The sequence below is a fragment of the Cyclopterus lumpus genome, chromosome 10 (genome assembly GCF_009769545.1).
Source record: "Cyclopterus lumpus isolate fCycLum1 chromosome 10, fCycLum1.pri, whole genome shotgun sequence".
Classification (NCBI taxonomy): domain Eukaryota; kingdom Metazoa; phylum Chordata; class Actinopteri; order Perciformes; family Cyclopteridae; genus Cyclopterus; species Cyclopterus lumpus.
The window spans coordinates 15,067,812-15,139,900 of record NC_046975.1 but is presented as its reverse complement, the minus strand read 5'-3'; the positions used below and the strand labels follow the sequence as shown (position 1 = coordinate 15,139,900).

The 72,089-nt window shown below is 40.6% G+C and overlaps 2 protein-coding genes across 4 annotated transcripts in view; one reads left to right on the top strand and one right to left on the bottom strand.

The window, feature by feature from the left end:
- Positions 1 to 22,478, top strand: part of macrod1 (mono-ADP ribosylhydrolase 1) — a 91,587-nt gene extending 69,109 nt beyond the window's left edge. Inside the window, exons 6-10 of the mRNA XM_034544271.1 lie at positions 9,601 to 9,722; positions 11,885 to 11,915; positions 15,391 to 15,464; positions 18,143 to 18,224; positions 22,044 to 22,478. Coding sequence (XP_034400162.1) covers positions 9,601 to 9,722; positions 11,885 to 11,915; positions 15,391 to 15,464; positions 18,143 to 18,224; positions 22,044 to 22,078 — 344 coding nt within the window. The 3' untranslated portion in view covers positions 22,079 to 22,478. The remainder of the gene's footprint in view (positions 1 to 9,600; positions 9,723 to 11,884; positions 11,916 to 15,390; positions 15,465 to 18,142; positions 18,225 to 22,043) is intronic.
- Positions 22,479 to 29,652: 7,174 nt separating this feature from the next.
- On the bottom strand, positions 29,653 to 71,258 carry ccdc88b (coiled-coil domain containing 88B). 3 transcript variants are annotated; one of them, XM_034544038.1, is made up of 28 exons: positions 70,999 to 71,258; positions 69,684 to 69,832; positions 68,627 to 68,735; positions 63,432 to 63,501; positions 63,171 to 63,229; positions 62,751 to 62,834; positions 61,724 to 61,864; positions 60,182 to 60,327; positions 59,854 to 59,935; positions 59,221 to 59,379; positions 56,152 to 56,298; positions 55,748 to 55,928; positions 55,450 to 55,565; positions 55,091 to 55,159; positions 54,087 to 54,782; positions 53,523 to 53,702; positions 51,385 to 51,725; positions 50,975 to 51,134; positions 49,819 to 50,217; positions 48,040 to 48,201; positions 47,120 to 47,397; positions 46,783 to 46,926; positions 43,729 to 43,915; positions 41,074 to 41,219; positions 37,426 to 37,533; positions 35,818 to 35,969; positions 33,559 to 33,903; positions 29,653 to 33,352 (listed from the first exon to the last, which is right to left on the bottom strand). In XM_034544038.1, exons 1-28 carry the CDS (start codon positions 71,056 to 71,058, stop codon positions 33,285 to 33,287), a joined length of 4,938 nt encoding a protein of 1,645 aa, XP_034399929.1. In that variant the 5' UTR covers positions 71,059 to 71,258; the 3' UTR covers positions 29,653 to 33,284. The 3 variants fall into 3 exon arrangements, with proteins under 3 accessions (XP_034399929.1, XP_034399930.1, XP_034399931.1); XM_034544039.1 differs by lacking the exons at positions 69,684 to 69,832; positions 70,999 to 71,258 and adding an exon at positions 67,011 to 68,365 and having other exon boundaries at positions 68,627 to 68,738; XM_034544040.1 differs by lacking the exons at positions 68,627 to 68,735; positions 69,684 to 69,832; positions 70,999 to 71,258 and adding an exon at positions 66,773 to 66,996.
- Positions 71,259 to 72,089: the final 831 nt, after the last annotated feature.

The window sequence follows — 72,089 nt, the reverse complement described above, 5'->3', positions numbered from 1 at the left end:
AGAAGAAAAGGTTTTGAATGAGAATGATGGCAATGGAAAGAAAAGAAAATAAGCTCTTGCACACTCTCCACTTTACTTTAAATTGTATTTTTCACACATACACTAATTCAATTTATATGCAGACATTTTAATCAGGTTGGCTACAGAGAAATAGCTGGATACATTTTTTTTTGCACCAAAAACTATCTTTAGAAACATCCTAAATCAGAATTCACATAAAAGCCTGCGGTAGTTATTTACTTCAGTAATTCCATTTTGTGATAATCTGAATTTCAAGTTCTAAACTACTGCATTTCAATGATGTACTTTTCACTCCACTACATTTATCCAACAGTAGTTGCTCGCTACTCTAAAGATTGAGACTATTTAAAAAAATAGATGTTTTTGAGCTATGCCTCAACCAGATGCAACATTAAAATGCTGCTTAAATATGTGTGAGTCATAGTAATCCATAAATATGATATATAAAAACATAATCAATATCTGGCTCCATTGTGTGTATTTAAACATGTAACACTTTAATTCCATGTTGAGTACAATATTTCTGTACTTATATTTGGATAAAACATTCTAACGGAGTATGTTTCTTATATTATTTAAGTAAAATATCTCTGTACTAACTCTGGAAATGTCGACATGTTAATTAATTAATATGTGACTATAGGATTTATATGCAATAGTTGTTTATTCAGTATAAATACATGAAAAGGCTTGATCCTAGAAATGTTAGTGCATTCTTTAAAACAATTAAATAAAACTAAAATTTTGGAAGAAACAGACACTTGAAGTATCATACAGTATAAACTTTATACATATAAACAGTACAACGTAAATAGTGCATTGTAAGTAGCTGTGCTGTACATAGTGATTCCTTCATTTGGATGAACAGCCAGAAATCAATACAACATAAATAACTGTTGCTTTAAATGAGTCTGTAAGCAGGAGAAGAGGAGGGGAGAACAGGAGAAAGAATTGGACATCCAGTGAGGAAACTGCCCGGTTAGATTATATGAGATAAGGTGACAATCAAATCATTACTCAGAATATCTAAATAAAATCCAATGAGGCTTGTCGTTCAGAGCCTTTGGAAACACTGTCTGCAGGGTCAAAATCATAAGGCCTCACATCTGTTTAACAATAGGTCATGATCCCCTCCTCTGTGTGGAAGATCGACCTTTTCAGCCCAACTGAGCAAAGACACAATACGTCACTGAAATGCACAACCACAGAGCAATGGCAGCCATTAATTCACATTGCACACTAATGTTCATCTGCAGGCAGTTTTAAATGTCTTCTTTTCATGTCCATAAACAGACGTGCAAAATCAGCGTGAAGCATCTGGTCTGTTAAGTTGCTCCTTCATTAATCAACAAAGCCCGAAACTGAAAAACACCACAGGAAAAAGTCACAGCATTGATGTGACCATGTGGGCGTAATTTGATTGGTCCATGTGGGTCCACCACACTTATATAAGGTTTGGTATGTATTTGAATTCAATCTGTTGAAGGTATTTATGCTATATCATCTAAACCCTAGAATGTATTAAAGAAATGGACGTAGTTTTGTGGACTACAGTATCTTGGTTTTAGGCCGTTACCGTCTTGTGTTTTTGCAACCAGTATGAGAGGGTGCAGCGCAGTACAACCAAACGCTGAACAAGACATTTTTAGGCATGAACTGAAAACGCACTGTGAAAGGGTTAAAGTTCAAAGACGAAAACACGGACAACTCCCAGACAAGACAAAGTAGCCACGCTCTAAACTTAAGCATAAACTTAAGAACTGTCCATTTCCCTCTAAATGGCACCAGAATTGATCATGAAAATCATGCTGTATTGAAGATTTTAAACGAGCGATTGAGACCATAAACTCATGTTCACAATGTTTTACTGAGGTAATAAATCAACTGAGAAGGGTAATTTTCTCGTAGACTTCTATACATCGGACTTCTATTTGCATCCAGAGAAGTCGCCCCCTGATGGCCAATAGAGAGAATGCAAGTTTAAGACACTTCTGCATTGGCTTCATTTTTTCAGACCTTAAGGTTGCCTCAACCGATTGAAAGGTACACCATGTTCTTCCTTTCAGTTTTCAAATGACTTTACATACCAGTACTTATCCTTAAAATATATATATATTTTTTTAAGTAGCATAAAACTTGGTTATGATGGTATTTTGCCTTTTCCTTTATATTTTATATTATCCTGATGTATTTTGTTCTCTCTTTACAAAGTGGTGAAATTATAACTTACGGAGCCCCAAAACACAAAAAAATCATTTCACCTCCACAATTTTAAGAACTGAACACTAAAGACAGGTTATTTTTGTTCTTGTGAAAACCCCTGGACTCTACATGACCCACAATGCAACTCGACAACTGCCATTTTTATTGGAGATTTGGGTACGTTAAAGCGGCTAATGTAGCCTCGAGCTACTAGCCTCAAGCAGAGATGAGGAATGGGCTCTTTTAGTCACTTAAGGAAATGTATCTTCTGTTTTGGGCAGCTCCCTCTGGAGCCAATAAAAAAGGCTTTATACAACGTGTTTAACATATGCAGAAGTACTCTACAAGCTCTACAAACTTTGATGTTCCCCTTTAACTCTGTGCACAAAGCCAAGCCATAAACAGATATTGTTTTTTGAATTTGGTGTGGAAGAACTGTCTGTTCACTGAGCCCTTACCTGAACCCCATCCAACACTTGAGGATAAACTGGGACGGCAACGGATGGTCGGTTCAACAGGCCTGATCGTGATGGAGCAGCAGAGCTCACGGCAGCTTGTGTGGCTGAATGGGAGCAAAATGGCTGCAGCCAGATCCCAACATATTGTGGCACACCTTTTCAAAGCATATTAATGCTAATTTTGTAATGATGTGTTCAACAATCACAAGTGGGTATAAAGAGTGTCCACATACTTTTGGCCGTGTGCACATTTTAAATTCACCGAGAGAGGATTCAAATGAAATCGCTCACTTGTAAGCAAACCCAATCAACAGCCTCGACTAATCACACAGGGCGATTGTGTTGTCATCATTTTAAATACGCACATAGTTTTACTGTCAGCTGCACACACACTTTCAGAAGACACTCATCCACTTTTTCCATTAACACCGCTCCTCACAGACGCTCCATAACACACTGTTCAACGCACTCTCTCCTTCACACATAAATCCCTCACACAACCTAACATGCTCTGGTAGCTTTCCATCTCCCCATTGAGCGCCCCCTGTCTCCCCCCTTCTCTCCCTCGCCTCTCGCTCTGTGTTTCAGCGTAATGTGAGCCAGCAGCCGTAACACTGGGGTGGGGAGGAGGAGGAGGGAGGGGTGGTGTTGATGTATGGTGGAACTAAAGCAACCCTGCCGATCGATAATGTAAACAGGAGCGAAGAGAGGCGGTAAATAAGGCCGACTCCTGACAGAACTGTCTAGCTCAGGTGACGAAGAGAGAGGAGAAGTGGGGGTGAGAGGAATATCTAATAGACGGAGAGAGGGAGGGAGGGAGGGGGAGAAGAGGATGCAGGGCATTATGGAGGGATGAGAGAGAGAGACGGTAGGGAGGGACAAATGGGATTTGAAAAAGGAAAAAGGGAGGAATGGTGGGGGGATGAAATATAAGAAGAGATGAAGGAATAGTTGACAGAGGGATGGAGGAGAGGTCAATGAGGCGAGAGGAGAGGTGGGATGACTGGATGAGGTAATGGTGATGCAGGGAGGCAGGGGGAGGAGACACGGAAAAAAAGGGCGTGGGGAGGGAAACGGAAAAAATGAGAGGAGAGATGGATTGTGGTGAAAAGAGATGGAGAGACCGAGAGGTGAAAACATGATGGAGAGGGCGGAAACAGCAGTGAACACATAATTGGTTTAGCAATGAGGAACAATTACCAATCATAGATTACAATTCAGATTCAGCAGAAACACTGGGGGAGCGGGGTGGTGAGTGAATTCGAAACAGTGACATTTAACAGATGAAATGTAGATGAATGACCACCAAGCGACCCACCATTGAACCGCACAACACACACACACGCACACACACACACAGTGCTGCACAAACACACATTAAAAACACACACGCTAGTCGGCCGAGTTGTGAACCTGGCCCACATGCATGACAACCATCACACACGGTTGTGTTATGATAACACTGTACTTATTTTGATTTGGTGCTGTTCTTTTATGCGCTCCTTCATGCGTGTCTGCATGTTTGAACTCGGTAATTAAGCCCATTAAGCCCATTTTTCTCTGAGTGTTTCATCTGCAAATTCACATGTTCTAACTCATCTTTGCTGCTATTTAAAGAGCAGCTTTCTCATACACTATAAATACAATTGTTTCTGCTCTCTGTGGTGAATCACAACAGTGATTCATGCGATAGCCAGTTCTTGGGAGCTCTTAAATAGGCAGTTATAAACCAGTGTTTTGTTTCCTGACAGTATTACAGGGTTTTCTTCAGTTTTGTACAAAATGTCACATTAAGCTGTCATTAAGGGACGAGGACGCCCTGATGTGGAGTTGTTTAGACCAGTGTCTGTAATGAGCTGACTATTACCATCAGAATATTTCACTAAAGTTCAAGCTTAACACAACCTGATCAAGTAAGGCCAGGTGATGATTCAGGATTATTCTTTGTTGAATTTCAGCAGAATTATTATACAATGATGATATAACCTACACATTCCTGTGTTAATCATATTTTTTTGTTTGCGTAATAAAGACACAAATCCACCTTCATACAAGCTGCGATTAAAATTAGTTTTTCAAGAGTGGAAACAATTGGTCAATTAATCAGCTCCAAAAGCTCACAGCTCTCGCCCTCTGTTTTATTATTACTACATTTGTATTAGATTTTGAATTGTTGGTCAACCAAATCAAACAATTTGTAGGTAATGAAAATAAAGCCATCCTGTAGAAACAGTGTACTGCATTGTTGTTGGAAGAAAAACGAAACAAAAGTAGCTGGCTGATGGTGTGGATCTTGACATCTAAGTGGCCTGCAGCTCATTGAGAAGAGGGTCTGGAGGAGGATTAACATAGCTGGAGTGTCTGCATAGACACTGAGCTCAGATTTGGAAGAAATGTACACTGAGAGGAGAGTCGTTAGGGTGAGAGCGATCCTCCCACTACAGATTACAGATTACAGATGTTTGTGTGAATTAGCCCCATGCGATTTCCAGGAGGAACCTTAATGCTGAGAAGCTGTCGTCAAGTTTCAACACTAACACTCACACTCTTGTTCTTTCACAGAGCCTAACGTTGTATTAATATAGTCGAAAACATATGAACAATATTCAGGGAAACATCTATATCATATCATGGACATCCACCTCTACTTTCATGCGATATGAAGGAAGTGACACAACATAAACTTTTGATAATCTGTGCTGTAGGATAATATTAGTGTCAAATAGCCATGTGGATGTATACACAGGCTTTGATTGCAGCACTTATTATTCTTTCTGTGTGGGTTTATGCACTCAGACTAAGTGATTTCTCAGAGGCCGCACTCTTTTCTTTAGAAAGCAGTTTGATGAAGGACTGCCACGGTACACAGACAAGTTTCTTTCAATCTACATCTGTGGATTCCACTTTCAGCAGCACCAGTCCTTGGTGCACACTTTGATCCACACACTTCGGGTCTTGGGGGGGAGGAGGGGGACACAGCGGCATCACAGAATATAGTTTTTGCTAAGTTTCCGTTGGTGTAAAGCTCCTCGTCCTCAGTTTAATGACTGCAGGTGGAGTATTTTCTGCTGAAAGGGCTGCTTTCTTCAAAAGAGTAGGATCAAAGCAAATATTATTTGTCATTTCTGCTGTTCTCTTCTGCTCTGTGCAGTGTTTGTAATGTCTTTCAGCTTATTGTTTTGGTTTACGGTCCTTACTGATTCACTCTCACAGCTCTTATCAGTGCCATTTTCAAACACAGCAGGCAGCTGTTTTCAGCAAAGAGCTCTAAAGGTCTGCTTTGTAACTTTCCAGCCTTATGAGGTGATATTATGTCAATGTTGCGTTCATAACTCACCACAAATGGCCCAAACAAGTCAGTTAATTCAGCTTTAATAATTAATATAGTCAGCATAATGTTAATTGCGGGCACATTGTTTAGCAAAACGAAATGAGTCAAAGTAATTTAAAGTAACCCTGCAGTGTATCTAGTCAAAGGAGGAAAACATAACTGCACTTGATTTTATGTTATCTCAAATGCAAATACATAAAAATTCAAAAACATATGCTGTCCTTGTACCAACCCAACGGTATTATTGAAACATTTATATAACACGTCTTACAAAGGTATCTTTTTAAGCAGTTGACTTAATTGTATTTATAATATAACAATATTACAGTAACGACTACAATATAATCAACCATGTTCTTGATGTAAAACATCGAAGACGGTTATGTGTAAAACCTGAATTGCATGTTATCAAAATGTTTGCTACCGCACTCATGTTGAAGAAGATTTAACAAAAAGTGGTTTTAGATTTAAGCTTAAAGTAAGTTTCCTCTTAACCAAGTGTTTCCTCTCTTTCAGCTTTGTATCATAAAGGCTTTATTATTAAGAAAAAAAACAGTGCAATAGGTTTTTGACTCTGATCCATTCTCTGTGTGCAATGAGCAGATCCTGCATTGCTCATCAAATATTACATTACATAATAATATCCTTTATTGATTGTGGTTAGATGGCACAATTTCCTTGTCAATGGATACAAATTAGAACAAAAACCAAGCCTGTAAAGGTTGTCGGGGAATTGGACACAAGAACACATGTCATGCCTCTGTTATGAATTTCTGGTTTTGAAATAAGATCATCAGATTGTATTTTAAAAAAAAATAAAAAATCCCAAACACTGTTAAATCTTTCTGCCTAATGGCCTCCTATCCTCCGAGGGGCTGGATTAAAGAGCTCTTCTTCTGGGCTGCAGCGTCTGCGGCTTATTAAGTGTGTGCGTGCGTGCGTGCGTGCGTGCGTGCGTGCGTGCGTGCGTGTGTGCTGTAGTAATGTCCATTTTAATCTAATCATTAGGCTCATATTGTTTTGTTTTGTAAAAGAGATCAATCTGGTCCACAAGGGGGTGAGAGACTTGAGGCAATGATACTGGTGAGATGTAATATACAGGTAGATGTCAACGTCTAAAAACAATGGGAAGTTATTGTAGTTTAGCGGCAATAATGCCGAGTGCCGCTTTCATCATAACTCAGTCAAATCTGAACACACAGAAACAATACACATCTTTTTAGATTTAGTGTGACTTACACTTTCCGTAAAATATTATTTGAGATGACCATCGCAAGCAGTCCTCCATAAATCCACAAAAAATGTATGGCAAATTAATGGAAAACAAGCGCAAATTCGCTGCGACCACGTACGCACATGCGGCCACACTTTCGTGCATTCACACACAACCTCACAAACACTTGACATCCATGCCATATTTCAGCTTCCTGGGCCAAAACTGCGGTTGCCAAAGTGTGGACGTCATGAACCTCTGAGTATAAAAATGATTCATTGAATTCGGTTGAGAAATGTTCCAACAGTCTCTATCCAGATAAAAAGCAGCTACCTGTTCACCTTTGTTCGTCTCCAGGCCGGTGCTGCCCGCTCAAATATGTTGACAAAGTCAATGTATCACAGCAACGGGCAGAGGCTCCTTGTGAGAAGTCTCAAAACTAATGAAACATGTTGTTGAAATGGATTTTATTCTGTGTGTGGGGGGTGATTCGACAAGGTCTTATCACAGCGTTGGTCTTCATACTGAGAGCATCACGCTGAGCCTCATCAGAACGTGAGGCATCGACAGTGCTGGCATACAGAGGCAGGGAAACCACATTTCTCTCTGTTCTCACTCAGCTTCTGTTTGTGAGGTCCACTATTTCCTTTCTCTGTTTCTCTCTCTCCTCTGCCTTCCATTCAATCCACTTCAATTAATTTACCCTTTAAATATTAATTAATCCAAATGAAATATTTGTTACTGAGAAAACAGACATTCATGACCTTGACAGACACAGTTCCAGCAGTGACGACAGAAACAATTAAAAGATTCTGCATCGGAATTAGAAACGGTTAAATATATTGTTGCTGTAAATTTGCTGAGACAAAGAAAATGGGATTTTTAAATTGATTTTCAGATTGATTAGGTGTGTAGTTCAGGAAAGAGCAAAACATGTATGCGAGATTCATTTAAAACTGGCCGGTAGAGGACTTAATTCATCCTCTGGCAGCCATATTGGAGGTCATCCGCTCTTGGCAGCTTATGATCCTGCTTGGTCAGGTACTGTGTGGGCTTAATTGGCTAGAAACATTATTTAGGATCCAAATGATTGACTTCATAATTATTGACAAACACCCACAGCATTCTTTTACAGATGTCGCAGAGTTTGCTGCCCAGTTAAATATTTTAAATCTGCAGCATCTAAACCAGTGCCAGTAGCGCATCCATGGCTTCCATAGTGTGCTTTACAAGCTAACATCTAATGCTATCACTTTACTGTTAGTGGTGGATAAGATAAGGGCTTGTAATCTGCAACCTGGTTACATACTTCTGAATGGCTGTTAAAAGAGAAGATGATAAATATGTAAATATGAATTGAGCCTGTTATGTGGCCAAACACTGCTGGGTGAAATGTGAAAAATATGGACCACCTAACATGCTCACCATAGGAGCCAGTTTTGATGTGAGGGTTCCTGTTTTGGCTTGATGCATGCTTTCTGTTCTCCTGGCCTGAGGGGGAACACGTTTGACTCGCCTGTAACGGAGAGAATCTCTGATATTCAACACTTATAAGAATATGCTTTTGACAGAGGCATTGTTTTAGTCTCAAGCTTTTGGTTTATCTTGAAAACCATCATCAGGAGCAGTTTGGTGTCAGGAAACAGTCGCTTATAAAGAACCGGCATGACAGCTGATGACATCAGTTAAAGTCTGACTGTGTTCCAGGCAAACAGAGGGAACAACATCAACACACAAATAGTAGACAGGACCACTAGGGACAGGTGTGTGGCTGCAGAATTTGTGACATAATATAGTGTGCATTTATAATAAAACACCATGTGCACTAAATGTGTGTTTAACATCAATGGTGGACGATGTTTTCGGGTACTTCCATATTTTTGAGCGCTGAGTTGATGGAAGAATCGGTCTTGGCATGGATGTTGACGTGAATACTATTTACAAGTCAAAATTGTGATTACTCTGGCATGAATATGGCATTAATCTACCAAATTAAGTAATCTCAGTCAGCCAGCGTACCAGTTTAATCATTTAATTAAATTATAATTAAATTAACTGATTTTATATTCGTAATTCGCATGAACAAAGAACATTTTAGTCTAGTCAATGGGATGGATGTTAAAATAACACCAGGACTAAATACTTATATTAACATTTTATATGAACACTTTTTCTGAGTTGTATTCATTTTGTGTTCCTTTTTTGATAAAAGACTAGTTTTAACATTGTTGTCATAATAAACACTTATTACATGCGATGTTTGACTGGGGAGGTCAAACTCAGGACATATTTTACTTCTATTTTACTTCTATTTTCATATCTGTCACCCTGCAGTATGAAGCGTTTCATCTTCTCATCTCTCGCTGTCTCTGCAGATGTGATCCACACTGTGGGGCCGATTGCACAAGGAGGAGTGGGAGAGGAAGAGAAGAAAGCCTTGAGGTTGTGTTACAAGAACAGCCTGACAACAGCTACCGAACACGCGGCACGCTCTGTGGTGAGGACGGAGGGGTGATTGAAGCTGGGGATGGTTGCTAAGAAGAAACAGGAAGGTAGAGAGCAAGGATGAAGAGATACTGAGTTGTTTGTTTTTTTGTGGTGGAGAGATCAAAGGAGTGCAGAAGCCTGAGAGACGAGATCAAAACAGAGGTTAAAGGAAGAAAACCACTGAAGACTGGGACGTGGAAAAAGCAAAAAAGGACATATGAGAGGGAAGAAGGAAAAGAGAGAGGGACTGAGTCATAACTGGAAAAGAAGGAAGAAGATTCCTCACGTGTAGATTTTTCAAAGGACACGACATTCTGAGATGGTTAGAGAGAGGCGACCAGGAGCTGCAGGTACGACTGTAACTGGCAACACCAGGCGGTGGTTTCACAACAGAATGAGGTGGTAAAATCAAAGAAAAACACCGACGCGACAGGAAAATAAAGTCAGAGGTACAGCAGGAGAAAGAAAAGGGCTGAGAGTTTGTAGTTTCACTCCACAATAGTATTTAAAAACACTTTGAGTTTATCAAGCAAAGAGCAAACGTATTTTTAAACAAACGACTACAGCGTTTATTTTAATTGTTTTCATTAAATGCCCATAAATGTAGCTTCAAAATGTGTAAATTTAGAGGCGTAATTAGAACGTCTTGATTTAATTGATACTGTTATATAAAGTAAAGTCAAGTAAGTTTTTATTGGTTTAGCCTAAAATCACAAATGATCCTTTTGTCACTATAGTTCACCTGCGTTGACTTATGTTGACCTTTGGCCTGGAGGAACCTGTGAGTCGTGTCTGCTCTCAGAGTTGCCAGCTCTGCAATCTGGTGAAGTGAAGAGATCTGGAGACATTGAGAGACTCCTGGCATCTGCTCGTAGCGCACAAAATGACAGCAGGTTGAGAATCTGCCAGATTTGATTTACTTTGAAGTTCACTGGCTGCTTTTCTCAACTCCAGCGGTGGGCCATGAACCTGCCTGACATGGATCTCAATGACTTGGTATTTACTGAGTACATTGAATCCCTATTTACTTATGATGCCAAAGATGTCACTTTTTAAAAAAAATAGGGATTCAATGTACTCTCAGTAAATACCTCACCATTTTGCAGTTTGGGTTGTTTTGGGGTAAAGTTTGACTTTCCTTTTTTAACTTACCTCCTCACTCAGTTCCTGCTGAATATACCGGTCACACAGAAGCATCTTTCTAAATGAATTTAAATGTCGACAAAATTCAGCCGAAATGCGTTCAAGGGATTGTAACAAAAAGAGGGATTTTTCAACAACAACCAAAAGAAATAAAAGGAAACAAAATAAAAATCCTTTAAGAATAGATCTTTTGTTGACCAGTTTGCAGAGGAAGAACAGTGATAGTGCTTTTAGAGTTCATATAGACATCTGAGGAGTATTTTTTTTAATGTTATTTTGGGGACATTTTATGCCTTTATTATATTGGCAGAGTAGATGACAGGAAACAAGGGAGAGCGAGATGCAATGAAAGCTCCCCAACAGCATACAAAACAACAATTAAACTGGATTCGAACCGGAGGCTTTGTGGTTCATGGTTCACGGCTTCTTGATCGTTTTAAGACGTACTTTTTCTCACTCAACTGCCGAAACAGTTGACTTTTATTGTGTAAAAGCCACATTGAGCTGCAGGCGAAAGGCTCTTACTTCTCATTTTTGAGAACCAGCACTTAAACAACTCGGTTTACAAGTCTATCCTGAAAATGTATCACGGTCACTCACAGCATGGTGAAAAAATAGAATTGTCTTTTCATGACACAATTATTGTTTTTAGGCCGTGGTTTGTTTGGATGTTTTTCTATTGCATGTTTATTGTTATTGGAACCTCACTTGCTGTTACCAAAATAAACCACTGGTGTTACCAAATCAATGTTGTAGATGATAACATAATAAATATTATGACATTGATGGTCAACACATCCACATTTCTAATTACTATATCAATGTTAATGGCTGAGGAAAGAAGCTTTCACACCAGGTCTCCTGAACAAAAGATGTCCGATAGTTTGTTCTTGAAAGAGTAGAGAAAGTCAGACAGAGAAGAAAAGCTGAGATTCAGAAGAGTCCTTTCCATGAGTGTGAGATGAAAGCAGACCGTCATGTGACCAGCGACAGACTGTAACCACTTTGTTTGTCATCTTTACCCTGCAGGCTTTCCCCTGCATCTCCACTGGAGTCTACGGTCAGTGTCTCTGTGTGTGTGTGTGTGTGTGTGTGTGTGCGCGCGTGTGTGTGTGTGTGTGTGTGAGTGCTTGCGTGTGCGTGTGTGTGTGTGTGTGTGTGTGTGTGATCATCATAGCTGTATTTCAAGTGTTTATGTGTTTCTCAGGGAAACAGATGATTTTGTCTTTGAGTAAGGTACAATTCAATCAACAGCAGAATGTCTTTGTTGCAGTATGTACACACTGTACACACTGTCTGTTTAACCAGAGTGCTGAGCCGTCCTGTGCCACTTGTCACATTATCTACTGCAGCCCAGAGGTGGTTCTCAGATTAAGGCCTTGGATTAAGACCGGCGGATTAAGATAGATTGTGCCGGAGATCGTGTCAGATTGACTGTAATCCCCCTTCACACTGGCAGGACAGAGAGTTAAGGATAGTGCTTAAACACTCCCTGGGGTGTGTTTGGGTCAGACGGCTGGCTGTAAACACTTCTCTCCTATTGCTCGAGAGGAAAAGGCCAAAGTTCTGATTGACTCGTGGATTTTCCGTGTCTTCCTCTCTGTTGCGTCTGTTTCTCGCTGTCTCTGTTTAGCTCATCTTTGTCAGAGTATATCCAAAGTTTTTTTTCTTTCGTCCTTAATTAAGAGAAACGAGACACTAAATTGTATAAATTGCTTTGCCCATGAACTACAAGCCTATATCAAAACTGCCTTTTCTGTAAAAAAGATAAGGTTGTGGCTGGCCAACTATCTGCTGCACTGGAGAGGCATAATATGTTTGACAAGTTCCAGTCAGGGTTTTGCAAACAGCACCTTAACTGAAACCGCTCTCCTGAGGGTTTCAAATGACTTATGAATGTCATCTGACACAGGTGACTGTTCTGTTTTGGTGCTCCTTGATCTCAGTTTGGCATTTGACACCATAGACCATAACATCATGTTTAAGAGGCTACGTGATTGGGTGGGCATATCAGGCACAGCGTTGGAGTGGTTTTCATCATACCTCGCAGACAGATGTTTTACTGTCTCGTGGGAGAATTTGTGTCAGACATCTCTCTACTGTCCTGTGGGGTACCGCAGGGCTCAGTCCTGGGGCCTCTATTATTTTCTTTATATTTATTACCCCTGGGACAGATCATTAAAACCTATAATGTTGCTTATCATCTATATGCAGATGATATCCAACTCCATGTCTCATTTAAATCCAGGCTAACCAGCTTTCTTGATTGTGTCAATACTATTAAGGACTGGACAGCAGTAAATTGCTTACAACTGAATGATAATAAGACGGAGGTTCTAGTTATTGCACCTGATGATGCTGTCCCTATGATCAAGCAGAGCACTGGTCCACTCTCCTCTGCTGTCCACCTAAACCTGCGTAATCTCAGGGTAATTTTTGACAAATCCTTGTCGTTTGACCCCTATGTCAAGCACCTGTCTAGATCATGTTTCTTCCTCCTAAGAATCAGCAGCAAATTGAGATCTGTTTTATCTACAGCTAAATTAGAGATCATCACACATCTCTTCTCGTATTGATTACTGTAATGCACTTCTCTCCTCTCTCAGTAAATATGCGCTTAACCAGTTGCAGGTAATCCAAAATGCTGCTGCCAGAATACTGACACGGACAAATAGACGGTCTCACATCACCCCGATACTCAGGCCTCTTCACTGGCTCCTTGTAGGATCCACTTTAATATCCTCACCCTCACATACAGAACACTACACGGCCAGACTCATATGTGGCTGAACTACTTCGGCCATATTCAACAGCCCGCAATCTGAGATTCAACCTCCAAAATCTTCTGTCAGTCCCACATACTCGCCTTAAAACTCGTGGTGACCGAGCTTTTGAGGCAGTAGCACCAAAGCTGTGGAATGCTCTGCCTGCACCCCTAAGGTTTGCTGATTCAATAGTGTCATTGAAACACCAACTCAAAACATACCTGTTTACTCTGACTTTTGGTTAATTACATATTCTATGGCCTGCTTTGTATCTGTTTTGTTTATTTATTTTTTTATTTTTTTATTGTTTGTTCTTCTGCATCATCCTATACTGTGTATTTTATTTTGCTCTTTTAACTGTTGAAATGTTTTTGCCCCTGTTATTGTCAATTAGTTTTAATTGACTACTGTACTGCACTTTGTGACCCTTTGTCTGTGATAAGTGCAATATAAATAAACCTTACTTACTTACTTAAATTTGAGATGGATTTAACAGCTGTTAAAGGTACTCCTCGGTGTATCAACCAACATTTGATGAAATGATAAGATAAGGGAGATGGTAACAATAGTAGTTTTTTTTAATAATTCCTCTTCAGAGCCTGTTGTGAAGCACTTAAAAACAAATATGTTTGTATTTAATTGAGCAGATACTGGCTCTTTATGTCAGTACACACTCTGAGTAATTAGACCTCGTTAAAGTTTAGATGGGAAGATCTGTGATGGGACTTACATGCGGTGATCCCATTTTTACATTAGTTTTTCGCCGGTTCAGGAAGTGTTGTGTTCTTGTGCGACACAGGAGTTGTAGTCAATGTAGATGGGGGGCAAACATCAAGCAGGATTGTGAAACCGTAGTCGAGGGTTTGCGTCCGAAGTCTCGCGTGAGGTTCAATAAGGGCTACTAAGCACTTCGAAAAGACGATGATTGAACACGTCCTGCGTTGTTAAAAAATACTTTAAAATATTTCCTCATCGGGCTGATTCAACTTAATCTGGATGGTGTTAAAATGTACTCAAATCCCATTTGCTGATTGAATTCTAAGTATATTCTATTCTAAGTAAAATGTCATGTTTTTCAAAAGAAGGAGGCAGGTGTGATTCAAGCACAGTCTGCACACGCCCACACAGTTCTGAGAATAGGCCAATAAGTGAAAGCACCTGTGTTGGTGGACCTTGTTTATTCGTTCATCAGATTCATATTTATCTGATGAATGAGACTAATTGACAATATTATCTATGGAAGGAAAACTTTTCTGTTCCATCAAGCCATGCAATTGTTTATATGGAGTAACAATAGATTACATTAGATCCTTTGGAGTGTGTGTATTTGGTGCTGACACAATGCATTGTTCAGTACTAATTTGCGCCCTCATGTATTCCCCTTTTGTTTACATGTTGAACTCTCTCCTGATGTATAGAATAATTAGTGTATAATCACACAGTATGTGTTTGTTTGTGGCTGAGCAGTTTGGCCCGATGAGGATTTTTTTTTCTGTTGAGTTTCCAGCAGTAGTTTTGCAGCACAGAAAGGTCTCGGTCGCTGAACGAATATTGAAGACGAGCGGTAGTCTTTCTCCATCTGCCTCCTTGTCACCAACAAGTGCGTTGTGTCAGCACCTCGCCGGAATAGGCAATTCGGGATGAGAGGAAGTGAGAATACACAGAGCACAGAGTGTTAGAATAGTGGAATATAAAAAACGACCAAATGCAAACACCCAGATCTGACACTGCACCTGTTCTTGCAACCTGTGTATATTTGTGTTTGTGTAGGATATCCACCGGAGCAGGCGGTGCGCGAGGCGTTGGCAACTGTGAGGGAGTATCTGGATGAACATCATGACAAGGTGTGTACGTGTGTTTGTGTCTGCATGATTGGCAATGTCTCTCTCTCTCTTCCCCCCCCCCCCATTTCCTCAAGGTATTAGTCCTTTCACAGCTGTTGTGTTTGTTTTCTGGTGGGAGCAAGGAGAAGGGTGCATTGAGAAAACAGATACATGCACGCACACAATGACACACACACACACACACACACATACATTTAAACACACACTCCCAAGTTCTGGCTCTCATGCTCATGGCCAAGTCTGCATTTTAATTGGCTCCTTGCGGGACTAAACCAGACTAACACAAACACACACACACACACAATCTCTCTGTGGAGAAACAGCAAACGGAGAACAGACAAAATGATGGAACAGATGACTGAAGGGGGATGGGAGATTGGAACAAAGAGGAAACTTTCCAATCAGTCGTTAACATGCTCTAAACTCTCCTCCCCTCTTCCTCCTTTACTCGTCAGGTCTCCTCTCACTCTTCTTTTCAATCTTTCTTCTTGTCTCTTAACCACTGTGCTGGACCTCCCAGAGAGGGTGTTGACGATGTTATTGTTAGAGCGGGCGTCTCCAGAGTCTCTGTAGCAATACCAGTCCACTGATGCCGTCAGCCGCACCGAGCTCAGCAAAATTAACATTAAACACGTCTCACCGTGGAGGACAACAGTCAACAAGACTTAAACGGCTGAATACAAGACCACAAAGCTAAATCAGCACGCCTCTAATTCACATTTCTTTTATTTATTTTTTGTCTTTATTTGCATACAGAATGTTCACCAGAGGAGGTTTAATCTTTAATTGCAATTTTTACACTGTTCTGTTGATCCCACTCTTGATTTGGAGAGCTGTAATGTAATGGCAACACCCTGCATCAAGTGTAATAAATACCATGAATCTTTTATTTGTAAAGCACAAACTAAACGTAAAATGAATAACATCAGACGAATAAGGATAAAAACAGTATAAATAAAAAAATATATCAATAATTTCCAAAACCTTTCACAAATAGAAGAGTTTTAAGACGAGTTTTAACAGACGGTAGAGACTCTCTGAGTTCAGTAGACAAGCAGTTCCATCAGTGGGGCTCCAATAGAAAGAACCAGATCACCCGGTCACATGATCGTCATCAGCAGATGTCTTGCAACAGATCTCGACAGTATGTCTTTCATGTGGATGGCTTCATATTTCTAATTAAGTGCAGTACTTGTTTTGAAGGTTTCTATTTGTTATAGTGAGTGCTGTATTAATGTGATGATTTGTCTTCGAATATGGAAAGTAAACATGAGGACCACGCTTCATTTCTTTCAGAAAGGCGGATGTAAAAATGTTGAGTGAGGGGTGGCATTGAGTTACAGAAGCCAGTGGAATGGAGGCTCTAAAGGACGACTTTACTTTGGCTCACTGTACTAGTTCACAAGTAAATAATGATAGTTAAACCAGATTTACCAGTGATTTTTGAAACAGTGGGCACTAGAGGTAGCCAATAGCAGCCTCTCTTTTCTATTCTACTTTGCAGATGTAAATGTCAGCTGTTGTTAGAGATTAGATCAGCTGGAGCTAGCTGGCTAATTATAGCCAGCGACATCTACTGTGTCAGTAGTAGTACTGTGTCATGCTGATTTCTTTTCAAATATGACTTTTATCAAAGGTATCATACATGCACTTGACAGACACAGTGGATGTGCTGGAAAATGTGTGAACTTTGCAGTTCTCAGACTTTCTGTTGGGGAAGAGTGTTTACATGCTTTAAAGGCCGTACTCAGAGAACCCATTTCATTTACTTGATGTTATTGTTAGCTTCTCCAGGGTCCCTTTTTCAATCGTATAAAAATTAGCTCCCCACTGCCACTGTTTTCTGGAGACCATTTTGCTTCTCTCCTCGCAAAGCATTTGCTTTAATTTGAATAAGGGAGGCTAAAAAAAAATTGCACAAGTGGATGCAACTCAGTGTGGAGGTTAGAGATTTCAGACCTTAGCCCAGAGGATGTAGTTACTTACCAAACTTTTCCATATCTTCTCTTTTTAGCCTCCTTTAAAATCCTGGCAAGTAAAGGTAATTGTGCAACAAGCATTAAGCTGCAGGCCAGCAGGCTGTTGAGAGCAATGGCAGTTAAACTTCTTCACCAAGCAGGACATGATAGCCGGGCTATAAATTGCCCAAAACGGAAACCTTTGGAGAGACATTAGGGAGGTAATAATGTTTGTTAGAGGCTGAGAAATAGGAATTCACTGGGAAACTGATATCCCTACAAACATCTTTTCTTTTACGGTAGCTACAGTAACTTTAATCAGGCCACATATAGTGCTGTGCTAATATTATAGACTGCAGATGTCTAAAGAACATAACAGCACAGAGCATAAAGATTACTCTCTCTGATGTCTTTCTTTCTCTCGAACACACACACACACAGAATACATTTCCAGAACTCTGTCCAGCACACAGTGTAATATGCGATGTGTTGTGGCATGATCATAATAGGAAGCTAATAGGGGAGTAATGGACTGATGCATTAGCTTCCTTCTCTTGATATTGCTGCCACACACTGTTACATTGTTTCCCTCCTGCTGTTGATGAATTCACGGTTATTGCATATGCTTTTAATAAAGGTAAGTGTGTGTGTGTGTGTGTGTGTGTGTGTGTGTGTGTGTGTGTGTGTGTGTGTGTGTGTGTGTGTGTGTGTGTGTGTCAGCTGGACAGAGTCATCTTCTGTGTGTTCTTGCCGACGGATAAGGAGCTGTACTTGCAGACCCTCCCGCTCTACTTCCCTGCTGGTGAGTAGTCTTTCACACACACACACACACACACACTTGTATATACACACTCACAAACGCATACACTCTTTTATAAATACAGTGATGACAGCTTCGCTCAGCTCAATTTGACTTCACACACAAATAGAGGTACACACAGTGGTGCGATAAATACGCTGCCTCGTCGTCTGTGTGCTATTTTGCACATCCATGCATTCAGACATATACACAAGGGTCATAAGACACATAATACTATGTGTATATATAACACACTTAATTGTGTTTAATTACATAAAATAAACATATACTTTGTTCCCAAGACACACATACATTCAGTGACATTGTAAACCTTTTAATACACATAAATATGCTCAGTGGCTCCAACCCACCAATTGATTTAAATGCACAAATGCACACACAAGTGAACACACAGAGTGCTGACATCATGGCCTTTTCCATAGCTGACAACCTGAGAAACCTAATATCTTTGGATTTATTTCATCAATTAAATATATGTAGAGATTGTCATTTGTTCTGGTGAGTTAAGATACTGTGTTAAATGTTAAATAGTGATACAAGATTACACATATGTCATCAATGTCATGGTCTGAAATTAATTCAGTAAGCAGCAAGTAGAACAAAGAAGATAATATGCACAACATATTATCTTCTTTTTAAATGTATTGCACCACTAAAAATGAGACATTGTTACTTTTCTTTTTCTGATGTATTTATTGGAACAGCCGTTCACGTATTTTAGTGTATAGTGCCAAGAACAATATGCATACCCAAATTGAAGAAGGCAATGAGGATTTAAAGCATGTTCGACAGTAGCTTGTGACATGTGATCAAAACATTAATGGGTTGGAACCATAAAAGAAACATGATGTAGCATACGGTAGTGGAGGGAAACATGCGTTAATTAGCATTTTTGTTTACCAATGTTCTCATAATGTGGTCAAAAGGTTTGCTGTGTGTGTGTGTGTGTGTGTGTGTGTGTGTGTGTGTGTGTGTGTGTGTGTGTGTGTGTGTGTGTGTGTGTGTGTGTGTGTGTGTGTGTGTGTGTGTGTGTGTGTGTGTGTGTGTGTGTGTGTGTGCCTTACTTATCCAAGTACAATATGCAAGTTGACTTTTGAGAACTTTTTTACATTTCTTAGCCAGTCATCTGTGCTTTGCCCTCATTTCTGTGTTCGCCCCTTTTAGCCTGACCAATGACAGCTTGTTGTTCAGGTAACCAGCATGGTGTGTGTCAACATGTGTAGTGTCCTCGATCAAAAGGAATAACTACATTTGGTCTGCTTGTCGATGGGCAGTTTTAACCCCTGTGTGAAATGGAAGTGGTATATTCAGAGGGGAAACCCTCCAGCCAGGATTGACAAGCTGGCCTCATGCTAGCTAGGTTATGAAACTGTTGACTGGTGAGGAAGAACAAATTAAAAGCACCTTCTCTTAAGGTGAAAAGTGTCTGGCTTCAATTAAATAAATAACAACCACATTTCTAGCCTCAAAGATTCCTCCTCCAATCTGGAAGTCCTGCCTTACCTGCTTTTCAAAAAAGACTAAACGAAAGTTGCGTGCCATCATTACAGATTGATCTGCATTGTTAAAGGAAGTTTAGTAAATACCTAAATGTTAATGTTGGCTCGAGCTGTGACATGATGACTTCACCCATTTGTTTTGATTACACCCGTGATTGATAGTGTTATAATGCCAAGTAGTCTGGGCTTCTAAACATGATCAGTCATTCATTCAATTATTCAAATTAAGCATTGGTATTACAAATGTAGACTTAACCTCTAATGTCTTGCTATAAATCAAACTCACCTCTCGCCGCCAAAACATTTTGAGACATTTGCCGTTTTCTGCTCTTTAGTTTTGCTTTTGTTTGGCACACAGCTGCTGCAAAAGCCAAAGTCAAGACCAACAAAACAATCAGAAAGTTGCTGCAAATGTTCACCTCAAGTTTTGTGCAGCTGCTCGGTCCTGCATCAAAATCGTACCTACATCTGAATTATTCAGATGAAGCTGGGCCACTTAAACTCTGATGTTCTCAGTATAAAACGTGGATCTAAATCGGTGTCTTTACGACCTGCCTCTGTCTGTGCTTTTAGACCTTACAAAGCAATTAGAATAATCACGCTTTGTTCAGTTTTATATTTACATTCACACACAGTGTCGTGCAACAAAAAATAGAAGCTATTCATTAGGTGAAAAAAAGAAGAAGGTAACACCAAAGATAAAATAACACACGATAATCAAGCTGCTTGACAGCATGAACAACAGAAAGCCGTTGCAGTGGAGTTTGACATTGAAACTAAAGCAAGTAGTGTTGTGTTACATTTGCAATGGAAGGAGGATTTGTATGGTCTCAGTAGCAGTAAAGCTGAAGCTGAAACAGAGAAATGCCTTTAGAGTTTGAATATATCACCCTGTAGATAATTAATATGCATGCTGCTTAACACTTCAAGGCTATACATAGACGGTATGCACTTAACGTCATTTTCTCACCTTTACAATTCAGTATGTTTGAAGACCTAACAAGATAAAAAAGACACCATAGACTGAAGATTTAAAGTGTTTCACTCAGAATGTGCCCAGACAGAGAAGGAGTCAAAGAAGAGTAAAAGAGGAAATAAGAGCAGAATCCAATCAACTCTGCAGCCGTATCTCCCACATAAGCTTTACAGTCAGACATTGGGTTAAGAGTCTTAATTTTTTTATCTTTTTGCCGACAGACATGACCGGTAGTGGCCAATAGCAAGAAGGATTTCTCTCTCATTTCCATTCGGGCCTTAAGGGGAGATCAATAGCTAAAAATAATGGGATCTCAAACTGCGATGCCCTTGTACTCTCTACTTTATACAGAAACCTAAACAGGAAGGAAGTTTACAAAGAAGTGTTTTGTAGATTAAATATAAAAATGACTAAGCAGAAATATCACACAAACTAAGGCAGCTGTGTTTTGCAACCGATGAAGACTGATAAACACTCTGTATTCTAACTTATCTGCTAAATGGATGAAGATGAAGTTACTGGCTGGCAGGTGAAGATAGTGGAGCATTTAGCAGCAACTGTCTGATATTTTCCTCAGGAGTTGGTGGAAAACCAAACAGCAAAATAGAGAGTTGATATCAGACTTCACCAGAAAAGTGTTGCTCTGTGTGCAACTGTTTTGCTTTGAAGGCTTGTGTTTTTAATATTAATTTGTATTTCATGATCAGATTGTAAACTTGAGTTATTTAATATATAATGTTATAATAAATACTGAAACATGAATCCGTCCAGCTTTAGAGTCAGAGGGCCTTGTTTATACCTCTGAACAAGCTACAGTTTCAAACTGTGACACAGCATCAACTCTTCACTTGAAGCATGAAATCAACACTTTCACATCTTCACACTGGGTTTCGTTAATGAAAAAGATTATTTTCCAAAAATTCAGGTGTGTCCCTTAAAAAAAACAAATCCTGCACTAGCTACTGGTGTCTTCCTCCTCTAATGGATGTACAGCAGACTTGGTAGCAGCAGTGAGCGAGCAGTAGCGGTGCTTGGCTGGTAGATGGAGCGGAACTGTCTGCTGCAAGCAGGCCTCCAAGTCTCACTATAAACATCATGTGTCTCCAACACCTGGACCTACCCACACTGGCTATCTGTTTTGATGTGTATGTGTTTGCATGTTTTCAGTGTGTCTTTAGCCACGTTGGACTCAGAGTGACTAATCCGCACTAACAGATGCCTCTGAAGCAACAAGATGCTCCAAAAGCCAAAATGCTATTAACTGCTGCACGACCACGGTGAAGCGCTCTCTTCCCTTGTTTGACGCGTTGTTTCTTTCTCTCGCAGCACCAGCAGAGGCCACAGTCAAGAGTAAACTCTGAGAGAGTGGATTGGTCTGATTTGGTTGCCGTGGATACACACCGCTACGCTCAACATTCAGATTCCTCCACCTTGTTGCAGATCGAGACCTTCTTCAGCAGGAAGATAACTCCTAAATGGATGATTGCTTTTTTTTAAAGTGCACGCTGGCTGTTCAGCAGATGTCAATGAATTCTTCTGTTTTTCCCATGAATGGATGAGAGACATGTCGTGATGGTGTGAAATGATATTGATAATTGTTGTGAAAAATGTGACCTTAAGCTGCATTCTAACTTGACCTTTATTGTCTTTGATCAGCTGCGCATCAAGCTATGTCCTGAGCTATTTACATATTGGGATTCCAGTGTGTGTGTGTGAGGTGTGAGACAATGACAAAAGCTTATTAAAATGAATTACACAGGCTCCTAGTGTGTATGAATTCCTTATTTCTTGAGATGCGATACGAGTCAGTGAACTGCGACATGACGAGGGAACACTTTACATCAACATTGACTTTTTAGCTTGTTTTGCATCTGAATGTGAAGGAGACAGAAAGAGGGCTTTAGGTAGTTGGACTGTCGTTTCCAAGAGCATTTCTACTTTATATTCTACTTTATATTGAAATAAGCAGTAATATATAAGGCTCCTACTTACTTACTCAAGAATACTTCTGTCAGCGATATCATTTTCAAATTTTTCACTTTCATACATTCCCCCCTTTTTTTTAGACGACCCCAACACCGGTTTATCAACAATAATCATCAATCCTCCTTTCCTTCTTGTTTTTCTGTATTCATGTTTTATCCCCATGCTGTCCAAACCCCATCCACCCTGGCTGCCTGTCAGAACTCTCCATATGTGTATTCATGCTTTTCCATACAGCACATCTGTATGCGTTGTTAATTGTCTGTTGCAGGATGTAGCCGTCAGGTGTCGGCTGGACGCAGGCAGTGTATTGTGTGAAGCGAATTGAGAGTTTAGCAACCACCGTCCTACCACTCGACTTTCATCTGCCAACAAGCATCTATATTGATTCCAAACAATCTGCCACGGTGGTGCAGATATACAGGGAGGAGGGGGGGTGTAGTTTTGGGACAAAGGCAGTAGAGGGGTTGAAGGGGGGGAAAATAAACTACAAAGAATATTAACAGGAAATTGGGAGAAAGTCTTTTTTTTTTAAATATAAAAGCTTCATCTTCCACAAAGGGATTGTCTTTTTCTCTGCGGAGCTCTTTGATTCCCTCTCTGTCTGGGACTCGTTTCTTCTCTGTCGTCCTCTTCCTCTCTGTTTTATTCTACAGGATGGAGAGAAAAAATAAACAGATGGAAGAGGGGAGGAGGGGGAGAAAGAAAGAAAATATGCAGGAGTTCAAACAGAGAGAGGGGGAGGAAAAAAAAGGTGGGGATGAGAGGATGCAGAGCCGGAGGGAGGATGCAGAGATGGAGGGAAAAAGAGGGATGGAAAGCATGATGAACTCATTTAAAGGCGTTCTGTTTTTTTTTCATAAGCAGCAGACTGTGAAGCTACTCTCCAACCAGTCACTCTGAGTAATGAGAGAGAGAGAGAGAGAGAGATTTTCATCACTGTCCCGTCAGTAATCTCTCTCTCTGCTCTTTTTGAAAATGACAGATGAAGAACAATTACGCTAACTGTTTCGTTAACTTGAAGGCTGATTTCCTGCCATCTCCTTGAATATACACTGATAATCTGGTTGGCCCAGGAAATGACTTACTGCACACGGCTCGCCAACACACGTGTGTGTTTGTCGCCTTAATACCTTCAATAGTTAAAGACTGTGTGTGTGTTGAAAGATGTCCACTTCTTGTATGGTTGACAGTATCCGACGGCAGTGAACTCTCAGGTGTTTCATGAAGAATAATTCCAGGCTTGATGACTGCTGTTGCTGACTGTGTTCATTTCAGTCCAATACAATACGTTACTGCCTTGTCAACGATTTCTTGGCACTTAAACATATTTGCTGTTGCTGTTGCGCTTGAGTTTCTTTGAGCAGGGAGACAGAGAACAAACTTAGAATTTTAAGTCTGTATTTTCTATTATTTCTTTACATTTTTTAATCTAAGTGGCTCTTATTCAGAATCTGTATTTCTGTGGCACTATTTCTGGTGGGGCTGAGGTGCTCCTCGACTCTATATGAAATGAGGAAAATGGGTGTTTTTATTATTTTGCTGAATGTTTTTTTCTTCTAGTTGCAGCTGGTTCTCTCGTTTTTATCATGCTGTGTCTCAGCGGGGCATTGGGTTGCCTTGGCAGTGCAGTTCATTTGCAGTGTGATAAGATAAACAGTTATAAATTCAGGTTTTGTCTTAAACAGTACTGTAGCACAGAAGAAATGTCAGTTATCACAAAAGGTGTCATAAAACTGTGTGTAAATGTCCTTTATTTTGTAGCCTAAATGTTTTCTGAAATTTAATGGCTCTATAATTAAATAAATGGTGGTTAAAGACGCATCACATTTACTTAATCACACTTAAACACTGCTACAAAGGCGGCTCATATTAGACAATTAGCAATGACAATCACCACAGTGTGATGCAATGTTGTCAAACAACATGAGAACAACAGAACTGCGGAGATTTACAATTATATGGCAAGAAAAACAATTGCAGCAAACGACAAACCAAATAATCTAAATTTTTCTCTGAACCCTTGTCCATGTTGACTTAAAATGTGAGGTTCAAAGTTCTAACAATGAAATAACTCAATTTCCCAGTCTGTCACTACGTTTGCTCATCCCAAAAAAGTGACTTCAATATAGACAGACTTATCCGTTCTCAAATAAGGTGAAGTATACATCTGTAAGTATTTGAACAGTGACTCACTCCAGTACATTGGATCTGGAGTAAAACAATGACTATGAAGAGGGTTCTTCAGTCTCCATATAATATAAGCACATTTGATGTGAAACAGTGACTGATTGTTCACATCCATATTAGTTAAACAGTGTATCAGGAATCAATCTGTATCATATATCTTTGTTTGCACATTAAACAAAATACAACAAAAATAAGACTGACACCTTTATTTACGTACCTACAAAAGAACTTAAACTAACTATACGTTTGAGTTCTTTTGTAGGTACATACAGGTATTTGTGTAGCGTCTTTCTAGTCCTGCAACAAAGCGCTTTACACTACATGTTAATATTCACACAGCTTGCAACCAAGCAAGTGGCCATCTGCCCATCTGCCTAAACTAATTCACAGTCACGCACATACAAACACCGATGGCAAAGCCTTCGGGAGGAATTTCAGTGTCTTGCCCAAGGACCCTTGGACATGTGGACCAGAGGAGCCAGACATCGAACCTCAGACCTTTCTGATTGGAAGCTCTACCTCTGAGCCACAGCCGAGGCTGGGAGGTGCAACACTGCTGTTTACCTCCCTGCCTGAGGGTGGTGCTGTTTACCCTGCCTCAGATAGTTTATATACCCATATAAATTAATATATATGTCGTTGTTTAGTATGTAACAAGATACATCATGGTAAAGTATGTACAAAAAAGCCACAGTATTATTACAGTATAGTGCATCAAATTAAAATTATACAAATATTGTTTATTATGTCAAAAAAATTGTAAATAAATAAAAAATGATTTTGTATGGTTTGGCAGAAAAATGTGACAGTATCTTATGTCATAAAAACATTTAATTGTTTTGTATGTCATGAAAAAGTCGAATACAATATCAAAAGTGTTAAAAGAATCGCCATAGAATGTCGTAGTATTGTATGTCATAAAAATGACATAACAAATGTTTAGAATAGTATGTCACAAAAACATATTGTCATTGTATCGTATGTCATGAAAAGGTCATAACAAATATCAAGTGATAAAAATGTCATTAAAATGTCTTAGTATTGTATGACGTAAAAATGCCATTGTATAGTATGCTAACAAAATGTCATAACAAAGGTCAAAGTATAATATCTCATAACAAATCATAGTATCATAGTACACTTAAGTATGTCGTAAAGAAAATCCATACAAAATGACTGCATGTCCTAAAAAGGCCAGAGTACAATATGATATAATAAGATCACAGGATAGTACATCATACAACATTTCATTTTAAAAAGCCATAGTATATAGTATGCTATAATAAAAAAAAGTTTCAAGTTCTTTATATTCCTATGCACACCAATTCCATAGAAGCACTCTTTGGCAATGAAATATATTTGATCTCCTGTCAGAAAAGCTAATTGAATCTGAAGGATGTTACTCTGTACAGCAACTGGATTTCAGGGCTCTGTGGACTGAGTTGAGCATGTCGTCCACAACCAGCCTTTAAAAGATGCGGCTCATTGACTGCAGCTCACTTTTGCTGCTGGATACTGGAGGTCCTAACGTTAAAATTAAACTTTTGTTTACTTCCATGAGGTTGAGCAATGAGCCGATCTGGCAACGCCGCATGCATCACTTCCAGGGGCAGCGCGTCCATTGGCCGGCGCATCTGTGTGTATTGCTGGGGAACAAACGATGTTTAGTAAAAAAAATTTTAAAAAAGGAATTTGAATGTGTGACATCTTCCATATAAATAAACTTTGCATAAAGGAGCTGTACCGCAGCACTGGACAAAGTCGAGCATGCAGTCTGCAGCGGGCCTTTGGAGGCCGTGGCTCATTGACTGCAGTTCACTTTTGCCGCTTGATATACTAACGTTACTTCCCTGGAGTCAAGTAGAGATGAGCGCTTCTTGTGAATGATGCATGCAGCTCTACCGAGTGTGAGCGATCGCCCGGCTCCAGGGACCGGTTCCAAAAGCCTCGAAGCGGTCAAGACCCCTGAAGACGCTGCATCGGTACTGGCAGCCAGCCAATTGGTCACTTCTTCATAGAAACTTTCACTACCAGGTTACATTAAAATGTAAACCTAATACTCTAGAGTCTAATAAATGGTTGATGTTTGCATGATAAAGTATCTATTGTTATACTGTATGTAGAAGACAACAACATCTCTGGGCTGCTGTTGTTGGGGGACCGGTTTGAAAAGTAGTAGTGCTGAAGTCAGAACTCTTGGAACCAATGAGGAAACCCTGGTTGTGGAAGAGCGTAGGTTGGCTGTGTGTGTGTGTGTGTGTGTGTGTGTGTGAGCAATCAGTATCTATTAGTAAAATGTTTCAGGCCTTTTAAGGTATTTATTTTCTACGAAAATTGTGAGTCGGCAGCAAAAAGTGGGAGGAAAACAGCGGCACTCAAGAGAGGATGAGGATGCAGCAGTTAGGTGAGATGGGTGATGTGTATGGATGAGGCCATGATGGAGAAAGCGAGAGAAGAGGGAGGGGGAAATGTTTACGGGTGGGGGGTAGCGAGGCCAGTAAACTGCTTGTGAAATGAAAATGGCTCTTTAGCAGAATCCAGGACACTTGGGCGCTGCGCTGGATCAATGTCTCTGATTTACTGTCTGAAAGCCTGTCAGAGGGAAAGAGAGGCATAGGGGGGAGACGGAGACCGAAGGAGGGGGGAGGCCAGACAGAGAGAAGGTAGAGCTTAGAGGTAGAAGAGTCCTTTAATGGAAGAAGAAAGAGGAGAGACAGGGAGTGGTAAAGAAGAAGAGGGAAATTGTCCATCAGGGTGACAGTGCAAGGAGGACGAATCAGAGGGATTGCTCCTCAAGTCCTCACGGCTCCGATACAAAATCAATCTGTCAAGGCAATGGGGAAGGGCAATCTTGTTTTGTGCAGGGAATTGGTGCAGCCATTTGGGTAAAATCAATAGGGGACACATGGCGCTTCTTAAATCCTTACTGTCCCACAGAGGCCAGCCGTATTGACTAACAGGGGAGCGTACACAAATCTTTAACTTGACCCGTCTGAAAGAAATCTGTATTCTGTTGGTGGCCAAAGCAGAAAGTGGTGATTTCTGCTATGAACATCTGAATGATGAAAAGACGACTTTGAGGGAGAGCAAACTGCCTTCTATGTATCAGACTGACAGTTATTTCATCGATTGATTATGTATCGATTTACTGTTTAGCCCTAAAGTCTTGTTTGAAATAGTAGATTCATCATTCTTTTGGTGATCATTTAATTGTTGCAGATCTCTCTCTCTCTCTCTCTCTCTCTCTCTCTCTCCCCCTCCCCATCTCCATCTATGTGTCTATCTATGTAATATTTGTATCTTCATAATCATCGTTAATGTTTTTGACCACTAGTTAGTGATTTGTCAGCGTGTTAGTGACAATCTGCATGTGTTTGCCCCATATTGCATGAGTGTGTAGGTGAGGGAGAAGTGTGTTGCTTTGAGTATCTCTACAGCTGAGTCTGTGTGACACATGCACGCACAAACACACACACACAGACACACACACAGGTGGAGCTCTGGGGCCCAGGACGACAGGCCGGACATCTCGACAAGAGTGTTTTCCCGCACCCTCGGGGACGCAGTCTGGGTGGTGGGGTGAGGGGAGTATTTCATTTTTTATTTTGAGTGTTTAATGTATTAAAAGGGGCCGGGGTAATGAATTATAATCTTTAATGCAGAAACCGATCGATACCACCAAGAGAATAAATCAGTTTTTACTGAGAGCGTCAAAGCCCCTTAATACACTAGGGGAGAGAAAGCGAGTGCATAAGAGAGAAGGAGCAGCAGGGACAAACTGTTAGAGGAAGAACGATCCAGAACCAAGCAGAGAGATAGAAGGCTGATGAAATGGAAGAGAGGGGGGAGTCTGGAGGAAGTCATGGAGGGATAGATGGAGGCAGAGCAAGGGAAGTTATAGATGAACAGACTCACCTCTGGGTTAACCTCATTGAGTAAAAGCCTGTTGAAAGCATAGAGATTTTGACAGTTTTGTGAGGAGACGAGGTTGCAGGGTCAGCCGGTGTGTGCACACAACCACTCCATTTGTTATTTTCCACTAGTTGTATTATGTTCTCTCTCAATGATCCCCTCCCTGACTTCTGGAGCCTGGAGCAAAATATAATTAATTGAATTACACCACCAACCAAAGATCACCAGCTCTCTTGTCTCAGTGTCTCTGCTGGGAAAAAATGCCAATAACAACCCAAAATGAAGTTTCTGTGGTGTGCACTGATTTTAAATCAGCCAGACTGCAGAGACGAGCCTGGGAGAAGTAAAGAAAAACATGGATTTGGATTCAGATAATAGTTAAACAGATCCTTCTTAGTGGCAAGAACCAAGACTAAACAGAAATCTACTGCATCTCGAATTATTTAGGATGTCTAGCGTGTTCAGTTAGTGGACTAAGTGGTGTAAGCGAGGTTTTTGGAGGTTCTTAAGAAAGACCATTAAAATTTGATAGAAGCAAAGTGGGTGTTTCTGGCACCACGTTGGCTACTTCCAATGTGCAGAAGGAAAACAGACTCCAGCAACACTTGTAGAACATAGAACAACTTTATTGTTGGCTTGTGGCCACGATGAAGGCCTTGTACTAAACAATAGAGTTATTATATATACTACATACAAATGTGATAGCTTAAGCAAGGACTGTTGGCAAATGGGTTGAGGAGGGTGATGAGGAAAGATATACACACATCGAAAATATGTGTAGAAAAACGCAACCGCTCCTTCCAGCACCTCGTCAATCAAATTACTAGGACTGTCTTTTTCCGCCTCAAAACATAACTCGTTCCCGCCCATCACTCTCCTTCTCTGCTGCCTACACTCTTTCATCACATATTACTCCACTATTTACTCCTGCAACATAATTCTTTATGGCACATCAGCCAAAGTCCTAAATAAACTCCAGCGCATCCAGAACTCAGAAGAGCTCATCTGTTTACCCATTCCCGTGATCACATCACACCTGTCCTCCAGAACCTACGATGGCTCCCCGTCCCACAACCGGTCCAAGTTATTCTCCTCCACCAACACACTCCTTCCCACATCCTCCATTCCTCTAATGCCAACCTCCTGTCTCCACCACTCAGGACCAAGAACTGGACCTGGGGCGACAAAGACTTCTCCATCCCCCGCCCACATCCCCCTCTGTAACTCAACACACACATCCGAGACTAAACCACTCTGTTCACACTCGAATCCCAACTCATCTTTTTAGAACTGCTTTCAATGTGTGATTAATGTTGTGTTTTATATATTATGCTGTTTTTTATGATCAGTTTTACTTAAAGTAAAGCGTGTTTGAGTTTCATGAAAAGCACTCTCGAAATCTATTATTATTATTATTATTATTATTATTATTAATAGAGGAGGAGACAGTTTTCTTGGGAAGAAGAAAGGAAGAGTGACCTTGATTGTGAAAGGGAATTACAGAGAGAAGTCTTCAGAGAGACACAAGGAGGGAGAGAGGGGAGGTCTTTACAAAAGGAGGAAGGCAAAAATCATTGAAAAGGAGGGTTGAGAAATTGATGTTCGCTAATAGCGTCACACCCCTCAGGTGCTCAATAATTAAGCAGCTGAGCAGACTCTTGAGATCCAACCATGATGTCAACCAAGGCAACCATCCATCATTCATCCCTTTAGGAATCACAGGTGGCACTTAATCACTCATTTTGTGCCAAGACTTTTCTACCTCTTATTCTTTTTTTTCTCTGAGGCTTTTTTTTGACTGATTTTTTGTTGCTGCTTGTTGTGCTTTCAGGGGAAAAAACAATCCCCCTTTAAAAAAGACAGTACTGGTTTATTTCAGTGAGACATCCTGTTAAAAATAAGGGTCAAATTGCAAATGAATCACGTTCCTGTTTTTATTCATCCTCCTCCAAGTGCCCCTCTTTAAGAATGTATTGATAATGTGGGCGGGTCACTTTGTGTGTAACCACAAAGCTATTTTAGGCCGTTGGACACTGGGGGCATGACAAATAAACAACACAAAAATGCAATTTACTCACCTGCAAATATTTTGCATCAATACTATTCACAGCAGCAGTGATGCAAATTTGAGACATTTGCAGCACTTTTTCAATACAAAGTTTGAATAAATTCTCACAGGCAGAGGATCAACTACTAAGATCATATTGACCCAGAGCAGCTTCTGTCTGAGGTAAATTGTTGTTTAGCCTAAGCTACTGTAAGACAAACAAATAACGTTCACACATTCACTGCGCTTGCGAGTGCGGTGCTCTGAATAACCGAATGCTACACTCTGAATTTACGAAGTGTCCAGTTTGCGCTCTGGCACACGGAGTGACTATTTACAAATGCACCGATAGTGTCTTTGAGTGTAGTCCACACAAACTGATTAGGTGATGCCTTTCTTCGCGGGGTAAAAAGGTCAGAAAAATGTACCTTGCGTCAAAAAGAAATTAGGCCCCTTTTTTGCAGCGTATTAAAAAAATTCTGTGTAAAAGTACTGATGACAAAAATGATATTGGTGTACAAACAACGCCCATGGTGTGTAGAGGTCTCTAACCTTCAGTTTTTGTCTGTGGGCGCTGCAAATGTGTGCCTGAAGGCGTGTGATTGTTGCATCGCACTCGTAATAAGCCTCTGAGTGACTGGCAGAACCAATATCTTGCTATCGCTTTGCCCTGCGCTCACTCAGACGGCTCGGTGTGCAGCCCCCCGTCATGCATCTCAATTTCACAAACACAATGTTCCAAGCTGAAAGAAGGGGCCTGCTTTTTTGATTAATGTCACCATGACAACTACATAATTCATGAATTGTATTAGCGACCCATTTGTCATTTGCAAATCATAATTCAGGATGTCTGTTTGGGGAGCGCTGGTTTTAGAGACGGCGCTACGGCCTGCCATTATCTTAGTGTCATCTTCCGCACTCACACACACACTCAAAAACAACCCCTACTGGAAATACTGACGTAACCTCGCCATAATCTGGGAGGCAGGAGCTCTTTGGAAGCTGCCCGTCAAGGGCCCTTTAGCTTCATGATGAACTCTCAGGTCTGCTCATTTGGAAAGCTGCATGCTAATTCCTCCCTCTTCATCTGTCTGTCTGTCTGTGCCTGTCTGTTGGGAGAGGCCTGGCCGGCTCCACACTGACACCATTGGGTGCGACAGTGTAAGAAGTTAAAGAGGGTTCTCATGAAAGCAGTAGTGCAGATCATTTGCCATTAGATCAATGACCTGATTTATACAGGAACCCTCAAATGAAATGGGATTTATAGCCATATGTGAGCCAGGTGGAGGGGTTTCTCCATGTTCATCCCGCTGTGCACAGATCAGATCTTGAAGTTAAGGACCTCAATCGTAGATTTATTTATTTATTTCTCTTCTTGCATTATTCTGACTCAGAGTGATCAAACTGGACTGCAGATGGCTTAATCCTTTTTAGGTTCTTTACTTAAATAAAGTATTGTGGCACCTTTATTAGGTATGTCAAAGTTAATATTGAATATTGTTGTCAGTATCTAATAGTTTCTCCTTTTTACCCTGAAGCATATCCTATAAAATATGTGATACTTCGTTGACTTTTAGTTAACCAATTTAGAGAGGAGGTGATCAGAAGGACTACAAGACTTTTGTTTTTGTTAATCCTATAAAGGTTTATGGAAGACAAGATGAAGCACTAGCACTGAACTTGAAAACAAAAATACTGTACATGGTGTAATAAAATATTGATATTCCTGGTGTCTTCACTAAGCATCTGTATATTACCGGACACACACACTGCACAGATGGTGTGTGGGTCTGTATGTAGAGTACGGAGCCCTGACACTAAAACAATGTAGTAAAACATCGAAAACATAAATAAATAATATTGTACGTCAATAATTAACATGGAGTGTGAAAAGGAATATAAAACTACAGCAGCTATGGTTGGATTTTGGCACAAAAACAACTTGGTTGGGGAAAGATCTGGATGTGCCTAAAATTGATATTCTATTCGGGGAGGATTGTGCTCACAGTAGCCTGTAGGCTCGTTAAAATACACTGATGCTGACTTTGGGCAGGAAATGGGACGCAACCAGCAGTTTGAAAACAGGGAATAGATCAAATAAAATATAAATAATAAAATGAGCAAGAGAAAGATAAATAAAGAGAAAACAAATATGTTTTCATGTCATTTATCAACTGATTTGTTGTAAAGTAAAAATTATATTTTATTTTATTTTATGTTTTCAGTTTTATTTTTAACTTGTCTAATAACGTTTTACATATACTGTGTACAAGAAAGATGGTTTGCAACTAACCTCACTAACAATTGCCAGAAGGATGTATTCATCCATGTAGGCTATTCAAAATATACTAGAAGGATCTCATATATAAAATAGTCCGACATATTAAAAGCTGCAGCAAAACATTTTGCCAGGAGTACATAAAAAAGTCTGTTCTTTAATTGAGAGTCGAGTGTTCGGTCTCAGGTCGTTGTGGTGTCGTCACTGGTGTGGTGTGTTGATTGTCTAGAAGGCAGAAAAGATCACAGTATAATAGTCATTCATTTCTTTATAAATATAAAATCCTATCGGAATAAATCTCAGCATTTTCTTACTTATTTTGCTATTTTCCTTCTTTTAAGGAAAAACTAACTAAATGGCTTGTTAGCGTGGGCATTTTTCAAACACTACAGACATCCTGCATCCTCCTCGTCACACTTTCTCCACCTCACCTCTGCCGTCATCCTCTTCGACGCTCTCCTGACTGCTCAACAGTGCGTCTGCTGCCTGGGGTGTATTTGTCTGCCGTCTTTGTCCCTCCCAGAGGACAGCAGAGTTATTCTGGCTGGAGCATAGCCGCAGGCGAGGCGGTGTTCTGTGGTCACCAGGGCTGAAGGATTGGGAGACTCCAGAGCCTCCTCTTGCCAACCCAAGCCCCCAGCCGTGACGGGATCCCAGCTTACGACGCACGCCGGAGCCGGAGCGAGTGGTTGGAGTCCCGGGAGCCGAGATGTCCAGATCTGTCTGGGAGGGAGCTTTTCTCATGGGACAGGGAGAGACTGGAGCACTGCGGCGGTCTGAAACAATATGAAATCAATTCAAAGTTGATGTGCATACAAAGACCATGGTTGTCTGTTAACATTTTGACATCAGTAAACGATCGGCTCCTTCATGCTGAGATAAGATTATAATCATTGATGGTTTGCGACATTTGTCTTCTTCTGTGCTAAATTATTTACTGTGTGCCACCAGGTGGGACAAATCTGCTGACGCTTTAAAGCACAAGCCAGGAAGGCACTTAACTTTTCTTTCAATGCAAATGCAGTTCCAGGGACCCTGACGATGGAAGATACCAAAATGAATTTGGGATATATAATAATTGTGGCTCAGGTGGGAGAGCTTGGCCGTCACTAATCACAAGGTTAGTTGTTTGATTCCTGGCCCCTCTTGTCCACTTGTTGTAGTGTCCTTGAGCAACACATTAAACCCAGACAATGTTCTCCTGATAGCCTGACAGCCCTGCCGACCATCATTCTGTGAGTTTGTGAATGTGATGTAGAAAAGCACTGTAAAATGAAAAAGTGCTTATTTATAAACCCCTTATTTAGCAATTCGAAGTTGTATAAAAACAATAAAGGGAACATGCTTTGTAAAGTACATTAATGTAGCTTCGTCAAGCACATAGGCTGAGTTTTTATCTATGCATTTGTCAACTGCAATTCCTCCTGGGATGCATTAAAAATATTTTGGAAAGTAATTGGATGTAGGAATATATTTGAAAGGTAGCAACCTAGCCTTATTTTTCCTAGACAATAAGGCCTTTCAAATAACAATTAAACTCATGATGCTCAAATTTAAATTGCTAAAAATGCTACTTTAAAAACGTGCCTCATTCAAATGCATACGTATTTTATTAAGTACATTTTTGAGAGAATTTAAAACAAAGTTAATTTAAGAGCTTAACATGGATAGAAGCCTGATCTTTATATTTCAAAAGGCAATCCTAATTTATTTAACAGTAGATTATATCAAATTTAGATAATTGACATTATTCATAAATTCTGACTTGCTTTAATGAGATAAAGAACTGCTGGAAGAACTCACTGTGTCCCAGTCTGTTCAGAGTTGTTACACCAACTGCAACCTGAGGCCAGTGGTTAAGGTCAAGTTAACTCACCATAAAACGGGTTAGTTTCAGGGTGAAATGTTTGAATTGTGACAGATGTCACTTCAAAGATATAAAATAGGAAGTGTGAAAGGTGTGAACAATGTCTTGGCTAGCTCCAACAATCTGTCTTCTTACAAAACATATAATTTATCTTGAGCATTTGAACTGGGATTTACATTATCTCCAACTGTGATATACAGTGTTTGCTACATGCTTCATCTTTAGATTTTCTCTTTCTTCCACTGTGTAGATGAGAGATTGACGAGTCTCTTTCTAGGAAACAGGCTCAATAAAACCCACCGGTCCTCTTGTTGAGGAACGGAAAGAGCCAGGCCTCACACACAGTTTAGAGAGATGGGTTTAAGGGTGGGTAATAGAAAATGCAATGCGAGGAAAAATTAAATAAAATGAGGACACTGACAGTATGTCAAACAGAGAGAAAACATTATGGATTCAGGTTTGAGCTTAAAGTTTGGCTTTGAAAATGTCTGCAGACAGTCTCTCAGCCAGTAAATAAAATGCATTCCACCGTCAAGGTGCATTAAAAGAGGCTGAAGTCTTGTGAATATTTTCCTTTCAACATGTGGTTAGCAGAGAAAGCCTTGGCACTCTATAGGGAGAGATCTAACAAGAAGAGAGTGCTATCAATGCCGACCACACTTGGTAGTCATGAGATGATTTGTATGCATGCCTGTAGCCTCGCTTGATGGGGTGAGCATGTGAGCATATCTTTGTTAAAACCAGTCGGCTGGTGTTTGTGTGCGAGAGAGAGAAAGAGAGTTAGTGTGCTGGGCTGTGCGTGTGTGTGTCTGTGTGGTCTCACCAGGCTGAGGTGTGTGTGCGTCTGATGTAAATTCAGTGCTGTCGGCCAGGTTTTCCACACTGCCCATGGCGGTAAAGAGGGCGCGTCCCCCTCTTCCTCCTCCCCGGGGTTTGATTAGCTTCTTCATCCTGTCCGCAATCCAGTTAGATTTCCTACGAGGACACAGAGGACAGGGACCATTTACAAAGAGGGATGAGCTAGGAGTGTGTGTCAGTGTGTGCACACTCACGCACAACACCAAGGTTTTTCAGAAAACCCTTGGACAATGCAAAGTGTAACAAGGGCTGCATGTTTTCAAAATGAGAATGAAATGGCCCTGAGGGTGCCAGCCAACTGTCATTTATTGTGCCAACGAATACACTTTGTACCATGACGTCAAGAAAATCTATTCGGAAATGTTATAATTAAAATGTCATTACCATATTAATTTGTAGAACTAGGGAGAAAATGCAATTCTGTGAGACTTGGATAATTTGTACAAAACAATCCTAATTATGACATTTTTTCATTTGTGGTACAAACTGTTTGCCAGCTGGCCAATGAAAGCCGCTTCCTCAGAATGAATTCTGCGAATTGAGGCTGAACAACTTATGAACTGAAATCAGTTTACCAATTTATTTTCTCATACGGACGCATCTTTGGAAACAAGCCTTCGTGAGAGCACCACAAGTGGTTTCCTCCTTCTTTTATGGTGTGGTAAGAGGAACAGAAATCGTCCTCACAGATTGGATCATGATGCACTTACGAGAAACCAGAGGTTTAGCGATGATAGGAAAATAAAACCTTCTGTTATGAAGAATATAGACTGTATACGAGAAGCTTTTTATCGAAAGGATTATACAAACATATATTGCACTTTACCCGCTCTAAAACCTCAACATCTAACCTAAAAAACAGGAAGCCCTCTTTTAACAATTACTTGTGCACATAACATATGCAGATCTCGAGAGCGCAAAACGCCACACAAAAACCAAAACGGGGCAATGACACATCCGGTGTCTCTCAAACCAAAACCTTTAGCTCAAGGTCAACACCTTTGGTAGACTGCCACCTCGCAGAGCCCAACAAAAACATAACACAGAGAGTGGAGAAGAAGAAAACAGTAAACTGAAGGACAAAGTATTGACATATTTTGTCTTTTTGGCATGGAGGCAGCCAACTGTCATCAGGGAAATGAAAATGTTGAAATGGCAACAATGAATTAGAAAACAAATAATCCAAATGAAATCCTGTGTTTAGGTTTTGATGGCACCACGACTTGTTGACTCTGTTGACGTGGTGTAACTAATATATTGTCCATACCCAATGGGGTGGAGAAAATCATAAGAAACTAAATTAAATGTCATCATTGTGACCTTGAACTTGAACTAAACTACTTATCTGTGTACTTCCTTTAAATTGTTTTGTATATGTTCATGTTATAATGTCCTACTGCATTTGCACAGCACTGCATTTATTTTCTTTGCCGAGAGCACTTGACTTGTCTATGTGGATAAAATGTGCTGTACTAACACATTTGCCTTCCCTTGTCTTCTGCGGGGATATTGTGTTGTAGAAATGCACAGATGTAGGTGTGTGTATATATATTTATATTTGTATACACAGTACTTGGCTTTGCTGGCTGGAGGTTGCATGCTGGGCTCGAGGACTCTATACTGATCCATAATCTTCTCCACCAGTTTCTGCTTCTCCCGACGGAGCTCGCTCAGCTTCTCCCTGAAGAAAAACACATGAAGTATCAGCTGAGGAGGAGAGTCTGATTAATTTCATGCATTCATTATGCGTGCAAGTTGATGGGATTATCCTGAAAGTGGGTATGTAACGTCGAAGAATCTGCCCGTTCCTGGAAACTCAGCAATGGAGCTTTCCGTGCTGGTTGAGCTGGACTCTTTTTACACCAGCAGATCAGAAAAGAGACTGTTGGTGTGGATGTTCATGTTCATGGGCTGCTGGGGAGCGTTCAGGGTTCAAGCTGCGCCATAAAGAAGGACGTTGATGAATAGGCTGCGTGCCGCACAGAAAACGGAGCAGAATAAAAACACTGAATACAAAGTTGCTGGAAATGTGAGTTGACCTCTGGTCACTGACACACAGCTATGAGCGGAAAAGATCAGGAAGGTTATAGAGGTGAGCAGAGGTCAGTATCGAGGCCTGTGTATATTCTTATTCATGCTAGCGGTACAAATGTCTTCTGGTCCATTGTTCGGTCAGCCCACAGCTTTGCTCCACTGTTGGATAAACCTTCAAATGCTATTTAATAAAAAAAACAATACAGTTGAGAGAATTAACAAAGAAAGTTGACACTTTCACACGAATGCTTATGGAAAGCTGTTAGGAAGTCCTGCGATACATGCAGGACTACATTGCTATAAAACAAAAAACACATCTTCAAGAAGCAGTATATGTATTTCAAGGAACACACAGGCTACATTTTATGATGCTGTGTTGCCTTATTTATTTATCAAACACAAAAATCTCTTATATGTGTTGTTTTTAGCCAAGGCAGACATTCATGATCCCCAGAGGATGAATCCGACTGACTTTTATGATCCCCTGACTTCTCTTGCGCCGCCATGAGTTTCACATTTGTTGTTTTGAGATAAATATTGTAAATAATTCGAGGATAATGACCCATCAGTCCCAGCTGTGCTTTGTGTTTAGCGCACATTCTCAAATGTTACCATGCTAAATTAAACTTAAACTTTAATGGGATCGTCTTATACATGCTGGAACATACACCTCTGCATTTAACCTATTCTAAGCATTTTAGGAGCCACAGTCCAAAGACATGCAGCTCAGGTTAATTGGACTCTAACTTGGCCGTAGGTGTGAATGGTTATCTGTCTCTATATGTGCTCTCCGATGGACTGGCGACCTGTCCAGGGTGTAACCTGCCTTTGTCCAATGTCAGCTGGGATCGGCTCCAGTGTCCCGCAACCCTAAATTGGATAAGCGGTTCGGATGATGGAATGGATGGAATGGAAAGTCCAGTTTACTGAATGTTTTCCAATGTAATATTGTGGCCATTGGCTTTGGTCATTTGTCCTTTCTTTAAAATCCTCAGTACGTGCATCAGCTACAAACCGAAGCATCTATCTGGCAGTAGATCAGTATCAAATGTATTAAATAAGTTTAGTTTGATGAAGCACTCTTGAAGGCCAGTTCAATTCATTTCATGAAAGCTTATGAGGCCTCCTCACATATTTGCCCACTGAATTCCCAACATTTCCTGCAACATTAAGTTTGGAAGGGCAAAGTCACTGCATCGTTTGCACTGCGTCACTCACAGCAAAAAGGGATTTTGTAAAGTAAACAATCTAAGCTGTCTTTTGCATTTACCAAGGTCTTGAATATATTTTGTCAGTAGCTTCTACAATGAAAATAAAGATGAGACTAAGGCACGAGGCCTAGATGTCTGTGAAGTGTCTTTCAATCTGTCTTTACTAAAGAAAGTGTTGTGTGTATGTTATCTTCTAGATGAAGTTATGTTTATGTTTATTGTTTCTAACCAAAATGAGTTAAATGCAATTCCTTTTTTTATTGATTTTGGAACCGGAATGGTTTAATCCATGTTTTCCAGCTGGTTAGTTTCCTCTTGGCTTTTCCTGGTGCATTGCTACATCTTGGTGCAATAATGGCAACTGTAGGCAGGAATATTGTGATTTAGTGTGCTCTTGCCCATGCATATACTGTATATACTCACTCACTCACTTCATATAGATACTTATGATCAAAACCTCCACAGGGGGACTTTAGTATTCAGCAACATAAAGGCTACCCTAGGATTCTTCTTAATACACTACTATATTTCTCTATTTTGTGTGAATCACATATTAATTACTCATGCTGTTTGTGTGTGGAGTGATATCATGCCACAATAAAGGTTACATGTATAAACTTGTGTTAGTCAAACCCAAGATCCTTCCATCTTGAATACTGAAGTATCCTGTTTATCCCATTACCCCAGCATGCCATGAGGATTTGTTTTTCTGTAATTTAGTGTGATTTCTTTCTTTTATATTATGACAACTGTGCTGATAGGGAGTAAAACATTTTTAATCTAATACACTTTTTATCAAATTCAGACAACATCTCTTCTGTGCTCGCTGTTTGCACTCAATAATGATCCACAGCCCTAGCTCTGTAAATGGGAAACGAACAAAGTGGTTTGGACTAAGCCACATAACACTATTCCATCCAATCAGAAACACAGCGTTCATGCTCATGCACAGGATCGGTAGTCGTGCATTCAGACCTCCGCAGCACTGTCAGTTCTGGAGAATGGTCCGGCTCCACATAGGGGGGTAAAAACACAACGAATTGAATGTATTCCTTTTAACCAATGCCCTTGCAAAATAGATAGTGGAGATAGCAGAAGGGGAGAATGCTGCATGAAATACCCAGCCAATGGCAGGTGTATAGCCACAGTCTACATACGGTGAATCAGACTAGTATGAAAGAAAGGCAGCAAGAGGGATGGTAAACCGGGCACATGCTGACGATTGTTTTTGTTTGTTTGGGTGTTTCGTTAAAATATCAACCCTTCTCCCGAATTGCTGACTCCAGCATTAAAGGTGACTGCGTGATAGGCTAATTAACTCAAATGTGCAACGTTTACAGTTACATTTTGTCTCACTTATTTCAGAAAAAAAGTGAAACCTTTGTGAATAAAACAGATCTTTTCAGAAGGAAGCTTAAAATTGAGCTGCAAAAAAATGAGATAGGGAGAAATGTGGCTCATTATACTTACTGTAAAAGGTGAAACCAGCACTGCATGCTCCCTATTAGTTCTGGATTAATCTGTCACCACTAACATACTGGTTGTTAGTCATTTAAAAGGATTACTGCTGACTGTTGTTGGACTGTGTTGTCTTGCAGTCTCAAACCTTTAAACAAGTGTGTTTCTGTCCTGGATATGAAGACAGACTGTTACTCCTTACAATGTTAACAAATAGTGTTTTCTGTAACACACATTACTTAAGTTTCATTTGAACAACAGCTTTAAATGGGTTTTTTTGTGAGGAATCTGATTTCTACGTCAATATGCTTCTGTTTTCAGTAATTCTGTGTTGTCAGTAATTACAAACAAAACTAATGATCTGGACTGTGTGTGTGGGGGGTGTGTGTGTGGGATGTGTGTGTGTGTGTGTGTGTGTGTGTGTGTGTGTGTGTGTGTGTGTGTGTGTGTGTGTGTGTGTGTGTGTGTGTGTGTGTGCGTGTGTGTGTGTGTGTGTGTGTGTGTGTGTGTTTACTGACTGGTATTCCCTCTGCTGTGAGTAGTGCTGATCTCGGCGCTCCAGGCTCTGCTCCAGTAAGGCCCGGTTCTCCTTCAGCAGACTCTGGTTCTGCTCTGCTAAGTGCCGGTTCTCCTCCTCCATGTTCCCCTTGAGTTGAATCAACAGCTACACACATAAGATCAAAAATGTCAATCAAAATAAAAGGGTTGGGAAGATACAAATATTTAGTTTTTGTATGTGTGTTTTAGGGCACAGATCGCCATCAATGTAGAGAATAATAGCAAATGTAGAAGAGAGAAAACACACAATGGATCTGCAGAAATATCCAAACAATTTTCAAATAGTTGAAAAGTAGTCAGCTGTATTGAATTTTACATCTTTGAAAAAAGTTTGAAAGACTTTCATAGTGTGTTAAGATGTCAAAGGCAACTGAAAGAGATACAAAAAGATCCAATACACGGTGAATGAATAGCTGGGGCAATGGTAAAAAAAACCTGCAAACTTGTTTAATGAAACCTGACAAAACTGTGAAGCGAGAGGTCAGAGAGCTCAGCAGCACTGACTGACTGAAAGAGTCTCACAAATTACCAAATATTTCACTCAGCTGCTCTACGAAGCTGAAGATTCATCAAAATCTAACACACAAGAGCACGAGTGAAGGGAATTACTTTGCAGTGAAAGAAGTTAAAAACAGGCGATCCTTCTTAACTTCTAATTACACGTCTAAGTTTCGAACATTTTAAGTCTTACAAGAAGTTACGACTGCACCTTCACACAAACATCTTTCACAATTTCCAATTTCCTATTTGTAATTTATAATAATAATTTCCAATTATTTTTGCCTTTCGTAGCCGCAGTCCTGTTCAATCACCGGTAGCATCAACAATTAGCACAGCTGCTGCAACCAGACCAAACAGGCTCCAAACTTAACCTTTCCTTTTGATCAAACAGCAGCGTTGCCACCTCTCCACTGAAACACTATGAGAAGCCCGGGTGTCTGATTTCCAGGATTAAAACCTAACGACTATATCGGTGGGGGGCTGAATAAGGCCTCCAGTGAGGTGGTTTTGAATGCTGAGATGGTTTAACCTGAGTTGACAAAGAAATGATCTGGTAAGAAATAAGGCTGAAAATGAACCAAGAGATATAATGTAATTAGTGGAAAGTTTGGGTGATGCCTTGAAAATGTATGTGGATTCTGCATGTTTAATTTTGTTTTTTTTTAGCATGAATCTCAATCAGAATACAGTTTATTGCCAAGTGGGTTTTCACTTACAAGGAATTTTCCTTTGTGTTTTGTGAATACTATGAATATATTCAGAAACAATTTAAATAAGGTACTGCATAAAGTCAAGAACATAAGTATGTATATGTATGCATATTTATGCTGCATAAATGTATATAGAAATATGAAGAAAAACGAATCATCGTGACTTTTCCCCCACACTGCCAAATCAGGCCAGGGGCGTAAAATGGAGGTGCGGGGGGGGGGAATTAATTCCTACCCCTTGCCCTTGGTCTGACCACATCTTCAAACTCTGCCTTCATTTTGCTCTCAACTACTCACCTGTAAAGTTGCGTGGTTGTGGTGCTATGATTAGCAATTAGCTTAGCACAAAGACAGAAAGCAGATGGAAACAGCCAGCCTCGTTCTGTCCAAATGTAAAGACATCCACCTACCAGCACCTCTAAAGCTAAAACTGGCTATTTGATGTGTTATAGATGATTATATGCTGAACTATTGCTTCACCAGGTGCAGTAACGGCCTGCAGTCTCTGCTGGTTGCCTGGTAACCTGCTCAGACCCAGACAAAAGTGTACGCCACATGTTTGATCTTTTTTACACTCAGACAGAGCCAGGCTGTTTCCCCTCATGCTAAACTAAGCTGACCTGACTCCAGCTAAATATTTACAATACAAACATGAGAATGGTATCCCTCTTACCTGTATTTTCCCCAAATGTCCAACTATTCTTTTAAAGGTTGGTATTGCTATTGTCAACTGACAATGATTCACAAAACTGGCTGGTCCACGTATGTCTTGAGTCCTGCTTTCTTTTGTGTATCTGCTTCTTCTGTACTAGCTTTTTATTCAGGGTTCATGAGCGGCTGGATGAAGCAGCATAATGTAACATATGCTTGTTGACTTCTTAAACCTTTTACAGGAAGTCAATTTCCACCTATTTCACCCCTCAAACGAAAGAGACTTTATTAGTTGAAGAACATTTTCAATATTCAGCGCCCGTTTGACAGCATTACACAGAAGAGTAAAGCTGGAGGCAAAGATGCTTCTCTTCTTCATGAACTACTTGGTATTCAGTTTATGTTTGGACTAATAGATTATTTTTCTGACATGTCAATCTGAAATAATATTTTTATATCAAGCATTAGAAATCAGCCGGTCACTGTTCCCCGCTGGTAATACAATATCTGTTCCTCAATGACCACAACTATGCAAAATACTCTCTAAAACCTGCAGTTCAGTGTTAATATATTTTGTCTAATTGCCTAATAATGCTTTGACTAAATATATTATTGTATATATAGACGGTAATGATTGTGTGTGAAGCACTAAATCCCTTTTTTGCATGTCAATGGTCGGCTGGCAGCTTGAATGCAGATCACCTGTGTGTATCTGCAGCTGTGTAAATACATTTCTGTGTTTCAGGTCAATACCTGGTACTGGCTGGTGAGGCGGGCGCTGCTGAGGTCCAGGCTCTGGTTGGTTTCCCTCAGGCCACTGAGTTCCCCCTCCAGTCGCGTCCGCTCCAGCTGGGAGTTGCTCAGCTCGGCCCTCAGCACTGAGCCCTGAGCCAGCAGCTCCACCTGGGACGCCAACCCCTCCTTCTGCTGCGCCTGCAGCCTAAAACACCGACACACAGACGGGCTTTACTCACCGCTGTCACTGTTATGCTGTACATGTGTTGTACATGTGTTGTGTATCATTTGTTTGGTAAGTGCTCTTTACCTGAAGCTCATTATATTATGATTACAGAGCCAGAAAACAACCAACAAATAAATCTGATATCATCTCAGACAAAATGGTTGAAGAACACATTACGGGGTCAGGCAGTGGTTATAGACCATTGCTTAAAAAAAATAGAGCTCAGGCAGATCCCTTTGTTTTATGTTGTAATAAGAACTAAAGTGAGAATAGATGAAACTCTTAATGATCACTGTGGGGGAAATGTTGGCATATTTAGTAATTAAACATATAATAACATATAACAACATTTAATACTCCCAATGTGGATTCAAAGTGTTTTGGAGAGAAACTTTTTATGCTAAGTTCAAACCGAACCAGTGTGCAGCATAGCTCAGCATTAAACAAATCAGTTGCTATCCATATTCTTTCCTTTAGAGAGACAATGAATGATTCAGTCATTATTCATGCATTATTCATTATTTGATGAAACGTTTCTTATATAAAATGCAAACAAATAGTAAAACAATGACTCCGTGGTGACCTCATCAAATGTCTTTGTTTTGTCCAACCAATGGTCCAAACCCCCAAATTAATCAGGTTCAGGTTACTATATTTGTAGCCGTAGGTATACTTGGTTTGCAATGGAAAGTGAGGCATTCATCTCGACACACATTACAATCAACACAATAAGACAGACATGATGATAAAAGTACACAAAGCCACAAATCAGTGCACTGTTATAATTCTAATTTGTTCACCTGAATGATGGCTGCTGGAACAAAACTGTTTTTATACGGCTTTGTTCTACACCGTGGTATTAAAATACCTCCATCTAGAAGGGAGAAGCTGAAAGTGCCTGTGCAACGGGTGGGAGTCGTCCTTTAAGATGGAGCCGGTTATCCGTTGTAACTGTCTGGTGTTCAGGGACTCTGGGCTCAGCTGTGACTCACCAATCAGCCTGCTAGACCATTTCACAATCTGATGCAGAGAGTTTCTGTTCTTTAACGATTTCCAAACCATGACACCAAAGAAAAAGGTAAAATTGATTCAATAAAAGCACGATAAAATAAGGTCATCGTGGTTTTGTCAAAGTGGAAATTTGAGTTTCCTCAAACAAAACAAACGCTGGTGCCCCTTTTTGTACACGGCTTCACAGTTTGCTTTAAAATTCATTTTTGGGTCAATAATTGTCTCAAGATATTTGTAAGATTGCACACATTCCACTGTCTGACCCTTAATGGATATGACTTCATGTTTTCTAAAAATCTATTATCATGTCTTTGGTTTTAGATATGTTTAATTTAAGATAGGACTCCTCACACCACTTCACCAAGTCGTGGATGACTGGTCCGTGGCTGGTCTCATTGCCCTGGAGCCGACCAACAACAGAATCATCTGCATACTTTAAAATTGTCCTATTTGGCCAGTGGTGGAGCAAACTTGGTCCGACAGAATTCCATTGACCCTCACTCTTTGTGTCCTAGTTAAAAAGTCAAGAATCCAACCCACAAGATTGTGACTTAAGTCAAATTGTTCTAAAAGCCGACTGGTTAAATTATGGGGTTGAATTGTGTTAAACCAGAGGAGAAATCTACAAATAGAACTCTGACATGAGATTAATTTCTCTTCAAGTGTTTAAAAAGTAAATTAAACAAAGTGACTGTGGCATCTTCTACTCCTCTGTGTGGCCTATAAGGAAACTGCATGGGATCAAGTGATTGCTCAGTTTTCCTTAACATTTCTGACCTTACCAGTTTTTCCAAAGTTTTCATTCAAATTGATGTGAGAGCAATTGGTCTAAAATCATTTAGACTTTTGGGGCAACTGGGACCACCAGTCCCTGTTCCAAAAATCCAGTTAATAAGGTTAACACACAGAGTTAGCAAACCGTTGCATATTTATACATTATCCCGCAGTTACTAAGCAACATTATCATTCATATTGAGTCGTATTCCTGATTAGTGTAAGTCCAATAATAGCTTGTCTCCACCAACTCCTCAGGGAAATACCTTGTTCTTCAGCTGCTGAATTCTCCACTACGTCCATTAGCTCGTCCCTATCTAGACATGTCTGCTGTTTGGTGCTGAGCAGGTGGTGTACAGTGGGATTTAGAGTTTATATTAATGAAAACGGCTGCGTGCTGCATTCAGTGAACCAGAACAGTAAAGTTGCTGCTGGAATACTAAACAATGAGCTGAAACTCACTATGAAGTGTAAGTTCATCACAATCCCCATCATTGTCACGTAGTTTTTTGTTTTTTAAAAGTTCATACGTTATGATTATGAAAATACTGACTAAAGCCACTTTTTTCAAAATTGTTGCTGATACATTTTTTGGGGGTCAATTAATATATTTATATATATATATATATATATTCTACCTAATTCAGCTAGAACATTAGATGTATTGAACAGGTCTAAGAAAATGTTTAATTGCATGGACCGTTGATGTTATTAATGATAATAATTTTGGTCATGTTTCATCTGTCAACCTGGAGGAGGCCATCCTTTTTCCAGCTTGATAACCCCCTCGTCAGAGTAATCAATCACGTCATTATTACAATGATTATGACTAATTATAGTACACAAGTATCTCATAATAATGATGATCATCATCTTTATATACAGTACCCACCACCCCTAGATAAGATGTAATCAGGCTTAAATACACATGATCAAGACAAGAAAAAGAGGTCAAACTAAATAAAAATACATTCTTGATAGTCAAGGCAACATGCATGCGGTGTGAGGAGAGGAGTGAAAGGATGATCGACATGATACTGATTGGTAAGTGAATTTGTTACCTCTCGTTGTTTTCTTTCAGCCTCTCCAGCTCTCGTTCTCTCTCAAGTCTCCTCTGGGCCTCTGCTTCCATCTCCTTTCTCTCCATCTTCATCTCCAGCTCTCTCTCATCCAGCTGGGATTTACCGTCCAGCAGCTCCTTGTATCTTGAGATTACAAACACAACGTAAAAACAATTATGTCTTAAAAGGTATGACAGAAAGAGAGAGGGTGTTTTTTCAAAGGTTGTTTTATTGGATTTGTGTGTATATTTTTGTTCTTGGGGGAACTAAAAGTCCTCACAAGGATTGAAATAAATAAATTAGGATCTAATTGAATGCAGTCAGTGTGTGTTTGTACCTGGCCTCCAGCTCCCTGTGCTGAGCCTCCAGGTTGCGGTTGTTGCTCCTCATCTGAGAGTGTTTGTCCAGCAGCTCCTCCAGCTCCACCTCCTGCCGCTGCTGCAGAGCAGTCATCCGATCGTGGTCCCGCCTCAGAGCCTCCATCCTGGCCACCGACTCCTCACGCTCCCGCGACCACACCTTGGACTCGGCCTCCAGAGCCGCACACCGGGCCTCGCTCTCACTGCAGCGCGCCAGCACTGCTGCATGCTGGGAGCTTAGGGATGCTTGCTCCACCTGAGTGTGTTTTAAAACAAAGAAATCAAATGTTTGCCGACATCAGAAACCGCAAATACTATGAAAACCTTTTTTGCTCATTGAGGTCATTTTCAAGAAGGACGTCTTGTCGGGAAAAAATAATCCAGGTACAATGTCGAGCATACAACTGAAATCTGCAGTCTACAGCCGAGGCTAACACAGCAGCAGTTTGATCTAAATTATAAGGTCAGTGTTTTAACATGTTTAGCATGTATGTCCAGTTTAGTTTAATGTGTTAGCATGCTTATATTTGCTAATTAAACACACAGGATAATTGGGACATGAATATCGGGACCACATTTCATGAAGATCTGAATCCACATTTCATATTGAGACCAAACAACAGACTAACAGACACTGTCATAAACAGAGCCCCGCCACCAGCAAAGCAAAGAATATGGTGTCTCCCTAAATAAAGGAGTCTAATAGTCAAATAATGTAATTCTTTCTCAAAATTCAAAATTCAATGCAAGGGTCTAATGATCAAAATGTCACCATTAGCCTTAATTTAGGTAAACCAACAAATTAGTAAACATTTGATAGTCCAATATGCTCCTTTAATCCCAATTTGAGTAAATAATTTCAGCCACATTGGCGTTCTCTATCTGTGTGTTTGGTCACCTGTAGCTGGGTGTTGAGTGTCTGTAGCCTGGTGCAGGACTCCTGCAGGCTGAGGGAGTGCCGGCGCAGAGCCTCCAGCTGCACCTTTAGGTGCTCACCTGCCTCCTGGGACTGAGACAGCCGCGACAGCAACGCCTCTTGTTCGGCAACTACCACCGCTTTCTGAGGGACACAAACATTCATATTGAGAGAGCGTCCACAGCCATGTGCAGAGGCAGCTGCGTCGGGGGCTGTGCTACTTTTGACGTCACGAGCTCCTCATAATATCCATATTATTTGAACCTCATTTGCAGCTGACCTTTCACAGCATCAGGTTTAGCAGCTTAATGATATTTGAGTCAATCTATACATAGATGAACATTAATCTTGTGCTTATTCAGAAATGTGCAATATATCAAAGATACATTAGGAGTCCACATATGTTGTTTATAAACAATATATTCTACCAGAGTTTTTGTGATCCAATCAGAAAATCTGAACACACATATTTGTTATTTGCTTGAAGTGTGTCGATTGGGCAATATGATTGATATCTTCCGAATGAATAGTAAATGTCGTATTTTGCTAAATTGCTGGAGAAAATCTGGTGTTTTTATGCAAAACAAAGATGAGCTTGAGGCACAACCAGAACTCGGCTCTACACCCACTAATTATTGTGAATTTAAATTGAATTTTTGAAAAACAAATTCAAGTCCTGGCACAGCAACAACACACTTCATGTGTGAGTCATCTGGAGGGTCTGGAGCTCAGTTTTGGTGTGAAGCAGCGCTTTTTATTTCATTTACAATTCTTACACATTTCCTACCAGCACCTGACTGAATCATACTGCTACACCGGGGATTGCTACTTTTTTTTTTTAAGGTACTTTCTACTTTTAATCCACAAAATTTCAGAGCAAAATAATATGTTTTTTACTCTACTTAAGTTATTTGGAAGCGACAGTTATTAGTTATATTTTAGTTTAAGATTTTACATATGAAGAGGTTATAAAATACAATTGTATATACATTGTTTAAGATTCAGTGTTTTTTAGCGTGTGACCTCTTACAGAAAAAGCCGTTACTGGTGGTCACGTTTCAAATGAGTTGTTCCGTTGAAGAAACATTTACGTCTAAAGTTCTCAGATAAAAAGATACAGGATAAAAATATATTCAATACTAATATTTCACACACAAAAATAAATATTATCCTTGTTCTTCTTTCACCTCTTATTGCCCACAGATGTATATTGTGACCCCTTAGGTGGAGACCGACCCCCAGGTTGGGAACCACTGGACTAAACTAACTAATTATAGACCTTGAGCAGCTACACCACTACAATGTGCCTTATTAATAATCTAATAGTAAATCAATCACGGAGCGTACTTCTACTTTTAATACTTTCAGTCCATTTGTCTAATAATACTTTTGAACTTTTTTATACTTGTAATCTCCTTACAGCTTGATGTTAGAATTTATGTGCATATCTACGTGTGTTTGAGAGTGAGAGTGAGAGAGAGCAGCAGAAGAGATAAGGAAGATTAACAGTAGCCAAGGCCACATTATATAAACTGATGAGCAGAGATAAAGCGGTAGTCCTGGAAATAAAGTGCTGCACTCGTGGAAGTGGCGGCCTACTGTGAATTGGTAGTCGTCAAGCATCCCTAGAGCAGGAATTTCAACATAATATAGATCATCTCCATCACACGGGAGCTGCACCGAACCCGACAGCCAGACAATCAGATACAAAGGCTCCCACTCATATCACTCACAAACATATATTCAAACATAGATACACACCTCTCTTTCCAGCTCTATCAACCGCTCACTCAGCTGCCTCTCTGTCTCTCCAGTGGCATAATTATGGATCAAGGAAAGGTCACGACCTTTGCCAGCTGCAGGGGATTGATCCAGATGTAATGTCTCCTGGGTGTGTGTCTGAGAAATATGTGCTTTGTCTGAGGAGTCTGAATTTGAATTGGACGTAGTGTCCACCTCCACACTTCCTCTTCTCTTTTCAAACTGGAGAAGAGATTCACTTTTCATCAGGCTCTGGCAGAGCAACTCTATTCTCTCCTCTGATTGGTTGAGAGAACTGGTTGCCGTCTGTAGTTCCGCCTCAGCTTTTTGTAGTTTCTGGCACAGACGTTCGACTTCAGTGGACAGTTTCTGGGAACGTTCCTGTTCATTGCATAGGTCCTGATAAGAGAGAATTAAGAGGCAACGCAGCGCTCAGAGATTAGACAAATCAAAAGTACAAATCTCTACATGATTAAGTTTATTAGTCGATACATTCCTAAAAGAACCAATCTTTATATAATCACTGTAATACTATAGTTGTTGCCTATTTACATACTGCATACTAATTCTATACAGTAAGAACTATTTCATGTTCATGGTATAAAGTTAGCAGTTAGTAAACAATACATTAATATATACTAACAGGAGAGTATTCACTGCCTGCCAGGTATCAATAAAACAAACTAAATGTTTTCCCTCAAAATCAATTCTTTTTAAAGGGAGTGTGCTTTTTGGACATTTATTAATCACTGACAGATGTAGAGTTGCGCCACAGTATTTTGCATGTATGTAATTTGGGATTATCATCAGAAAATAGTGTTTTTTTCTTCCAACATGTGAGCAGATTCTCTATTTCGCATGTGCTTTCCATTCAGGGACAATAATGTCCATCAACAGCAAACAGACAAATATAGCAAATTTGGTATGAAACTTGCATTCTTTGAGAATACTGACTTGTGTCTCTTTTCCTGTAAGAACACATTGCATTATTATGCAGGACATGGATGGGCTATTACTATAAATGTACATTAATAACTATATATAATAATTTCTGCTGTCTAGATAAAGTGAGAAAGTGTAGGTGAGTTCACCCGCAGCTACATCTCCACAGTCAGTGACTAAATTACCACGTCACAGCTTCCACACACACACAAACCTGAGACAGTGAATTAATCTTGGCCTGAGCATCTGCATACTGCTCCTGCAGCTGCTGTTTACCCTCCTCCATGCTGGTTAATCGAGTGCTGAACTCCTTCTCAAGGTCCTGCAGATCAGTGCAGAGCTCCTTAGATTCAGACAGCTGCTGACACACACATCTGCGCACACACACACACACACACACACACACACACACAGCACGCACGGGTCAGACACAGGTTGAATGAAGATAGAGTTGACATTAAAGATAAATGCATGGTGCAGCCAAGTAGCTCTCTCTGATGCCTTGTAAAGTTAATTGCGTACCTCAGCTTGTGATCGGGGTTAAGTGTGTGAACAGGACTGTGTGAACAGGAGTGTGTGTGTGTGTGTGTGTGTGTGTGTGTGTGTGTGTGTGTGTGTGAGTACCTGTGTTCAGCGTCCAGGGCTCGAGCTCTCTGGTTGCTGTGCTCCAGGGCCAGGGTTGTGCTCTCCAGCTGCTGCCTCAGCCTCGCTGCCTCTCTCTCTCTCTGCCTCCCCTCCTTCCGTTGGCTGTCCAGCTCCGACTGACACAGCTCCTTCTCCTGCTCCAGCCTTGACGCCTCCTGCAACGCCTGGTCTCGTGCCCGGGCCAGAGATTCGGCCTCCACAGTTGCCTCACGGAGCTCTGCCTCCAGCTCCTCTTCCCGACGACGAGAAGTCTCCAAACTCCGACCTTGTCGTTCCACCTCTGCCCTGAGAGTCTGAGAGGAGAGCTCCAGCTGGCCACTCTGGAAAAAGAGAGAAAATATGATTATTGTTATTTGATTCTTACTGGCCACATTAGATTAGAGACATTTAATAATGCCCAGAAGTGAAACTAGTTTGTTCAGACATGCACAGTGGCAATTAATAAAACACAAATCAGACATGTCACAATAGACAACTTATGACAGATACAATAATCATACCACTAACACAGAAATACAGGCTCCAAGAGGACTTTAGTGTAGCTCAGGACAATTCTCAGCCACACAATTTAAAAACTATGTAATAAATGAGACAAGAGATGCACCAAATACAGGACAAATAAACCAGCCAACAAATAGAAAACAAAACCTTCAAAATTATATTGAAAAAAGATTCTCAAAAATATGTAAGGTTTTACATCTGTGGGCACAAAATATCTTTTGAGATGTGGAGCATCTTGACGTCAGTAGCCAATCAATAAAAACCCTTTTTAGACTTTTCAATGCATGGTCTAGATTCTCCTTCCTGATGTAACTTGTGGAAATGCTTTGTTAGAAATTATTGAAAGGCACCCTGTGGAGTTTCTTTTCATTTTTTTGTTTTACCTCTAGTAGCTTTAGGGAGCAGACTCCCTTTTGTTCATCTTATGCACAATGGTGGAAGATAAATTCAGATCATTTACTCAGGTAAAAGACGCAATTTTGCGGTCCAAAAAATACTCTTATTATATTATTATATTACTTTTGGAAAAGTAGACACGTATTAAGTACTGTCAATATTCCTGTCAATAGTTTAACATTATTCCACTGATCTACAGGTGGAAGGAAAGTGCCCAAAAACTCGAAAATCTGCCAAAGAAAGACAGGAAAATGTTTACGCATTAAGTGATAATTGTTGTTTAGAAATGTAAGGAATACTGGGATGACGTCATGGCAGAATTAATTGGAACATTTTGGACAGTAGAAACAGTACAGTACACAACTTCTACAATAAAGAGTGGATCTTCTCTTTAGTAAAAAAAGGGCAGGAAATAGTTGCCTATTTCAACATCAGAAGGAGGATTAAGTACAACTCTCTCTGAATGGGAGGTATTCACAAATCCCTTTCATGGTATTTCTTTAACGCTGACTTAGCATTGCTCTTCTCTGGATCTAGCTTCCCTTTAGTCTTTATTTTACTGAAAATAGCACACTAAACATATAATTCTAAATCCTTTTTTTTCAAAAGATCTCAAAGAAGTCTACATCCAGAGTTAGTTTTTTCATTGAACCTACATGTAGGGAAATGCACTAAATAAATTGGGCCAACAACTGTGATATATGAGTATGTTTCATATCATTATGAAAATCTCCAGTTCAAAACAGACTCACTCTCGCGATACTGGGTGTACAAAAAAATAATTTCATTCTCAGCTTGAATCATCAGTTTCACTTCATGCTGTCAAATCCAAATCCAACTCCATGACAGTTTCTCCATGCAATAATATATATTTTGATATACATGTATGTATATACATATATATACATAGTAAGTAATTATATATATATGCAAGATATAAGTACAAGATAAAACACAATACTGTTGCCCCTTTCTAAAGTAATGTATTTAATATAAGTATCTAAAGAGCAATAAGAGCAGCTATACAAAATGTAATACAGTTTGTGTCACAAAAACTCTGTCCCTTTAATTTGGTTTGCACGTTTCTACATGTATTTCCCTGCCATTCATCCAGCTCCTCTGAAGTAAAATGACATCTGCCATGGTCATGAAAATGTTTGGTGTCACAGCTGCATCGTGTGTTTGTGTGTTTGTGTGTTTGTGCGTGTGCACTCTTCAACCTTGCGCTGGGCGCTGCGCAGGGCGTCCATAGTGCTGCGTAGTGTGTCCCTGTCTCTCTCCAGTGTGGCCCGCTCTCCCTCCAGGGTGGCGATGACCGTGGTCTGCATCCCGTGAAGCGCAGCTTGGCTCCGCAGGCGGCACAGCTCTTCCTCCATAATCAGACCCTCAGACTGAAGAACCTAAGAACACGATGGGAGGATATTGAGCCGGGCAACTATCTATTAATAAAGACGCCTGTATACATGTCTATCCATTTTAAAAAACAATGGATGGTGAGGCTTTCACTTTATGGGTCCTCTTTAAATCAACAACTTTATAAATGCTGAAATGATGCCATGGAGCTATCTTTTGAATTCTTGTGGGAAATTGTACCTAAATATCAACCCTTGCCTCAACATTATTAAACACAATATATCTTTAATTCATCCATCAAACCTACCAAATATCCAAATATCCATAATCTTAACATACATATATATATATATTAGCACTTTTTCCTGCACCCACACAAACCCCATTCCCCCATCTATCTATCCCCCATCCATCCATCCATCCATACGTACCTCTATCTGTCTGCGGGCATCTCCCAGACTCTCGGCAGCTTTCTTCAGGCGCTGCATCTCGGCCTCCAGGACCACCAGCCTCTGCTCAGCCTCCCAGGTTTTCTTGCTCTGCTTCCCCAGCTTGGAGCGCAGGTCCTGGGCCACGATCGCATGTCGGTCAGCCTCCTCATGGGCCTCCTGGAGCCGGTTTGTCAGAAACACCACATCAGCACCAGACAGGGAACAAACAGCCTGGTCTGCAGCTGTGGTCTCTGTATCGTCTTCTAGACTTTTGGGGGGATTTTGGATCTCTGAGCTTGTTACTATAGCAGTCCGTTCTTTCTTTGTTTGTATTTCGTTCTCCTTCTCTTTCTGTCCTCCCTCTGCTTCTCCTCTCCTTTTGGACTCAACCTCCTCATCGCATAGTTCTTCTTTTTCTCCATCAATATGGAGAATCTCTTCCCCAACTCCTGCTTCCCTCTGGGTTACAATGTTTTCTCCTCTTCTCTCTCTCACCCCCATCATCCTCACCCTTCCTTCACCCTCTCCTCTGCAGGATTCAGAGCCCTGGACTCCTCTATCCACCTTCTCCTCCTCCTTTTGGTCTGGCTTCTTCACTTCTTCCTCCTTCCTCTCGTCTTCTATTTGTTGCAGTTTGGTCACCAGCTGTTCAAGGCGCTGCCTCAAAGTGGCATTTTCATTCTTCATGTTTTGAAACTGAAAGTAAATAGGAGTTTATAATGGGAGTGAAATCTCCTGCATTTTGGGTACTACTGCCGTGTATTGAACATGACTGAACTTGAATGCATTGTGTGTGTGTGTGTGTGTGTGTGTGTGTGTATGTGTGTGTGTGTGTGTGTGTGTGTGTGTGTGTGTGTGTGTGTGTGTGTGTGTGTGTGTGTGTGTGTGTGTGTGTGTGTGTGCATATACATATACATGTCTGACATGTCTGACAAAGCAGTGTCCCAGAAACTATTTTAGTCAGGTTTCTGTTGAATTCAACTTGAATGTCCCTTTCATCTCACCTCTCTGAGTGTGTTCTGATGCTCCGTCTCCATGCAAGCCAGCTCATCTTTTGCATCTGGAGAATCAGCCTGAAGCAAAAGGAGATAGATGTTTAACTCCATTTGTTGCTTCCTGCATTTCATTTACTCAGATAGCGACAAGCTTCATGTCTGACTCTGGTGATGCCTGGTAGACTTGAAAGGTGGGTCTACTGGTATTTTCATTACAGATTCTTGCCTCAAATGGTTTGTTCTACCAATTATAAAGCACATTACAGACATGTTAAATCTCTATTATTTACTTTACATAGCATAGAGCACCAGTAAACTTGTATTGATCATTTCTGCCAGTTATCACCCTTAAACCCCTGAACCCTGACCTCTTGCTGGGCCTGCAACTCCTCCAGTCGTCTCCTCAGCTCTGCGTTCTCCTGCTCCGCTCCGAGCAGCATCAGCGTCGAAGCCTCGCCCACCTCCACACTCAGCGGCTTCTGATCTGAGAGAGAGGGAGAAATAAATAAAGAATAAAGCAGGAGAAAAGAGAGGAAAAGAGAAATGTATATATGAAGAGATTCCCTCGATTATTTTTTATTGATAAGTATTACCTCAACCTATTTTCTCTTATCAGTTAATTAAAATGTCTTAAATAACAAGGTGCAGAGAGGCAGGTGCTCTCACCAATCAGGTCACTTAGCTCTTCGTCAGAGTCCAGCTCTGATTGGAAGAAACGTCCGTGACCTGCAGCGACCGGAGCAGGAACGCCTCTGCTGCAGCTGCTGCTGCTGTGCCTCAGGTCTGCCTCCAGACTCATGTTCATCTCCAGCAGCTCATCAACCCGCTGCCTCTCGGTGTCCCGCTCCTAAACACACACATACACACACACACACACACGCATAAATTCATCATGAAATGCTTCTCCTTTTCCATACGATGTACATGTGCAAACACGGACCAAGATTTTGAGAAGGAGTGGCATTTCTTAACCTATTACTGCACACATGCATACACACACAAATACAGCCAGTAACATATGTATTTAGACAAAACATAGACAGAAAACACAGTCATTGAATTACACTGACCGCTTCCACGTCGATGATTCTATGACGCAGCAGAAGATTGTCCCTCTCCAGCTCCCTTATTGAGGAGCAGCGCGCTCGTGCGTCGGCTAGCTGTTCTTCCAGAAGAACTTTGGTCTCCTGCAGTGCTGCACACAGCTGCTGCTGCTCCTGCCATGCACAGACAGACAGGAGGCATGAGACTGAATGTTGTCATATAAACATGATGTACAATATATAGTGAGGTCGTCATGTCAGTCAGACCTTACATTACATTACATTACATGTCATTTAGCTGACGCTTTTATCCAAAGCGACTTACAATAAGTGCATTAAACCGTGAGTCCAAACTCAGAACAACAAGAATCAAGCAAGTACAATTTCTTCAATAAAGTCAAACTACAAAGTACTATCCGTAAGTGCCATTTAAGTGCTACTAAAGTGCTATCGGTAAGGGACATTTAAGTGCTACTACGGCATTTAAGTGCTACCTATTCAAGGTATAGTCGAAAAAGATGTGTTTTTAGTTTGCGACGGAAGATGTAGAGACTTTCTGCTGTCCTGATGTCAATGGGGAGCTCGTTCCACCAATGAGGAGCCAGCACAGCAAACAGTCGTGATTTAGCTCGAAGTGAAGGAGCTACAAGCAGATTGGCAGAAGCCGAGCGAAGTGAACGGGCTGGGGTGTACGGTTTGACCATGTCCTGGATGTAGACCGGACCCGATCTGTTCGCAGCACGGTACGCAAGTACCAGTGTTTTGAAGCGGATGCGGGCGGCCACCGGTAACCAGTGAAGGTCGCGGAGGAGCGGAGTAGTGTGGGTAAATTTCGGTCGGTTGAAGACCAGTCGAGCAGCTGCATTCTGGATGAGCTGTAGAGGTCGAATGGCATTAGCAGGAAGACCTGCCAAGAGGGAGTTGCAATAGTCCAGCCGTGAGATGACCAGAGCCTGGACCAGAACCTGTGCCGCCTTCTGAGTGAGAAGGGGTCGGATTCTCCTGATGTTGTACAGCATGTACCTACAGGAGCGTGTTATTGCGGCAATGTTGGAAGTCAGGGAGAGTTGACTGTCGAGCGTCACTCCGAGGTTCCTGGCAGTCGGAGTCGGAACCAGCACTGAGTCGTTGAAGTTAATAGATAGGTCGTGGGTGGGAGAGCCTTTTCCTGGAAGGAGGAGAAGTTCAGTCTTGTCCGGGTTAATTTTCAGGTGGTGTGCGGACATCCACTGAGAGATGTCAGTCAGACAGGCAGAGATTCGTGCTGCTACCCGTGCTTCAGATTGGGGAAACGAGAGGATCAGTTGGGTGTCGTCAGCATAGCTGTGGTAGGTGAAGCCATGCGAGCGAATGACAGAGCCAAGAGAATTGGTGTACAGAGAGAAGAGAAGAGGACCAAGGACTGAACCTTGAGGGACCCCGGTAGTCAGAGGACAAGGCTCAGACACAGATCCTCTCCAGGTTACCCGGTAAGAGCGGTCGGTGAGATAGGATGAGAAGAGTGAGAGCGCGGTGCCTGAGATACCCAGGTCCTGGAGGGAGGACAAGAGGATCTGGTGGTTCACTGTGTCAAAGGCAGCGGAAAGGTCTAGAAGGATGAGGACAGAGGAGAGAGAGGCTGCTCTAGCAGTGTGAAGCTGCTCAGAGACAGCAAGGAGGGCAGTCTCTGTTGAGTGGCCTGTCTTGAATCCAGACTGGTGGGGGTCTAGAAGGTTGTTACAGTGAAGAAAGGAGGAGACTTGGTTAAAGATAGCTCGCTCTAGAGTTTTGGAGAGGAAGGGAAGGAGAGAGACAGGTCTGTAGTTGTTGACTTCAGATGGGTCGAGAGTGGGTTTCTTCAGGAGAGGGTTGACTCTTGCCTCCTTAGCCAGGTAGACATTCAGACCAAACATCTGCTGAGAGGAATCAAATCTACGTGTCTTTTGCTGCTATTGCCCTCAGAGATCATCTTTGATCCACATGTTTGCCTTTTTAGTGGCAGCTGAGGGCAATTTGCTTCAACATTGCTTCAACAAAGTCAGACAGTTCAAGAAACACAAGACATTAGACGATCAGACAGTCTGACCAGTTTAAACATTCACTTAGTCGTTAACCAAAAGTGAGCACATCCAAAGTGCCGATAATAACCGGACTGTGTTCTTTCCCCCCGCAAGCTTCTTAGCGTTATTCCCGCTTTCAACCTGGTAATATGTTAAGATGTTAATATTACCAATAGGAATGATTGACTGCAATGATGTGAATAAACCCAAGATGTAATAAAAAACAAAATTACTCGTGAAGTGTGTGGGTTGGACTTTTCTTTTAAAAGAGAACACCTCTCATTGTAAACATTCAACATTAGCTGCACTGGTTTTAACAACTACGTAAGAGATCACTGTGAAATTGTGAAACATTTATTATAAACATAAACACGAGAAAGAATCATCCTGCCAGCTAATGTGGGCTTTCACACAGATGCAGTATGGAGGCCGAATTAATCAAATAAGACTGAGAAGGTGACAGTGAGGACAATGTGAGGTGCTTTACAAGAGTATGAGCACATTTGCCTCAGAATAGTTATACTACCTCAGATAAATCTCATTTGGGTGTAAAAGCTCCAATAACTGAAGACGCACTCCTGCTCTTTGTCAATGAAGCAGCCTCAGGCTGTAAATCCTGATGACATCACACAATATAATCTCATTCTCTGGCTTTGAGCTTCAGAGTTGTTCATATTCACTCTTGATTGAATTGCTCAGGGCCGTGAGATGGAATATATGAGAGGTGTTTCTTTAAAAAAAGAAGTACTTACTCAGAGGGAGGTAAAAAGGTGATCTTCTTGAAGTGACCTCCGCTGGTAATGTTCATATGAGGTCATTGCTTTGTGACAAGTGTGTGTAGGTTTATGTGTAGATGTGTACAATGGCATTGTGAGTATGTTTGATTTTGTTCTGTGTGGGAGATTCAAATGTGTAGCTTACTGCCAAAGCAATTTAAATGTATTTCATGGTGTAAATGTAGTGAGCTGTGTGTGTGTGTGTGTGTGTGTGTGTGTGCGTGTGCCTGTGCGTTTGTGTGTGCGTGTGTGTGTGTGCATATACATATACATGTGTGTACCTTCAACTGAGTGCGTGTGAGCTCCAGGCTGCGCAATCTGTGTTTACAGCTCTGAAGCTCAGTCTGGAGCTGCTCGGTCCGTGCAGCTCGCTCTCGGGCGCAGTCCAGCTCATCCCGCAGTGCGCGCATGCCCCTCACCTCACCCTGCAGAGAACGGTTCTACAGACAGACAGACAGACACACACACACACACACACATACACACACACACCACAGGGGATGCAGTAAAAGAAGGTTGTGAACAGATCTAAGATGTGCAACAAACGTTGACAAAGTCTAATTCAGGAAGAAGGGAAGGTGTGCACAAATACAATTGAAAAAATGCAAGGAAATGATTAATCGAAGGTCCCAGTATTATTCATGTTGTTTTTTGTTGGGGATTTTGAGAGTTTAAACTGACAAGTTTAGCAGGGAAAGAAGTTTAACAACAATGTTCTTCTGGGCAAAATTGTAGTTGGCTGCAATGTGTGTAGTCTAAATGTGGCTAAACACATAACCTTAGAGAATTTACTTATTGCCTATTAAAAGCCACCTGTGTTTTGTGCTGCTGGCTGTGCTGTATTGTTTTTTTAAGCCAATTATACAGTACATCACCGCCACTGCCAAATCAGAGCACCAGGTTTCCGTCTGTACCTCTTTCTGAAGTTTCTTGAGCTGGTCCTCCATGGTTTGAATCTCCAGGTTGTAATCCAATATCTGATCACCTTTATCTTCCCTAAAAAAAGGTGATCATTTCCCAAAAATGGTTGAAAAAAAAGACACATGCAAATATGATAATTGACCAATAGTTACCTTTGTGATATATTTAAAGCAGCGAGTGCCTGGTTTGTATCTTACTCATTGCTAAGTAACAACTCACAGTTTTGTGTGACAAAATCATTTGCATATTTTTCAAGTTGACCTTTATCACTATTTTTATAAAGGTTCTCTTGACGTTTTTCTTAATCACACACACACTCACAGTTGTTGTTTAAGTCGGCGGAGTTTGGCCTTGCTGTCTGCCAGCTGGAGTGCCAGACCTTGGGGTGGCTCCTTGCTGTGACCACCCAGGGGCGCCGTGGGTGAGTCAGACTGGGCCTCATGCTCACGACACAGCTCCGCTATCCTCTGGGAGGCCGATAGAGAAGTAGAAAGAAAAGAGGTTTTGGAGAGAGAATGAGAGTCACGCGAGATAAAATATGGGAGAATTACATCAACTACAAATTACATTTAAAAAAGTGTTGGATACTCAAAATGTGTTTAGTATAGTGAGTAATAATGCCAATGTTAATTTTTAACTGACAGTGTCATTACAGTGTTTAAACACCTTTCGACACAAATATTTTAAATGACTTTTGTTGGTTCTCTGATGAAGAGCTTTGTTTTTATATGTTTTTTATTTGAGTCAGTGGAAATTATTTGATCAAAACTGAATATCTTATGTTGCTCGGATCTCATATCAAGGTTTTAGCTCAAGATTTAGAACAATATTCATTGTTGAAAACAGAGATAATCTCTTTAATAATGACTTTTAATCCCACAAAAGCTGGTAAAAGTCCACAGTGGAATGTCTGTGGATTTGAGAATGCGAGGCAAATTAAGAAAACAAGCGCATATATGGGTAATTAATTAGGACCAGGTCTTCATGTTTTAGCAACAAAAAAGTAACCTCATTGTATATCTCAATATACTATGTGCACTGATGGTATTGTTTTTTTTGTTATTTGCATGGATTACAAAACTAATCATGTCAGCCTCAAATTCCACAGTATACTCTTTTATACTAATCTATCCTGCAGCCAATGAGATTGCCAATATATTTTGTTTTGTTTTGTTATAGCTAAAAGGCAGAGTGGTGAATAATAACTACACATTGAAAAGAAGATCTGAGCGCTGTGAGATATGAAATGTTGATCACATACTGTATGTAATACAAATGAATCCCTGATGAAACAAATACTTACTTACGCACATCCTAATTTGCAGTTAAATTAATACCTTGATAAAACACAATTTTCTTACATATTACCATATTGGTGTTATGGAAAATACTATTCATGTTTCATTAAAAACTGTCAAATAAATGTATGTATTTAAATATGAAGCTACCAGCAGCAGCTAGCACATAGATTGGAAACAGCAGGGGAACACAGCTAGTCCAAAACACAGAAATCTCCAAAAGGTAAAAAAAATCAGTTTCCCAGCCACTCAAAAAGCTAGCTTTTAAAAAATCCAGCCGAAGTGCTGGTAGATTTTTTATTACCTTTGGACTGAGTCAGGCTAACCATTCCCTCCTGCTCCAGTCTCTAACTGGCTGCTGGCAGTGGTTTTATCTTTACCGTACAGACATGAGAGTGCTATCCATCTTCTCATCTAACTCTCGGCAAGAAAGCAAATAAAGCACATTCTCAAAAATGTCAAATTATTCCTTTAAGTGTGTCTGTGTGTGTGTGTGTGTGTGTGTGTGTGTGTGTGTGTGTGTGTGTGTGTGTGTGTGTGTGTGTGTGTGTGTGTGTGCGTATACCTCCAGGTGTGTGTCTCTCTGAGCCAGCAGGTTTTGGATCTGTTTGGCCATAGAGGTGAACACCAGCTGAAAGTCTGCACCTTCAACCTCTACCAGCTCCTCCCACCTCAGCGGCAGCACCATGAGAGGATCCTGAGTCACCTGCAGCAAGTACAGTTTATCAGGTCACATGATAAGATCAATGTGAGTCTGGGAAACCTGACACAAAAATGGCAGATCTGCGGACAAACAATCTTGGCAGTGTGAAGGCTGTGTGAATACCAAGCAGAGATGCATCTGTTTATAAAGAGGGGAAAAAAATATTTCGCACATTTATTTGGAAATGTAACTGTTAGGGAAGCTTTTCCAAAAATGCTTTACTAATGCACGCAAAACTAATGATTACGTAGACAGGTTTGAAATGTCCTCGGGTGGAAGGCATATGAACAACAAGCAGGGGGTGCATCCATCCACGCAGGAAGAGCACCTCTCCCCTCTATGATTTATGAGGCTGAGAAACCTGGCACAAAAAGGGCTGCTGGGCAACATGCTGTTACTGTAATTCAGACACGCTGATATGCAACATGCTGTTTTTGTAACGCCAGCAATTATTTACGTGGGGTATTTTTAAAAGACTTCAATTTGGCGTTTAGGCTGTATTGGAGAGGACTGCGGAGAATGACAGGAAAAAGATGAAGGAGAGAGGATGAAGTGACAATGGTGGAGGTGGAGAGGTGGAGGATCCATCCTACGGTGGCAGCAAGGGGCACCCAGAGGTGCTTATAAGGCTGCCAGCAGAATAACAAGTAACTCATTTTCACACTCACTTGAAGCGCGAAGAAGGTGTATTAGTTTCACTCTCGCTACCTACAGGCCAGACAGTGAAGAAATTCTTTGCTCAATTTTATTTGGGGACAAAAATCCTTATCGAGGTCCTCTGGATAATATCTCTTCATAATAATAGTCAGTTGCTGAATGCCTTATATATTTTTTGTTGGGGGGGGCGGGGGGGGGTAGATTATTTGATTAATTGTGCCCTTGAACCAACCTGCTGTATAGAGCTGGCAATGGCTGCCTGGGTCTCAATGTCCAGAGACTGGATCTGCTGAATGAACGCCTCCTTCTCTTCACACTGCAGACACAGAGGGATGACATGGAGTCAGAGTGTGCGTGTGTGTGTGTGTGTGTTTGTGTGTGTGTGTGTGTGTGTGTGTCTGTCTGTCTGTCTGTCTGTCTGTCTGCGGCTATTTTAATGATAATATAATTGTTATAAAAGGTATCCAGTCTTGAACTGAAGTAAAAAACGTGGGATCACCTTAGTTACCAGGATGTATTTTTTGGGGACATAGGATTAATCCATCCAATAATTATTTTATTCTGCATCAAAAGATGCTAAAAACAATTAGATTAAAACAGGTCCGTCCAGGTTCCGTAGCACAATACGGGTGTTATGTGAGTGTGTGATCACCTGCACAGCACATCCTAGTAGTAGCAGAAGCAGTCGCCTGAGCTCTTCCACGGCTGCCTCTGAGGACACAGAAATAACTGTCATCATCATCATCATCATCATCATCATCATCATCATCTCCACCCTCCCCCAACACCATCCTCCATTAACACCTTAATGTGTCTCGCAGATAGCAGAGATATAGACTTGTATATAAAGTATAATTATTTTCTTGCAGATGAAAGACATTGGCACTGATAGGATTGGGTGGTTATCTTATACCTGTTATGGGGTCTTGACCCAGAATGGCAACGTTTGGGAGAGGCATCAATATCAACTGCTGCAGGTCCTCCTGATGAGCAGATTAAGTATGAAGAGTTTAAAAAAAAATAAAACGGCCAGCCCTGTTCGTCTGTCTGTCTGCCTACAGTGAGCCTAGATAAACAACAACAAAGACTTTCCACCAGCCTCCTTTAGTTTGTGGTGTAAACAAAGAGCTGAAATCCGATATGAATGACTTTTAGTTCGTCCTTCCAGGTCAAGCAGTTTTTTTATTAGATTTGATATTTCTCATTCGAGCTCATTCTCAGAATACTCTAGATGTAAGAGATTTGGTGATTAAATAACACTCTCTTGTGGTTAAAAGATCTGCATATTATGGGGTAATGTGACAGCAATGCCGACATGGCACAATAACAATGTACAGAGCACAACCAGAACCCATTACCAGCAACAAACCAAAGATTACTGATTACTAAGCAACTGATTGTTGCTGGTCACAGATGTATCAGTATTGAGTCTGTTAGGCTGATAACTATTGCAGGAGGGAAATGCCAACAGCATGATGAAATGTATTAGAAACAGTGTTTGTCTGCCACAAAGGTTATTGTAAAACTGTAAAAGTCCAACTCAGAATATATCTTGGTCACAATATTTTAATAATTAAAGGTAATAAAGAATAGATAGAGTATCTTGGTGGTCAAGGAGTTGAAGACACTAATCTTATAATTGCAATGTACCTGGTTCAAGTCTGACTGGATAAATTGTGTCATGTCATCCCTCCTCTCCTCTCACCTCTACACTGCCACTAACCTCTCCATGCAAACTAACATGAAAATGCATATAAACCTGGGCAGCGTTAGACCAGCTTTACTGGAGCACTCACTCTTCTGTGGACCTGCAGCGCCACAAATCCAAGTTTGGAGTGGGCAGTTTCAACATAAGAAGTTTTACTTTATCACGAGCACAGGCAATTTGTTATATATATATATATATATATATATATATATATATATATATATATATATATATATATAAATGATATTGCAATTAACTAAAGCTAATTAAACTTAAAATCCTGTCAAGTATCAAAATGAGCTCTTTTAATCTGGATGTTTCTGTGGTACTGGTATGGTATTTGCAATGTAGAAAGAGTAAACGTGGTGATTCTGGACTCGCAGAAGGCGACACTGTGGTCAGCTTGTTTTAACGAGTTGTATTTCCTGCCTCAAGATCTTGGACAAATTTCCTGGCAGATTCTAAATGACGTTTAATCAAGCTGGATGGCAGACGCCACTAACATCCCCAGTTCCAGAAACCTGGCTTTTCTGGCAGCAAATACAAGTATTTGTCATGTGGACCTGCATTGCTTTGCTCCTCACCCTACATTGCCATTTAGTGCAATCAGACAGATGACTTTGCTCAAAGAATTTCAGCAAAGTCATCAGACTGATACTTTATGACTTTACTTACTGGATCCTCGAGCAATGTCTCCGTTAATTAAAAATGTTTCTGTCTAAGAGCCACATTCTGATGTTGGCTAGCTCCTCTCCCAACTGCTCTGAAAGCCTGTTTACATCCTCCTGCGATCCATCAGAGAGAAATCTCCAAAACAAAGTCACAATTACAATTCATTTATAAACTGTATACAGTGAGAAAGTCAATGTAGCAAGACGCAGGCACTTTCTTCTGCAACTCTATCGTGTGTGAGTTTGGCATTAGAAGCCATGTGCAGCCAAGCGGAGGTTTGTGCTCCTTCAGGGCATGTAGGATATTAACCACTGCAGCTCTGTGATGGGCATTGCTCATGGTTCACAATGCCAAACAGACTTCTGCAGGAGATTAACCAGACTAGAAATCATATAGAAGCTGCCGCTTGTTGTTGTTGTTGTTGTCATGCTAACGTCTTTGCATCACACAGCCAAAATACTTAATGGGTTGGTGTTTGCTCAAACCCGCACTATATTTTAAACAATATCATTTAGTGCAGTTATACAACCTGCAGAGAGGAACAATAGGTACTTGTCGTCGGTATCTATGATTTCCAGGCAAAGTTTCTCTCATGGTTAATTTATTTTTTCTGTGAAGTCATAGTTATAAATAAGAAATTAGCCTAGTTAGTTAGTCTGCATCTGAAAATAAGTCTGCCACTAAAAATAATCTACTGTAATCTAAAGTAGTCCTGAATTTGGAATAACATTTGTCATCAAGCTGCTGGCTGCAACGCTGAAGAGAATACAAATCCATCTGCAACATTATCTTTCCAGATGCCATCTTTCTATCAATAATTCAACTTTCTGTTGTTTGGATTGGTGTTGGTTTGGATTTGCAGTGCTTCTGTTGTCTGTCTCTCTTTTCCTTTATCTTTTCTTTGCCTTTATTCACATTTCATCTCTACATTTTTATGTTAATTCAAAAATGATTTATTGGATGTTCAGTAGCCTTGGACTTATTCGGTTTTATTCGGACAGAGATCTTTAAATGTAGAGGCTCAATAAATTAGAAGGCAAGATAAATTAACATTTAGATTCCCATTAACACATATATGAATACTACGTGTCTCCATTCAGAGATATGGATTTGGAATACAACACAATGCAATAGAATACAATATAGTGGAACACACATAATATAATAAAATAGAAAATGATAGAACAAAACACAACAGAACAAACTACAGAACATCATTTTATAGAAACAAACAGGATGGGATTGGATACAAATATAATAGAACAACAACAAAAAGAATAGAACATAATAAACAGGTTATGATATGAAAAGATCAGAAAAGAATAGAATGGAATATATTGGAACAAATAGAATAGAAAAGAATGGCATAGAACAAACAGGATAAGATGGAATAGAAATAGAACATACAGAACATACCGGAATATAACAAATAGAATACAAACTAATAGAATAGAACATAACAATCAGAATATAATAGAACAACAGATTAAAATATATAACAGAACATAATAGAACTGAATAGAATAGAACAACAGAATAGAACACACAGGGCAGTATAGAATATAATATAATTTAAAAGAATGGAATCAACCAAACAGGATAGTATAGAACCAATAGAATAGAACACATAGAATAGAATGCAACAAACTAACTCAACTAGAATACCACCAATAGAATGGAATCGAGCGAGAAGAGAAAGTGACAAAGCAGAATAAAATAGAACAGTAAACAATTACAGATAGAATAGAACAAGGAGATCATAGTACAATAATAACTACCGCATAGTGTTATTAAATGACACGTGCCTGTATTATCTACACAATAGCTCACTATTTGTAGTATCATTTATTATATTAGAGAAAAGGAAGTCCTACCAGGCTTCAGACTGTTGCTGTGCTTACACTCACCACACTCTTGTCATTGTATCTCTCTCTCTCTCTCTCTCTCTCTCTCTCTCTCTCTCTCTCTCTCTCTCACACATACACACAACCACAAACACACTTAAACACGTAGAAAGCAAAACAACTATTAAAACAAGGCAGCAAGAAATGAAACCGTGACCAATGTGGAACTTAACGTCCACGGAGATAGTGGAGCCGATTCTGAGCTCACCAGGTGAAATTGTGTTGTAACGCCGACTGATATGAGCTTCCCAATTAATGCTGGCATCTTGGGCTGCTCTGAGCTTTCAAGGGACATTAGTGATTCACTGAAAATTAGGAAGTGAAACCTTGTAGACTTGGGTTTTTTTATATTGTGTGACAAACTCAGCGGCGCATGTTCAGTCCACCTGACTAGTGCTTGGGGAGGTTTTCTTTTGCTGAGAACAGAAGCCTTTGAATCATCCTCCGAGGAAAGAATTGTGTCATTTCCTCAGGGCCTCCAGGCGCCTACAATGCATATTACGAAATACACAATACTGCTGTTTGGTTTTTATTCACTTTCTTTCTTCAAGCCTCTAACCAAGACTGCACCTAGAATATTCAGCTTCCCACTCCTTAACTTGTTCTCACCCCATTTGTACGATATTAAGCAGTGACACGTCTACTGAGGATGCAAATGTTCTGTTGCTTTATCTCTTTCTCTTTTGGGCAAATGATGCGTCACCCCCTGCATGGACTTCAAACTTCAAATATCCTTGAGCAAAATGTTCATGTGTTGAGGCTGATGGTTGAGCTTCAGTATGCCCTCCTGTTTTTACTACCTCACAGCTTGACAACTGCTTATCCAGCCTCCTCTTTCACCCTCTCTCCCTCGGACATTTGGTGTGGCCCCCAGTTATGTTTTAGAAGGATATTTAAACTGTTTTTAACAAGACTTTTCTACTTTTCTACTTATAATGGGCTGAGGGTCATTTAAGTCCACCCAGTGCTGGAAAATCAACAAAGCTATTCAAGACATTTTTCATAAAAAAATATTAATGCCAGAGTTTGACATATCCAATATATGCTTTGATGAGGTTTTACAGTCTTTCAAGTCTGAGACTCCGAGGAGCCGCTTTTACACTTCTTTGTAGAGATAAAACAAAACATATGACATGTTCATTATTTTCCGTTTCCCCTGTAACCAATCTTTGTGCTTAGCTAAGCTAGCTGACTGCTGGGTGGAGCTTCATCACTTGGACGGACACAAGAGTGATATTGATGTTCTCATTCACGCAAGAAAGCAAATAAGCGTATTTAACAAGTTCAAGTAAAAAAAGAAAGGTAAAATAAGTAACGGCAAAAGGTTTCTGACTTTTTACAACATTTTACTGACTTTTTCTCTGCACCCACAGAGATGATAGTGTGCTAGGCCAACAGCTAACGGGATGGACAGTGTGTTTGGGGGTGAGCCAATTGTGTGTTGTCCTCATTCAATCACACAATGTAGCAGTGGTCGTTGCAGACACACCTGGCGGAGATCTGCACTCTACTGAGTGCACATTTCTAGTTGATTTATTGGCCACTTGATGTCAGCACAACGAGCTGTGAACACAACACCGACAGGTGATCTGTGTTAGCAAACGCCTACAAATCCGGCAGACAATCGTGTTTCTGTCTATCTGATGAATGAAAGTCCAATATACAATCTTCTCTTAGCTCTGTTTTTGTCTTCAACACATCCTAGAAAATATAGTTTATCTTTTTTTCCTCTTTCTGTTTATTTTCCAAGCAGCAGTCTAGATTTTGCTCCTGATTATCTCTTACCTTGATCTTAGCCCTCTGACCCCTGTAACTCTCCCCTACCTGGTAGAAGGCTCTGATGTGTCGATTTAAAATAGAAAAGTTCTGGACTCTCAGCATGTGATCGTCTCTCTCGCTGTCGTACAGCCGCTCCACCTTGGGGTTGGGGTCTCTGCGACAAACACAGAAAAGATACAACATTGTATTTACAGCAGCTTGATCAAACAGCCCAGTGCCACGATTTTCCAAATGAGATATTCTTAGGCAACGGTGGATTTAGAGTGAATACAATTTTAATGAGCCTGAGAAGCAGGCTGTGGGAATCCACATGCAATTATTTGTAGAAATAACGTGGCTTAGGTCAGGCCAAAATAATCAGCTGTTCGGCAAATACTGACTCACATCTTGTCTGATGAGACCAAAAAAGTTGTTATCCTGCTAAAAAGAAGGAATTCAGGGGAGAGGCACATGTGCATAACTTCATTTCATGATATGTAGAGGTCCTACATGTATTTACTATTTGATCCAAAGTGAGGTTACAAAAGAGAATGTGATGCATGTTACACAAATGCTATCCAAGTAAAGAACAGAACTACGAATCCACAGCTGTTAGTTAATAATGCTGTTAATAATGGCCTACAAATGAGCAATTTACCCAAAGGCAATGTCATAGGTTGGATGGTATTTGGACACAAAACAACAAAGTTGGAAATATATGTATATATATTCATGGAAAGTTGTCGAGACATTTCATTAAGAGGGAATGGGAATGTCTGTACTAAATGGCTTGACAATTAACCAACAGTTGTTGATATATTTCAACATCCCTATCTAAAAGACAGTCATACTTAATTATTTAGGCTTTTATATGTTTCTTACTCATAAATGTGCCATTTATTTTCCTAAATAAAGCCAAGGCCAATTTTTGCAATGGTCTGCAAGGTTACGCAAATTCTTTTTTTTCAGTTTTCCATATTTTGCCCGAAATGGCTGAAAATTAGCACTTAGGTTGACTGGGAAATGTTGTCACATGTTCATCAAATTGGTTCTTATTTTCCCTTTTCCTGTGGTCTGTATTATGACTGCAAGGCAATAAAGCAAGAATCTTGCTCAATCTTACATGATCCTCATGATCTCATTGAGAAATATCCCATTGGTCAGCCTCACGTAACGATCCCGGGCACTTTGGGAAATTGAGTTTACTTCCATGTACCGGCTGTAGAGCGGTACGCCGTCGTCACTCTCCACCATCTTCTCAAACATCTGAACCTGCGAGGGACAGGGAGGGAGTGTGTGTATGTGTGTGTGTGTGTGTGTGTGTGTGTGTGTGTGTGTGTGTGTGTGTGTGTGTGTGTGTGTGTGTGTGTGTGTAGTGTGTGTGTGTGTGTGTGTGTGTGTGTGTGTGTGTGTGTGTGTGTGTATGTAGTGTGTGTGTGTGTGTGTGTGTGTGTGTGTGAGAGAGAGAGAGAGAGAGATGCAAACATTTTCACACAGGAAGCCACTTGAGTTGGTGCACCTGTCTGGACAGGTGGGATCTGCGCTCTCACACTGGGAAGCACTTCGCAGTGACAGGCAGCCAAGCAGGACGGCAGCCAAAGTTTCTCTCTCTCTCTGCTAAGAAGAGCTGTGCCAATACAAACTGCAATATAATGAGGTTTATTCCCACCTGCACCTTCTAAAAACTGCACTGTCTGTAAACAGAGTAACAAGCTTGAGTTGGTTCAGCTGATAAGGTGAGCAGCCAGAGACCCTGTGACGGGGTAAACAGGGGGGCATGGGGTGTCCTTCGGCACTGCTGAAGTGCCCTTGAGCAAATATTAAATCTCCCCCCCCCCTCAAACAATAAAGAGAATATCCACAGTCCAGTATCACATGATATTGTAAATACTGTTCATTGACCAGAATGGGGGCAATATACCATTTGGCGGATTGGTTTCCCCATGTGGAAAACAGCTGGAAATGCAGTCTGTTACAAGTGCAACAAATCCTCAACTATAGTTAGTGAGACTATATTCTCTTGAGTACACAAAATAACTTGTTAGCAAACCAGAAACAGCCCAAAGACACGGAAGTATGCCTTTAGAGGGGAACAACACTGTTGGTTAACAAGAGGCAAGGGAAGCTGCCAAAAGGAGAAGTAGGGTGCTTGTTTTGCTCTATACAAAAGCCAGAAAGCAATATCAATGCTATGTGTTGCCGTTTATTAAACTCTTACTTTTATATTTATTTTGGTGAATAGAACTGGAACGCAGGCTGTTCTAAAAGATGCAATGTCATAAATATGTGTGACTGGAAATAATGTTTTACTGCAGCACAGGGTCATTTGTCCAAAGCGGGTTTCAACACAGTTTCCACACAATCGGCCTGTTTTATTTTCCTCTCTAGAAATGATGACCGTTTCTCAAACTGGAAGGGATAAATGATAAATGACGTACCCATTGCGCCAACGCACTTTCCATGAATTCTTCTATTATCTCCATAATATTAGAGTCCATCGCGTTACGAGGGCTGTGTAACACTTACAGAAGAAAGCTAATTAAAAAATATCATCAACACGATGCCTGTAATGAATCATACAGAGAATCCATCGTTCGTCAAGTGAAGTAGTTTGACATTTCTGCGGCCCTTCCCCTCCCTCAGCTCGCTGCCTCTTCCTCTCTGACTGTGTGACAGTTAGTTTCATTGCAAAACCACACCGCAGTTTTCAAAAGGCACATGTTGCGTTTTTTTGTTTTTTGTTGAGCCGACATCTTCACACGCCCTCCACACACTCGCTGATCTACACAGAGATATGTAACTATGCTACATGACGACCAATATACAAACATAATAAAAGCATGCATTGGGGTTAGTGTGCAGAGACAAATAATCTGGATTTGAACGCTGGAGATTAGGGCCTCATGTTTGTGGTGCGTTTAAACAATATGGCAGCAGACCTACTGGACACAATTTGAATGAACGTCATCTATGTGTGCAAAAGAAGAAGAAAAAAAATGACGACGGTTGAGAGTGAGTTATTACCTTGTCGTGCTGCTCTATTGTTTCATTTCCACACGCCACTCGAGCCAGATTCAAGCACTGTGCAACAGCGACCTCCGGTGGTTTCAAATGAAAGGTCCTCATTGCCCAAATAAAGTGATGCATTACATCATTATTTCTATCACAAAATCACCGGAGGGAAGTGTAACCAAGCAGCCCGTCTTTAATTTAGGGGCCGCACTTCCTGTGAGCATTATTTTAAGAAATGATGTAGAGAGTCGTTCTAGCTGTGATGTGGATTTGTTATATCATATCAATCTTTCTCAATATCCAACCTGATGCTCCTATTTATCTTTGAGGTTTCATATTTCACTTAATTACTAGGAATCTTCATTTGTAGTACTTTGTAGTAACTATGAAAAATTGTAAATATTGTGTTTGTTTACTTTTTTGTATGCATTCATTAATTTATTTTATTTTTTTAATTGTATAGGCTATTCACTTTGCTATATTAATTTTTTAAGAAAACTACCATACATATCCTTCT

What these genes read in the sequence shown, in the direction of transcription:
- ccdc88b (XM_034544038.1), bottom strand. Translation starts at nt 71,058, where the DNA reads ATGGACTCTAATATTATGGAGATAATAGAAGAATTCATGGAAAGTGCG. An exon ending in AAAGTGCGTTGGCGCAATGG is followed by an intron (nt 69,833 to 70,998) that starts GTACGTCATTTA and finishes TGTCCCTCGCAG; the next exon opens with GTTCAGATGTTTGAGAAGAT. An exon ending in TCACAGCAGAGGGAATACCA is followed by an intron (nt 37,534 to 41,073) that starts GTCAGTAAACAC and finishes GTTTTTCTTCAG; the next exon opens with GGAGAAGCTGAGCGAGCTCC.